At 35.8% G+C, this 72,089-nt stretch overlaps 1 protein-coding gene across 1 annotated transcript; it reads right to left on the bottom strand.

The window, feature by feature from the left end:
• Positions 1-18,780: 18,780 nt before the first annotated feature.
• On the bottom strand, positions 18,781-44,403 carry Pi15 (peptidase inhibitor 15). Its single transcript, XM_020153091.2, has 6 exons — positions 44,235-44,403; positions 43,401-43,713; positions 28,963-29,081; positions 27,667-27,799; positions 27,441-27,556; positions 18,781-24,531 (listed from the first exon to the last, which is right to left on the bottom strand). The coding sequence occupies exons 2-6, from the start codon at positions 43,671-43,673 to the stop codon at positions 24,396-24,398; spliced, it is 777 nt and encodes a 258-aa protein (XP_020008680.2). The 5' UTR covers positions 43,674-43,713; positions 44,235-44,403; the 3' UTR covers positions 18,781-24,395.
• Positions 44,404-72,089: the final 27,686 nt, after the last annotated feature.

Raw genomic sequence — 72,089 nt, 5'->3', positions numbered from 1 at the left:
AAATCTACCATTAAATTTATATGGAAACACAAGAGACCATGAATAGCCAAGGCAATACTCAGTCAAAAGATCAATGCTGGAGGTATCATGATACCCGACTTCAAACTATATTACAAAGCAATAACAATAAAAACAGCATGGTACTGGCACAAAAACAGACATGAAGACCAGTGGATCCGAATAGAGGGCCCAGATATGAAGCCACACAACTATAACCAACTTGTCTTTGACAAAGGAGCTAAAAATATATGATGGAGAAATAGCATCCTCTTCAACAAAAACTGCTGGGAAAACTGGTTAGCGGTCTGCAAAAAACTGAAACTAGATCCATGTATATCACCCTATACCAATATTAACTCAAAATGGATCGAGGATCTTAATGTCAGACCACAAACTCTAAAGTTGATACAGGACAGACTAGGAAATACTCTGGAGTTAGTAGGTATAGGTAAGAACTTCCTCAATGGAACCCCAGCAGCACAGCAACTAAGAGATAGAATAGATAAATGGGACCTCGTAAAGCTAAAAGCTTCTGTTCATCAAAAGAAATGGTCTCTAAACTGAAGAGAACACCCACAGAGTGGGAGAAAATATTTGCCAGCTATACATCAGACAAAGGACTGATAACCAGAATATATAGGGAACTTAAAAAACTAAATTCTCCCAAAACTAATGAACCAATAAAGAAATGGGCAAGTGAACTAAACAGAACTTTCTCAAAAGAAGAAATTCAAATGGCCAAAAAACACATGAAAAAATGCTCACCATCTCTAGCAATAAAGGAAATGCAAATTAAAACCACACTAAGATTCCACCTCACCCTGTTAGAATAGCCATCATTAGCAACACCACCAACAACAGGTGTTGGCGAGGATGCGGGGAAAAAGGAACCCTCTTACACTGTTGGTGGGAATGTAAACTAGTACAACCACTCTGGAAATAAACTTGGAGGGTACTTAAAAAGCAAGACATTGATCTACCATTTGATCCAGCAATACCACTCTTGGGGATATACCCAAAAGACTGTGACACAGATTACTCCAGAGGCACCTGCACACCCATGTTTATTGAGGCAGTATTCACAATAGCCAAGTTATGGAAAGAGCCAAGATGCCCCACCACTGACGAATGGATTAAGAAAATGTGGTATCTATACACAATGGAATTTTATGCAGCCACGAAGAAGAACAAAATGTTATCATTCGCTGGTAAATGGATGGAATTGGAGAACATCATTCTGAGTGAGATTAGCCTGGCCCAAAAGACCAAAAATCATATGTTCTCCCTCATATGTGGACATTAGATCAAGGGCAAACACAACAATGGGATTGGACTTTGAGCACATGATAAAAGCGAGAGCACACAAGGGAGGGGTGAGGATAGGTAAGACACCTAAAAAATTAGCTAGCATTTGTTGCCCTTAATGCAGAGAAACTAAAGCAGATACCTTAAAAGCAACTGAGGCCAATAGGAAAAGGGGACCAGGAACTAGAGAAAAGGTGAGATCAAAAAGAATTGATCTAGAATGTAACACACACGCACAGGAAATAATGTGAGTCAGCTCCCTGTATAGCTTTCCTTATCTCAACCAGCAAAAACGCTTGTTCCTTCCTATTATGACTTATACTCTCTCTACAATAAAATTAGAGATAAGGGCAAAATAGTTTCTGCTGGGTATTGGGGGGTGGGGGGTGAGGGAGGGGGCAGAGTGGGTGGTAAGGGCAGGGGTGGGGGCAGGGGGGAGAAATGACCCAAGCCTTGTATGCACATATGAATAATAAAATAAAAAAAAGAAAATAATTTAATAACAAATGCACAAGCTAATACTAAGGAAGTTTAGTATGTATTAATTACTTTGCTATGAGAACAGGATCAGTCAGTCACATGATTTGGTCAAAGTAATGATAATCTAATCAGAATTCAAGAATTGAAAATTTTCAAGAGTCTTCAAAATAATAAATTTGCTATTAATGGTTATTTAATAGTTTAACTTTTGCCTTAACAGATTTGTTGGTGATAGACTATCATAACTAGAAACCAAAATAAATGCAAAATGATTAGCAAAGTCAGAAACTAGGAAATCTTTTCAAAATATTTGATCACATTGCTCTAATAAAATGTCAAATACTAATACAATTAAAATTACCTTCATGACAATAGAAAATCAAAACAACATTTTAGTGAAAGCAAAATTTTCATCACATTTGCAGCATAAAATATTATTTAAAGTTTTATTCTAAGTAGTTTGTTATTTATATTTTATAAAGCACATAGTATATTAGTTCATGGGATCTGTGTGATATAATGTCTAGTAAATATTAGTCTTTGCTCTAGTTTGCATCATATACATAATGGATGCACAATATCCGTTATGGTACTGGAATTTGAACTCAGGGACTCATGTTACTAGGTAAGTGCTGGATCACTTGAGCCATGCCCCCAACCCTTTTTGCTTTAGTTTGTTTTTCAGAAAAGGTTTTGAACTTTATCCCAACTGCCTTTGGACTTCAGTTCACCTACCTCTGCCTTCTGAATAGCTGGGACCACAAACACATACAGACATGCCCAGTTTGTTTTTTGAGGTAGAGTCTTGCTAACTTTTTTGCCTGGGTTAGCCTCAAACCACAATCTTCCTACTTCCACATCCTAAGTAGCTGAGATTAATATCCAAAGACTTTTATAAATTCAAAACTTTTAACAGATCAGGGTCCACACCAATAAGTTTGAAGGTGACAGGATTGAATGTAGGATAGCTTCCTAACATGTCTTTATGCTTCCATTTAAGCTTTTAGAAAATCCAAGCCACAGAGCACTTGGATTGATCTTTTTAAAAGAACAAACATATCCAGTGTCATAAGGACTAAAGAATGAATGGAGTTTTAGGAATTAAATGAAGTAACATGTAAAACACTTAACATGATTCCTGGTAAGTATTGAATAAAAATAATCATCACAATTTGTTTTTTACAGCTTTGTTTTGGTGGGACTAGAGTTTGTACTCAGGGTTTCATACTTGGAGCCACACCTCCAGTTCATTTTGCTCTGATATTTGGGGTCTCACAAACTATTTGGCTGGGCTGGCCTCAACCAGATCCTCTCAATCTTAGACTTGCAAGTAGGTAGGGTCACAGGTGTAAGCCACTGGCACCCAGCTTGTTTTTTGTAATTTTTAAAAAAATAACTAGGGGGTCTATTGGAGATATATATATATATCTCCTTGGAAATTTGAGTTAACATAGTTAATTTGCCATAGAAGCAGTTAACCAGATGTATTTTCCAGAAAACCAGTACAGTATTTTTTTTACCTACTAATTTATTTTTTTTAAGTCTATAGTTAAAATCAGAATTAAAATAATATCCTTTGAGAACAGGTTATGCTCTCAATGGTCAGCTCATAACACAGATTGTCTAGAGAGTTAAAGTTTCGTGTGTTGAAGGCTTGATACACAGCTCATGCAGCTGTTGGGAAGTGATGGATCCTAAAGTAGGTGGGGACGAGAAAAGAAATTTACATCATGGGAGATGACCTTGAAAGGGGTATTGGGGCCCCACCCTTTTCCTGTCTCTTGCTGCTTGGCTACCATGAAGTAAGCAGCTTGCTCTGTCACATGCTTCCAGCACAATGTTACAAAGCAAGAAGGTCAGGTTACCATGGACTACAACCTGTGAAACTTTAGTCAAAATGAACCTTTCCTCCTTATAAGGTGATTATCTCAGGTATTTAATCACAATGATGGCAAACTGATTGACACAAAGACATTTTACATTGACCTGTGATTTCACCCTTATTTGGAAAAGAATGAATCAAAGAGTAAAAATTCTGAGAGAACAGCACTAACTTTTATCTTTTTCCTACACTATCTTAATTTAAAAATTAAAGTAGGTCATAGAGAAAGAAAAGAAGAGATAAAGGAAAAGAGGTACGTAAAGGTCTATGTTTTCTCAGTACTTCCAATACAAGCCAGAAAGGACACCCTGGAAATGACAGAATTAACTACAATCTTTGAAGCCTGGGTCTTTTCCCCATGGCACTTACAAAATTCCCTTGTATGGCATAAGAGAGTGAGAAATATCATTAAGCCAAGTAGCCAAGATGTCCCCAACTCATGAATGGAATAAGAAAATGTGGTATTCATATATAATGGAGTTTTACTCAGCCACAACAAAGAATGAAATTTTGTCATTTGCAAGTAAATGGATGAAACTGGAGAACATTATTTTAAGTGAAGTTAAACAGTTTCAGTGTAGCAGGGAGGAGGACCAGAAAAGAAACAGACAAGCTTGTGTTCTGATAAAGTAGCAGGGAGGAAGGGATGACATAGCAGAGAGATAAAACTTAAGAAATCAAAACATTAAGAATGTCATGTAGCACTAGGGTGAAGTAGCCTATAGAATTGAATGTAACTATATATGGGTTAAACCTTGCTTTTTGCTTCTGTAACCTACTTGGAAGGGTATATAAGGTGAGACCTCTTTGTTCTTGGAGCTTAGCCTTTGGACACAAGTCTGCTGAGTTTGTGCCCATGCAGTAAAACATACTTCCTGCTGCATTGCTTCAGTGTCCTGTGTCTCTGTTCGAGTTTCACATAACATTTCTGAGGGCTCACTACTGGGATTGCAAAGATGGTGATTTTCACCTCCCTTGTTGCCAGGGTATGTCCCCTGGACCACCGGAAGAAGTGATCCTGCCAGTGCCAATGGAAAGCTTGATTGAGAGGAGGGATTCATCCCCCTGGTGAGTTGGGGTAAGGGCCTGAGATGCACAAAAGAACCTAGTGAGGCACAGGAACCAGTGAGGAGAACACTGCCCATCAGACTGGTAAGAACCAAGGTTTGACTATTAGGCCTGCCCCTAAGTGGCAGAAGTGGAGCTTGATCACCTCCCAGAGTCACCTGAGTAGTTTTGAGCAAAAACAAAACTGTGACTTACAGGTGCTTGGTGCAGAGCGGAGACTTTAGATGCCTGCCTGTTGAATGTGTGTGAATGAGATGTAGCCTGGTTATGAAGTGAGTGTGGAGTCCCAATCTGTGGGTTCATGGTGAACTCATATGGTCTAGGGTGAGCCTAAACAGGGCCTCTGGTCCAGAGTTTATACAGGCTCACTATGGCTAAGAGACGTCTAAATCTCCACAAGGGGAGTGGCCTGAGAGGGACGAAGCAAGTGAAGACCCTTTGTAGGTGCAGTTCCTGGCCAGACAACTGCGTCCAGGTCACCAATAAGGGTCATGTGTTGTTCTCCCTTGTGTGTTTGGAGAAGTAGGCCCCCTTTACCTCTCCTCCAAAACCCCTACTCCTCTATGTCTGTTCTGCTATCTGGTAATGGGAGGAGATGGGTAGAAATCAGAGTAAAAACACTCCTTTGGAGTATATGGTTAAGAACTCTAAAAAGAGATTTAATGGGGACCATGGAGTAAACTCCTAACAAGCTTAAGGCCATTTGTGAAGTAGATTGGCCTGTTCTTGGTGTAGGGTGGCCCCAGAAAGGTCACTAGAAAAAATTGTGGTTAATGAAGTGTATGAGGTAATTGTAGGAAGACCTGGGCACCTAGATCAATTTCCCTATGTTGATTGCTGGCAGGATGCTGTGCTCAGCCAGCCCTCATGGTTAAGTCCCTGTCTAGAAGAAGCCTGTAGAATTATGGTAGCTAGGGTGGCTGCAACTTTCAAGTGTACAGAGGAAAACAAGGGGGCCTATACTGGCTGAGGAACCTGAGGAAGTACCACCAATCTATGTGCCATTCCATCCACCTCTGCCACCAGCACCCAGTTCCACACCCCGCCACTGGCATTGGATGGAGAAGCCCAAGGGACAATCACACCTGTAAAGTCTGGCCCAGAAGCCCTTGGGACTCCAACTCCCTTGACCTTCCTGAGTCCTATGGACCCCCATACCCACTCCAAGTCTGCCAATTCTCACTCTACATCCTCCATTTAATTGGGGCATCTAACCAGTCTCCATGAGGACCCCTCCTCTTCTCAGATTCCCGCTGCCCTGCAGATGCCCCTGAGGGAAGCCCAGAGCCCAATGTATTATAATTAGGAAGGCCAAATACAAGGAGGAGGATGGATATTTGTCTACTGTACCTTTACCACCCCAGATCTCCTCAACTGGGGTAGAGGAGATCACCTCCCAAAGTCATACCTCCTCCTTCACAGAAAAGCCTCCTCCTTCACAGAAAAGCCTCAGGCTCAATTGATTTGATGCAGTCGATCATCCAAACTCACAAACCTACCTGGACAGACTGTTGACAGCTTCTTTTGACTCTATTTAATACTGAAGAGCAACACCGTATAATGTTGGCAGCTCTAAAGTGGTTGGAAGATCATGCCCCTGAAGGCACTCTAAATGCCCAAGTATATGCTCAGGCCCATTTCCTCAAGGAAGACCCCTGTTGGGACCCCAATGATGACCAAGATTACCAGCAATTTGAATGATATCAGGAGGCATTATTGGGAGGCATGAAAGAAGGAGGGGAAAAGTCCACAAATATGAGCTAAACATCAGAAATCCTCCAGGGGCCAGATGAGGGTCCTAACCAGTTTTATGAGTGTTTGTGTGAGGCCTTCCATTTGTACATCCTCTTTGACCCAAAGCCACATAAACCAGGGGATGATTGACACCACTTTTGTTGACCACGAAAACCAGGGGATGATTGACACCACTTTTGTTGACCAGGCCCAGGGAGACATAAGGTGAAAACTGCAGAAACTGACTGTTTTCTGGAGGTGGCCACAAAGGTATTTGTCAATTGAGATCAGGAGGCTAAACAGGAAGCTGATAGGAAGATGAAAAGGAAAGTGGACTTCCTTGCAGCAGCCCTTGCTGGACAGTCAGATGGGCCCTGGCAAGCTAATCCAGGCAGAAGAGGCAATCCTTGAGGACAGTAACAAATGCCCTCAGAATGCCCCTGCCCTAGGAAGAAACTAGGGTGAAATCAATGTGCCTACTGTCATCAGGAAGGGCACTGGAAGAATGAATGTCCCCAGTGGGCTAGGGACTCCCAAAAGACCCCCCCCCACACACAGACTAGGGGCAAAGGACAGGTTGTTGAAGGAAAATATCAGCCCAGCTGCAGGGGAGCCAGTCCCTGGGAGGAAAACATTATCAATTTTGCAGGCCTGGAAGGCTATCAGGAGGACCAAGACAGACTGAGCTCCATTCTACTGGGCCTCCAGTAGCCTATGATCCAAATGAAAATAGGGAGCCATACCATTGATCTCATGGTGGACACAGGCACTGAACATTCAGTTGTGACCCAACCAGTAGGCCCTCTTTCCAAGAGGCATACAACTAATATTGGGGCTACAGGGGACTGGGTCTACTACCCCTTCTTAGTGGCTAGACAGGGCAATCTTGGGAGTCATGAAGTAATGCATGAATTCCTCTACCACCCTGATTGCCCTGTGGACCTGATAGGAAGGGACTTTTTATGCAAGCTGAGGGACAGATAAGTTTTGATTGGGATGGCACAGCATCCTTAAAGTTGAGAAGACCTGTGGCAGACTCTAATCTTCACTATGGCTCTGAAGGAAGGCTTTTTGAGATTCCTGAGCTTCCCTTCAGGATTCCAGCTGTGTGGGCTGAAGATAACCCCCCCAGGTCTTGCCTGAAATATGCCCCTAAAACCAGGAGCAGTCCCATCAGCTAGAAACAGGACTTCATTCCCTGCAAGGACCAGGTTGGAATTCAAAAACACCTTGCAGACTCTTAAAATATGGAATCCTCCAACCTTGTCAGTCATCCTGGAACACCCCCTTATTACCAGTCCAGAAACTGGGGACTGAGGATTCCAGGCCACTTCAGGATCTTTGGCCAGTAAATTCAGCAACTGTCACTTTGCACCCTGTAGTCCCAAATCCATACACACTTTTAGGCCTTGTCCCAGCTGAGGCAAAGCTTTTTACCTGCCTAGATCTTAAAAATGCATTCTGTATTTGCCTGGCCCCACACTGCCAGCCTATTTTTGCCTTCCAATGGGAAAATCCCAATACTGAGGAAAATGGGGAACTAGCCTGGACTTGGTTGCCACAAGTTTTCAAAAATTCACCCACTATTTTCAGATCTGTCTTGGCATCCAACCTCAATGCCTTCTCAGCTGACCAGCACAACTTCACACTCCTCCAGGACATAGTTGACCTCCTGCTGGCTGGACCAACTCTTGAGGACTGTATGGAAGGACTGTGCCTTCTCCTTTCTTTTTTATGGGAAGGAGGATACAAAGTCTCTAGGAAAAAGGCCCAGTTTTGCCAAAACACTGTCAAATACCTCAGCTTTCACCTGTTCCAGGGGCAAAATAGGCCCAGCCCCGAGAGGAAACAGGCTCTATGTTCTATCCCAAACCCTAAGACCCACCAGAAAATTAGACAGTTTTGGAGAGCTGTAAGTTTCTGCTAAATCTGGATCCCTAAATATTCCCTCTTGGCCAAATCCCTCTATGAAGCCACAAAGGGAGGAGAATGGGAGCCTTTAGTATGGGGAAGGGAACAAGAGAAAGCCTTTAAAGAAATATAAAAAGTATTCACAAATGCCTCTGCTCTAGGCCTACTGGATGTGATGAAGCTCTTTTTCCTGTATGTCCATGAGTGAAAGGGAACAGCTACTGGGGTCCTGACTTAGTTACTAGGCTCCTGGCACCATCTGGTGGCTTACTTGTCAAAACAACTTGATGCTGTTTCTTGAGGCTGGTCACCTTGCCACCATGCCCTAGCAGCCACTTCTGCTCTGGTGACAGAAGCAGACAAGCTCACCCTAGGGCAAGAACTCACTGTCTGGATTTTCCACTTCATCCTGACACTCATGGAGTATAAGAGAAATTATTGGCTGACTAACTCTCAGATGGTCAAATACTAGAGTATGCTATGTGAAAACCCAGACATCCAGCTGGAGGTTGTTAAGATTCAAAAATCCAGCCCCTCTATTGCCGATTGACTCAGGCCCTTAGAGATTATGGATGAGGTTTTCTCGAACTGACCAGATCTAACTTATCAGCCTATTGGCAATCTGGACATTGAATATTTCACCGATGGAAGCAGCTTTGTCCGAGACAGTACATGCTTTGCTGAGTACGTGGTGGTGAGTTTGGACTCAGTCATTGAAGTTCACCCACTACTGGTTGGGACTTCTAGACAAAAGGCTGAAGGCTGAACTTGTTGCCTTCACTGAGGCATTCCAACTTGCTGCAGGAATATGAGTAAGCATCTACAGTGACACTTTTTTTTATTTTATTATTCATATGTGCATACAAGGCTTGGGTCATTTCTCCCCCATGCCCCCACCCCCACCCTTACCACCCACTCTGCCCCCTCCCTCTCCCCCCTATTCCCTCAATACCCAGCAGAAACTATTTTGCCCTTATCTCTAATTTTATTGTAGAGAGAGTATAAGCCATAATAGGAAGGAACAAGAGTTTTTGCTGGTTGAGATAAGGAAAGCTATACAGGGAGCTGACTCACATTAATTTCCTGTGCGTGTGTGTTACCTTCTAGGTTAATTCTTTTTGATCTCACCTTTTCTCTAGTTCCTGGTCCCCTTTTCCTATTGACCTCAGTTGCTTTTACGGTATCTGCTTTAGTTTCTCTGCATTAGGGGCAACAAATGCTAGCTAATTTTTTAGGTGTCTTACCTATCCTCACCCCTCCCTTGTGTGCTCTCGCTTTTATCATGTGCTCATAGTCCAATCCCCTTGTTGTGTTTGCCCTTGATCTAATGTCCACATATGAGGGAGAACATATGATTTTTGGTCTTTTGGGCCAGGCTAACCTCACTCAGAATGATGTTCTCCAATTCCATCCATTTACCAGCGAATGATAACATTTTGTTCTTCTTCATGGCTGCATAAAATTCCATTGTGTATAGATACCACATTTTCTTAATCCATTCATCAGTGGTGGGGCATCTTGGCTGTTTCCATAACTTGGCTATTGTGAATACTGCCTCAATAAACATGGGTGTGCAGGTGCCTCTGGAGTAACCTGTGTCACAGTCTTTTGGGTATATCCCCAAGAGTGGTATTGCTGGATCAAATGATAGATCAATGTCTTGCTTTTTAAGTACCCTCCAAGTTTATTTCCAGAGTGGTTGTACTAGTTTACATTCCCACCAACAGTGTAAGAGGGTTCCTTTTTCCCCGCATCCTCGCCAACACCTGTTGTTGGTGGTGTTGCTAATGATGGCTATTCTAACAGGGGTGAGGTGGAATCTTAGTGTGGTTTTAATTTGCATTTCCTTTATTGCTAGAGATGGTGAGCATTTTTTCATGTGTTTTTTGGCCATTTGAATTTCTTCTTTTGAGAAAGTTCTGTTTAGTTCACTTGCCCATTTCTTTATTGGTTCATTAGTTTTGGGAGAATTTAGTTTTTTAAGTTCCCTATATATTCTGGTTATCAGTCCTTTGTCTGATGTGTAGCTGGCAACTATTTTCTCCCATTCTGTGGGTGTTCTCTTCAGTTTAGAGACCATTTCTTTTGATGAGCAGAAGCTTTTTAGTTTTATGAAGTCCCATTTATCTAAGCTATCTCTTAGTTGCTGTGCGGCTGGGATTCCATTGAGAAAGTTCTTACCTATACCTACTAACTTCAGAGTATTTCCTACTCTTTCCTGTATCAACTTTAGAGATTGTGGTCTGACATTAAGATCCTGATCCATTTTGAGTTAATATTGGTATAGGGTGATATACATGGATCTAGTTTCAGTTTTTTGCAGACTGCTAACCAGTTTTCCCAGCAGTTTTTGTTGAAGAGGCTGCTATTTCTCCATCATATATTTTTAGCTCCTTTGTCAAAGACAAGTTGGTTATAGTTGTGTGGCTTCATATCTGGGTCCTCTATTCAGTTCCACTGGTCTTCATGTCTGTTTTTGTGCCAGTACCATGCTGTTTTTATTGTTATTGCTTTGTAATATAGTTTGAAGTCGGGTATCATGATACCTCCAGCATTGTTCTTTTGACTGAGTATTGCCTTGGATATTCGTGGCCTCTTGTGTTTTCATATAAATTTAATGGTAGATTTTTTGATCTCTTTAATGAATGTCATTGGAATTTTGATGGGAATTGCATTAAACATGTAGATTACTTTTGGGAGTATCGACATTTTTACTATGTTGATTCTACCAATCCATGAGCATGGGAGATCTCTCCACCTTCTTTGGTCTTCCTCAATCTCTTTCTTCAGAAGTTTATAGTTTTCCTTGTAGAGGCCTTTCACATCTTTTATTAGGTTTACACCTAAGTATTTGATTTTTTTGAGGCTATTGTAAATGGAATTGTTTTCATACATTCTTTTTCAGTTTGTTCATTGTTAGTGTATAGAAATGCTAATGATTTTTCTATGTTGATTTTATATCCTGCTTCCTTGCTATAGCTATTGATCTTGTCTAAGAGCTTCTGAGTAGAGTTTTTTGGGTCTTTAAGGTATAGGATCATGTCATCTGCAAATAGGGATATTTTGAAGTTTCTTTACCTATTTGTATTCCTTTTATTCCTTCTTCTTGCCTAAATGCTCTGGCTAGGAATTCCAGTACTATGTTGAATAGGAGTGGAGATAGTGGGCATCCTTGTCTGGTTCCTGATGTTAGAGGGAATGGTTTCAGTTTTTCTCCATTAAGTATAATGCTGGCTGTAGGTTTGTCATATATAGCTTTTATATTGTTGAAGTACTTTCCTTCTATTCCTAGTTTTCTTAGAGCTCTTATCATGAAATGGTGTTGGATCTTATCAAAGGCTTTTTCTGCATCTATTGAAATGATCAAGTGGTTTTCGTCTTTGCTTCTGTTAATGTGGTTTATTACGTTTATTGATTTTCATATGTTGAACCACGCCTGCATCCCTGGGATGAAGCCTACTTGGTCATGGTGAATAATCTTTTTGATGTGTTGTTGAATTCGGTTTGCCATTATTTTGTTGAGGATTTTTGCGTCAATGTTCATGAAGGAGATTGGCCTATAGTTCTCCTTTTTGGAAGTGTCTTTGCCTGGTTTTGGGATAAGTGTAATACTGGCTTCATAAAATGTGTTTGGCAGTTTTCCTTCCCTTTCTATTTCATGGAACAGTTTAAGGAGGGTTGGTATCAGTTCTTCTTTAAAGATCTGATAGAATTCAGCAGAGAATCCATCAGGTCCTGATGGATTTTCTTTTTGGGGAGACTCTTGATTGCTGCTTCAATTTCATTTTGTGTTATAGATCTATTCAGGTTTTTAATTTCCTCTTGGTTCAGTTTTGGATGAACATATGTATCTAGAAATCTGTCCATTTCTTTAAGATTTTCAACTTTATTTGAATATAGGTTCTCAAAGTAGTCTCTGATGATTTCCTAGACTTCCATGGTGTTTGTTTTTATCCCCCCTTTTGCATTCCAGAATCTACTAATTTGGGTTTTTTCTCTCCTCATTTTAGTCAGGTTTGCCAGGGGTCTATCGATCTTGTTTATTTTTTCAAAGAACCAACTTTTTGTTTCATTAATTCTTTGTATGGTTTTTTTGGTTTCTATTTCATTGATTTCAGCTCTTATTTTTATTATTTCTCTCCTTCCATTTGTTTCAGGAGTTGCTTGTTCTTGTTTTTCTAGGAGTTTGAGATGTATCATTAGGTCATTGATTTGGGATCTTTCAGTCTTTTTAATATATGCACTCATGGCTATAAACTTTCCTCTTAGGCCTGCCTTAGTTGTGTCCCATAGGTTCTGGTAGGTTGTGATTTCATTTTCATTGACTTCCAGGAACTTTTTAATTTCCTCTTTTATTTCATCAATGATCATTCTTCACTAAGTAATGAGTTATTTAGTTTCCAGCTGTTTGCATGTTTTTTGTCTTTACTTTTGTTGTTGAGTTCTACTTTTACTGCATTGTGATCTGATAGTATGCACAATATAATTTCTATTTTCTTATATTTGCTGAGACTTGCTTTGTACCCTAGGATATAATCTATTTTGGAGAAGGTTCCATGGGCTGCTGAGAAGAATGTATATTTTGTAGAAGTTGGATGAAATGTTCTGTAGACATCAAGTAGGTCCATTTGATCTATTGCATTTTTAAATCTTGGATTTCTTTATTGATTTTTTGTTTGGATGACCTATCTATTGATGATAATGGGATGTTAAAGTCTCCCACAACCACTGTGTTGGCACTTATATATGCTTTTAGGTCTTTCAGGGTATGTTTGATGAAGTTGGGTGCGTTGACATTGGGTGCATGCAGGTTGATAATTATTATTTCCTTTTGGTCTATTTCCCCTTGTATTAGTATGGAATGTCCTTCTTTATCTCATTTGACCAATGTATGTTTGAAGTCTACTTTGTCAGAGATAAGTATTGCTATTCCTGCCTGTTTTCGGGGGCCGTTGGCTTAGTAAATCTTCCAGCCTTTCATCCTAAGCTTATGCTTATTTCTGTCAGTGAGATGGGTCTCCTGTAAGCAACAAATTGTTGGATCTTCCTTTTTAATCCATTTCATCAAGCAGTGCCTTTTGATGGGTGAATTAAGTCCGTTAACATTAAGCATTAGTACTGATAGGTATGTGGTGATTCCTGTCATTTAGTTGTCTTAGTTGTTTGAAGGTTTGATTGTGTGTACCTAAGTTGAGGTTACTCTCTACATTCTTGCTTTTTCTTTTCCTGTGGTTTGGTGCTGCCTGTCTTTTCATAGTTAAGTTGGGTTTCACTTTCTGTGTGCAGAATACCTTGCAGAATCTTTTGTAGTGGTGGCTTTGTGGTCACATGTTGTTTTAGTTTCTGCTTATCATGGAAGACTTTTATTGCTCCATCTATTTTGAATGATAGTTTTGCTGGGTAGAGTATCCTGGGATTGAAGTTATTTTCATTCAATGCCCAGAAGATCTCACCCCACGCTCTTCTTGCTTTTAATGTTTCTGTTGAGAAGTCCGCTGTGATTTTGATGGGTTTACCTTTGTATGTTATTTATTTTTTCTCTCTTACAGCCTTCAATATTCTTTCCTTAGTTTCTGAACTTGTTGTTTTAATGATGATATGTCGTGGGTAGTTCTATTTTGATCTGGTCTGTTTGGTGTCCTGGAGGCCTCTTGCATCTGTATGGGAATATCTTTCTCTAGATTTGGGAAATTTTCCGTTATTATTTTGTTGAATATATTATGCATTCCCTTCACTTGCACCTTTTCTCCTTCTTCGATACCCATGATTCTCAAGTTTGGTCTTTTGATGGAGTCAGTGAGTTCTTGCATTTTCTTTTCACAGGTCTTGAGTTGTTTAGTTAATACTTCTTTGGTTTTTCCTTTAATTACCATTTCATCTTCAAGTTCTGAGATTCTGTCTTCTGTTTGTTCTATTCTGCTGGATTGGCCTTCCGTTTTGTTTTGCAGTTCTGTTTCATTCTTTTTTCTGAGGTTTTCCATATCCTGGGTGGTTTCCTCTTTAATGTTGTCTATTTTTGTCTGAGTTCATTTATCTGTTTATTCATCGTGTTCTCTGTTTCACTTTGGTGTTTATACAGTGCTTCTATGGTTTCCTTTATTTCTTCTTTTGCTTTTTCAAATTCTCTATTTTTGTTGTCTTGGAATTTCTTGAGTGTCTCCTGTACATTTTGGTTGACCATATCCAGTATCATCTCTAAAAAATTCTCATTGAGTACCTGTAGTATGTCTTCTTTTAAATTATTATTGTGGGCTTCGTTGGGTCCTTTGGCATAGTTTATCTTCATTTTGTTGGAGTCTGGATCTGAGTATCTGTTTTCTTCATTCCCCTCTGGTTCCTGTAGTAATTTTTTGCTGTGGGGAAACTGGTTTCCCTGTTTTTTCTGTCTTCCCATCATTGTCTTTGGTGTTATTACTGTCCCTGTACTGTGTGCAATTAAGTATTTTCTAGCTTGTAATAATAACAATGGTAATATTTAGAATGGAAGGGTGAGCTGAGATGGAAAGCAAGAAGTTAAAGTAAAGGGAAGAATAAATACACAGACAAGAAGGAGAAAACAGAACAAGGTATCAGACAAGAAAGTTTCAACGTTATAAACAGGGAGCGTTAGTGTACTAATTGACAGTAAGCTGAACAGACATTAGAGAGACAGAGAGAGGATTGAAAATCAAAAATAAAAAAATAAAGATAAGAATAAAGATAAAAAATAAGTAAATGAAAGAAATATCTATATATAAAAATGAATTAAAATAAAATGAAAAATAGCAAATTACAAAAAAAAAAAATACCAAAAAACCTCCAAGTTCAAATACAATGAAGTTTCATTCTTAATAATTTAGGTGTCCGTCTCAGTCTCCAATCCTGGAGATGATGCCTCAGATGTTTTTCTGTAGTTGTCTCATCAAAGGGGACGCATAAATTAGAACAAAACTACACACACACACACACACACACACACACACACACACAAAACCACCAAGTGTCCCAAGTTCAAATGCAATACAGTTTCAGTAAGTTTTTCAGCATGCAGGTGTAATTCGGTTGCTCTCTCATCAAAGGTAGGGAGAAAAAAAAAAAGTGTCTGGAGACAGTTTTGAGAATGGTATCTGCGGCTGTGTTTGCCTGCCTGCTGCTGTCAGCAGCTATGCTGCTCTGGCCCAGGCTTGTTGTGGGAGTACTGTGGTACCACAAAGCTCACCTGGGCCGCGTCTTCCCAAGCCATCTGGGCACGGGTGACTGGCGGCCTGGGGGCCCTCCTGGTTTCTCCATTTAACATGAAGTGGAGATTCTCTGCACTGGCGGGAGGTGGGGAGGGGTCAAAGTTATGCCTCTTCTCAGTGATTATGCCTGCAAAGTGTGTCTCCAGCTTCTGTCCAAGATTTCACTATAGGAGGCTCGCTTTCTGCTTCCTCCCTGTAGCCGCCATCTTCCAGAATCTAAATTACTTTCTATCTTAATTCTGCAGAAATCTTATGAGATATTTGGTAATGACAAGTTAAATTAGATATCAAAATTAATCAATCTTCTTATCAGGTTCACTAAAATGTGGTAAGTGAAAAAGCCCTAAAAGTGAACAGCTGCATGAGGAAACAGGCAACTTCCTTGTCTAGACCATCACTGGTCCTTCCAACACCACACTCCTCGGCAATCACTATCAATATGATATCCTGCAGGAAATCTTAATTCGGCTCTTTCTTTTAAAATATTACATTAAAAAGAAGTTCTTATGCTTTTAAGTACTGCTCAGAATGGTTCTTCTTGCATGCTTTTTGAGGATCACAAATCTACCTTGTATATCATTAGTCTAAATAAGTGTCTTGTATCAGGTTGACAAAAGCTAAGGTGAGGCCAAGTTTACTTTTAGTAGTGAATGATGTTTGTGAGAGACAATAGTTTGTGCAATAAATGCACTTACTCCTATTAGATGGTGAAAGCCTGTAGGACTCTATACTTTCAGAGATTTTAAAGGATACTAATTCTTTCAATAAAAATATCTCAAGTTAATATTGGTTTTAAAATATTAATATTTCATTGTTATCTCTTTTCACTTACATTGAAAAGTTTGATTCTTATACAAAGGAAATCTAATTGCTTATTTTCGTTATTCTTGTTTTCCTCCTCCTCCTCCATTTGTAATCAATCTACCAACAGACTACTAAATAAAGTTAAATATTTCTTTGCAACTCTGCCTTTACATCATCTTCCACTAAGAATATATGTTCTCCCCAAATAGTGTTTTAAAGTCATTTGAAATATTTGTTCCTACATCCTGTTTCCTTATTACCCTTTTAGTCTTTTAAAATTCATTACTCCACCTTTCTTTTTACAAGTAAAAACAACTACAAATGCTTGTGTACATGAGATAGTACACTAGTTCTATTCTTGTGTACCATTCTTTTTAACTTAGCAATATATCCTGGGAGACCAGTTTTAAAGATATCTTTTCCATTCTGTTTTTCAACTGCATAGTTGCTATGGACTGACTGTGTCTCTACAAAATTCATTTGTTGGGATCCTAATGTCATAGTATTAGGAAGTGAAGCATTTGGGAGGTAATTAGGTCATGCAAGTGGAGCACTCATGAATGGGATTCCTGTCCTTATAAAAGAGGCCTCAGAGAGGAAGCTCACCGTCTTTCTGCCATGTGAGGTTATGAGGAGGAGGCAACAGTCTGCTGCAGCCTTGAAAGAAAGGTTGTCTTCACTAGCATCTCACTACATTGGCACCCTGATCTTCGAAAGCCAGCTTACAGCATGGTGAGAATAAGTTTCTATAGTGTATAAGCAACACAGCCTATGGCACTTTAGTATAATAACCAAAACATTTTAAGGTAACAGTTTTCTGTCGTGTGAATGTAGCCAACCCTTTTCTGATGATCCTTGAAGTTGTGTCTGGCATTTTGCTATTGCAAACAATGCTATAATACTTAACAGGTATATATATATATATATATATATATCATTTCATATTTTATCAGTGGATATATGGAAAGTCTTACAGAAGAGAAATTGCTAGGTCAAAGGGTAAATGCATATGTAATTTTTAAATTTTTGACAAATTTTAGGGTGTATTGAATTTGAATTTTCATGTAGTGAGTTTTTAGAATGAAGTAGAGTTATAATACTTTTACACACATTTTATTTTCAGCAAAAAATATTTTTGAGATACTAGTCAATTACATTATTCAATGTATTACACAAAAATTCATAAAACAAATTGCTGTCTGCATTCAAGTTTAGTAGAACTTGTTTTCCTTCTCAAGCTGACATGTTCCCTTCAACTAACAGACTATCTGTGAAGAAAACATACTAGGATAGCTCTTGTCTTTCCTCTAGGGAGATATTGGGTTAAAGAGATTCAACCAGGATGGCTGCCACCTCTCCTGCTAGCTAAGATAGGGCCAGCCTCTCCTGCTGCCAGTGTCCCAAGCTTACTGTCTCAAAAGAAATTAGACCAGAGTCAAGTGGCAGCAGGAAGAGGCTGTGCTCACAAAAGCACAGTCAGCTGTATCTGGGAAAACTGATGTTTGCCTTGTCAGGGGTGCTTGTTTTTCACGAGGGCTTTGGCCAGAGCTCTCACTGGTAGGGAAGACTAAATGGAATTATCACCACCATCTCCCATTCCTTCACCTTCACAAATATACAGAACTAGAAAGATAAGATACTGTCGGCATCAGTCAGACCTAGTCCTCAGGGCTATAATTGCAACACCTACACACAATGCACACAAACACACACAAAATCAATCAACCATAGAACCCCACCACCTCTAGAGATGGAGAGACCTTTCTGAAGCATAGGTGGGAAAATGGAAGCTTGAAATAAGAGGAAGTGATGTGAACAAAGGAGAACTAACAAGAGGAAAGGAAGCTGAGTGAGTTCTAGAGGGCTGGGAGACCAAATTTGAAAAGATTTTTAAGTTACTTTGGCTTTATTGTCTTATAATACAATAAGAAGAAATCCAATTAGCTACTGAATTCTGTTTATTCTCAATGTAAGTGGCCTGTGAGATCCAATCCTTTACTAGTGAACCAAGAAGATCCCTTCCCCAAGAATGCCCAAGGTCACTTAGGCCCCCTTTATGGGGAGGTGAAGATATTCCTGGTCAATTGCTATAATTTCCCTCAGTCCAAACATCTTGATATAATGTTCTTTTCCTTTCTGCCCATGGAAATTTCTTTATTACTACTTCAAAATATTCTCTAGAGTTTAGTGAAAAAAGAAGGAAAGGAGGAGAGTGGGAGGAAGAAAAAAGAGAAATTTTGATGTATTTCAATAATTTTTTAAAAAACTGTAATCATTATTGCTTTAGAAAGATTATTTCTTATCAAAATTGTCATGTATCTGATTCTGAGTCTATTTTTAAAGACCTTACTGAAAAATGAAAACAATTAGATATACTTCAAAAACAAAATAATGAGTTATATTTTATTGAAAGAAAAGTAATAACACAGCAGAACTCAAAAAGCCACATTTTCTTGTTCCATAGGGACGGAAGTTTACACAGATGTTGGTATGCGTGCATTCATGACATTTCACAACACTGAAGTCACCTTTCATGGCCACAGCATTAGGTAACGAATTAAACTTATCCAAATTAAACTGCTTAGAAGCTAAAGCAATACAGTGTATTTCAGGGCTATATAAATATTTGAGACACATTAACATATTTTAAACATACTTCATATATGCATCACAATCATTTCTAACCATGGTATGGTACCAAAATTCTGCTTATGAAATAACAAAATATAAGATGCTGTGATATGTAATCAAGCACCAGTTTAACCCAGCATCTGATTCTCCACAAAACAAATAGGCCATTAACACATGCAAAGTGAACTGAGTATTTAAAAGAACCATTGAAACAATTTAGGCTCTGAAATGTTTTCTGCGTTTGTTTCTTTTCTTTTTTTTTTTTTTCCTTTCATGAGCTTATTGCTTTAGAGTAAATGGAAGGAACTGGATAGTGTAGATGAATGTTGTTTTTTGTTTAATGGACTCAGAGAAGAAAGTTCCCAGGCACTAAGGAAGGTTTGGGGAAGTGTGTTGTATTCTGGAGCTTTGTGTATGATTTAGATCATAGAACAGGTTTTGTTGCTTTAAAAAGTTTGAAAATATTAATTGGGGAAACAACTTCAAAGTAAATTTTATTTGGTTATGCTAACATGACTTAAGAAATCTGTCCAAAAATCACCCAGTGATTTATCACACTCAGTCAAATACGTATCTCAACTGAAAGTTTACTTGAGAATATCAATTGCCTTAAGTAGTTTCAGTGATATAATTCTCACCTTCTATGTACAATTGTTAGTCTGGAAAGACTTTGAATGGAACAATAAAATCTTACCATTTTTTTATAGTCAACAATGAAAAGTGGAGAAATCACTTTTATATCTGTAGCTAATTATTATTTTATTTCCCTTTTTATCTTATGAACTAGGCTAAACAAAAATAAATTATCACTCCTGAAAATGAGATACAATAATAATTATTTTTGCTAAATGGAATTATAATTGTACATATGATGTAATCAAATAAAAATATATTTTAGAAAAACTTGGTTCTAGAAAGAATAAAACATTTTAATAAGCACCTTAGAGCTGGAAAATCATGTAAAAAATAATAGTATTCAGGAACATGGATTTAAAGATGTATTAATGCTCTTTTCTCCTCTTGGGAAAAGATGTCAATGAAGTTAGGCATCTGACAGACAGGCTGTCAGATTTAGAGAGTACTAAAGAACTCTAATATTGTTCAACTTAAATTTTCACTAAACACAACTGGCTTTTCCTGAAGGCCAAGTAGACTTTAAGGATATGTTTCCACCACCAGCAGAGGGCACCAGGGTCTGCAGCATGGTTATTACAGGTATAATGGAACCTTCAGGTGATACTTGAATTTGGACATTGCCAAGCTAAAAAAAAATTCATTGAAGAAGAAAATTGATGACTACTAAAGAAATATATTTACATTCTGCAGCACCTACCTAACATCAGAATGTTAAATGAAAAGAAAACAAATTTAGCTGGCATATATTGGTGAATATTTTTTATTAATACTTCTGAATCAAGAATTGAATGAATAAAAGGAGCATTACTAAAAACACCAACACTAAAAATTCATTTAGCACCATACATTTAGCACCAGAAAATATATTGATAGTTCACACTTAAAAATAACTTTAATTGCAAAATTGTAGCAAGAAGATGGTGATTGTAATGTTTTCAGCACCATTAATCAGTGAATTGTTACTTTCCAAGTTTTTGATTGGCCCTTCATAATTCAGTTAGCTCATGACATAACATCTAAAAATCATTTTGCATGTGTTTAAATGTCATCACATTTATAAAATACAAAAGAACTATAAAAACAAGGATAATGTTAAATATTAACAGAATATAACTCTATCCTCCCTTAATACTTCAGTAGTTAAAGACTTCCATGTATGTCAAGATTTGCATCGTATGAATGTTGCAGAATCTAAGGTTCTGTTGTTACAGGGAGAAGAACATAGACCATGATCTCAGCATTACTTTTCTTACATGGAAACATTCAACTTATCTGTTTAGCTTGTGCATTTATTCAACAAACAAGGTATGAACCTAAAACATTTAAATTGGCCTAAATTTGCATTAGATTTACTGATGTAGACATTTTGAGTTGATTTAACACAAGTGTGAATAAATGGAAAATATATAGATTTTTCAATTCAAATACTGAGTAAATTGCATTGCTTGAACCTGCCCTTCCATATGATCGACTCTGTCCTAAAACTTCACAGAATCTGCAAATGAATGTTTCCATGAAAGTGTCAAATGGAGTGACAGCACCACCAAATGAAGTTCATAAGGCATCCCTGATGGACACAGAAGTGATGATGTTTAGACTACGGAACAAAAGTAAAAACAACAGTAATAATTATTCCTTCTGCCACATTTTTAAAGCAAGCCTATCTGCCATAACCAGGAACATTAAGACCATGCCTGCACAACTCTTAGACAATTCTATAAAGAAGTCCATTGATTTAATACCTAAAATTATAGGGGTTTTCCCCACCTTTTTCTGATGCAAGAAAGCCCTTATACTGGGACAGAATGTTTTGACTTTTCCACTGAACAAAAGGTAACAAAAAAAATCAATGCTGTAGAACGTAATGCCAATTACTATTCATTTTGAAGCCATTCTGAATGAACACGTTAATACTGACTATTGAAAGCAGCTCTTATGAAATAGTTTTTACCCAGGCCCTTTCTGCCTATGGGAAGTACAGTGTGAAATGGCTATCGTAGCACCATTGTTACATGCTGTGAACATACGAGATGCCATGATGATAACAGCAAGATTTCATTTACTTTAGCCTAGAAAATAAAATATCTCACATGGCCATTTTATACTACTAACTTTAAAAAGTACAGACACAATAACAAGTATACCCGTTATATTTTCAGCTTAGTTGTTTATAAATAAACTTGTGGTTTGGAAAGAACTATTGCATAAGTGTAACTTATTAGTGTGTAGACCCTAGTCTTAATCTGATATGTTTAGTGATTTATCTGGGTTTTGTTAGGGTCAAAGCTTTACATTTAAGAGACTTTTGTCTTTAAAAAGCATGGAAAGGTAGAATTCCTTTTGATTGTTGCAATTTTAGACTTTCTCACTGATTCTAAAAATCCACTCAAATAAACATTTATTAAATATATATATCACATGTAGCCACTATGTAACGTGCTGGGATAAATACAATGAATTAGAGTTCATGCCAGAGAGGAACTCTGTTAATGATAATTTTAATATTCATAAACTTCTGTTCATATAATAAATTTGCTTCCACAGGAACCTCCATGACATACATAGAACAATTTCACAACTTTTCTTTAGAATTGAGAAACCAAGCTACACAACTAGCAAGATAACTAGAACTGTGAACAGCCCACTTCTGTTGAGTGGTACTTCCTGCAGTTTTTGTAGAGTGCTATGGTAATGCTGAGGATGAATACACTTGCTGGGTAAATCAAACCAATATCCCACTCAGCAGGCTTTCCTTCCAACTGCCTCGTTATCTTAGAAAAAAGTTGGATTGGGGCCTAAATCATTTAATTACTTCTCTCCTTTTCATTCTACAACATATTTATTTCTAATAGGTCCATATGTGTGCCCTCAAAGGCAGTGCAGTATGATAGCAAAACATTTGGTCACCATATTCAATTTGTGGAAGTAATTGGGCCAGTTGTTTGTCATCAAATAGAGCCGATCTCCAGATGGTGGATTCTTCCCCCATTGAATGAATATAGTTAACTATCTGTCATCTTTCAGTGCATCCACCCTAAGAAACTGCAAATGTGTACAGAATTTAAACAAGTAGCTTCCTTCTGTTATTTGCCCTCTAGAACTAACCATATTTTGTTGCTCTGTAATCTTATGGAAGCAGTACCCAACCTGAGTAAAACACATACACATTTGAAATATAACGTGTTAAGTTATTCTTGACCCAGGACTTGTATTTTTATATATTCTTGACCCAGGACTTGTATTTTTCCCTCTGATAAAAGATTTCATAAATGAAGAAAGTTTGTATTTCCAAATTGCACGAGGGGAATTTTCAGTGACTTATTTGATTTTCATAATCAAAATTAATGAGGAACTAAACATTGTCCTTCTATAGAGATATAAAAATAAACTTGGTAGTAAGTCCTTAGAAAAACATCCAAAGAGGGCTATGCTAACAAAATCCTGACTGTAAAGGATCTTTGATAGGATACTCAAAGGACCAAGATGATAGGTAGATTAATTCTCACCAAAAAAATGACTGGCAAAACAGGTGACAATTGCCCTCAGCACCCCAGTCTCTTTCTGAAATCCCTCACAATGTACTAGACCCTCAGCATGTGCCCTAAAGTTCTTCCTCTGGTGCTTTTGTGAAGTAAAACTTTATTTCTAGACTTTTCATACCTGTTCCTTAAGCTTTACTTCTCTTGGATTTCATCAGTTTTTTCGGGGTCTTAGTTTCAGCTTTATCTTTTCTTCTCTAAAAACATCTGAGCAGTTATTAATTCTTTCCCCTTTCTTGTTCCAAGTACTGCAGGTAAATTTTCCTGGAGTCAGAAGCTTTCCATATTAGCTGGCATAGCTTATCATTTATTCCATCTATAAGTGAACACTGTTGCTGTTTGTTTCCTCAAAACCATCTATAAGTGAACACTGTTGCTGTTTGTTTCCTCAAAACTACATGATAATTGTTTCATTAAAATAATTTTGTAGCAAAATTCATTTCCTGAATGTTTTTTTGAGAGCTTGTTAAGGACAAGAACCACATTTTATCATCTTTGTATTATCAGAATATAACATAACGGAGTGCCTTGAATTTAGTAAACGCTCAACACAACTATTCATTCAATAAAATGAAACTAAACAAAAAGCAGGGTTTGGAAACATATAAATTGAGCATACACTTTGGCAGACCCAAATAAAATAAAAATATCTCCAGAATGAAATCTGCAATTACTTAATCAAATTATGTCCAAATATCACTGTGTCATTTTGCAAATTCTAAGAATTTCCCTCAGGTTAACTATTGAATCATATTATTATCTATGTGTTACATCCTACATATTGTATGTGTGTGCACATATACATACATATATAGGTAGGTATATATTGATATATATATGCATGCACACACATCACAGGTTGACCATGTATTCAGGTTGAGCATGTATTTATTCCTTAGGAACATAATGACATAATTCTCCTGGAGTGCAAATTTTGGAATCAGATGCATCAACTATGCCATCACTACATATACAATATTTTAATTTAGACTTAGAGGTTAGAAAATAGTCATGGATGTTCAGATTATGTTCAAGGATTAAACATACTAGACAAAACACTATACAAATGAATACTAAAAGGACAACAAAATTATCATAAAATATGTATAATATGTGCAAAATTCAATATATATATATGCCTATGGTTCCCAGAAACAATTATATTTTCTGGAGAAAGAAGTAAGCTTATTTAAACCAGTATAGGTAGTTTGATGTTACTCCTGGAAAACACAGATTGTCAGTACAGGCTCCCCCATAACTTGGAGGACAAGATGAACATGGCACCCCTACTTTGTATGGTGCTTCTCCAATCCAATTACCCCTAGAAGGGAAAAATAAAAGATGGTATTAGTGCTATTCACCCATTAAAAATATCAGGCTGTCTTTAAACTCATGCTCACATGTATTGGCATGTAAAGATCTTTTTGAGAAGTTTATTTTAGAAGGGCATTGAAAGTTATAGCCACTTCTTATTTCCACATTTATTCAATATTTCTTGCTTTTTAAATACTATCTCTTTGAGAAGGCTAAGATGTCCCACAACGCATGAGGATATATGTAGGCATGGGACACCAGGTTCATTCCATTAATCTTATTTGTCTCCTTCTCCAGCAGCCTTCAAAACACAAGGTTAGTACATGATCACCTAAACTTCCTCTTCCCAAAATCATACTAATGCTCTCTAAAGATGGTTAAAAAATACCTACTATTTTCTAGAAGACTTAGAAGTGATGAAAAAAGCAAGAAGTTACCATAGACATGGTAAACAAGTTATAAATGCTCATGAGATTTGTTTCCAAAGTCATATTTTAGATTCCAATCTTTATAAAATAAGGATCTAGAAAAAACACTATTCTCATATTAAAAGAAAAACGACTTGAATAATGGCACAAAAGTGATTCCCAATCACTTTTTTCCATATACAAATTCATGGCTACTATTTTTTTTACTTATACTGTTCGTATTTTTGATAATGCTAATCACATTTAATTGAATTTCTTTTTGTCAATATTATTCTTTCACTGTGTTGATGGCCATGACTATAATAGAGAATGAAATTCACCATTTAAAATAGTTAAAAAATAGCTGTGATGCCTTACTGTTATTTGGTTTCTTTTAACTATGAGGGAAACTATAATAGATGTATTTCAGGAGCATGGTGATTAATGACTAAAGAACTAAAAACAACGCAAGAAAAATCGGTCAGGTAAAAATTTGGCTATCTGTGGTAAAAAATTAGGGTGAAGCACAAGATGACATGGTAAGATGCTAAAATGTATAAAACATGCCCATTTTCTTTAAGCCTAAATAAGACCCAGAAGAACCTACAATGCACATCAATAGGATATGAAAATATCTAGCAAAGTCAGTCAGTAAAAACTTCACATATTTTCTACATAGGAAATTTATCTTTAAATGAAAGTCTTTCTTATTAACTATTAATGTTACAAAATGAAATGGGATTTTTAGGATTGTCCAGCTATAATTTATTCTACAATCTGCCTTGGGAATAGGATTCCTTCAGCATAGTTTTGGTGATATCACATGCTTCTCCAAAAATGTTCAAGGCCCATTGTCTTATGACTCCTCACTCTCTCCCATTCTATATTGAAGATCTTATTTCCTTCTGTATATTTATTCAAAGCTATAAAAGTATATGAAACTAGCCTATGTTAAATTTCATATAGTTACTACGTATTCTTCACAACCTTTTAAAACTATACAACAAATATTTTTGGTAACAGAAGCTTAGAAATAGAATTTTAGTATAATGTAAAATTATATGTTATGAACTATTACATAAATCATAATTATTATTGCCTGGAGTATAATGATATTCAATAGTTTGTCAATCAACTGATAACTCATTCTTTTATTTTTGTTCCATTCCATCTAATTACATTCTCTCTCTGTCTGTCTCTCTCTCTCTGTCTTTGTTCTTTTAATCCTCTCCTTTTTCTCTCACTGAAAAGCAGACTAGAGATAACTTCATATTGACATTGGATGAATTCTATTTGCCTATCAGTAAAGATTTTTAAAACTCCTCACTAAAAGTGAAATTGTTATGTTAACGCAACATCTTAATTTCTTGAACCTCTAAGGCAATAATATATTACTTCAATGATATTACAAAATTATGATCATTGGCCCAAAATAGAAGTGTTAAATGAATGAAATGAAAAATAAGATCTCTTTGACCATTTGGTTACTTCCTGCCGGATTTATGTCAGGGAGAAAAGGTAAAGGCTGAGGAGGAAGATACAAAGTGTGAAACCAAAAACATTAAACAAGTGCAAAGGTCTTTGCAAATGCCTTTTAAAAATAATGCAAAACATTCTATTTTCCAAAGCTCCCCATCCTAACAATCGAAGAAGGGACTATGGGAAGAAATACTATTTTTCTAACTTTGCAAAAGCTCTGGCCTGGCACATTACTATATCAATGAGTAATGCAGTTGTTTGTGACACATTGTCTCCCTCCCTCCCAATGCTGCAATAGCTGGAGAAAATCTTTGTTTGGGACTTACTTTGGAAAACACTAAGAGTATCATAAATCCTTTGCACATTTTAGTATTTATTCCAAATGGGATCAGGGCAGTGAATAAACACTGGAATGTTTCTCATCTGAAGAGTTATTGTTATCAAGAAGGTATTTTATCAAATGTTGGCAAATGTTTATTGATCCTTCTATTATGAAAATGTCCATAAATATGATTATATTTGATAATCTTTGATAAATTCCTGCAACTCATCTTATGTGGCCAATAGGATGATGTTATTGAATATTTTTAAATCTAAAAAATAAGAGAAGGAAGAAAGGATTCATTTCCAGTACTTTGCTTTCATAGTGAAGAAGTTGAGCCAACATTCTAGTACTGATAAGTCAGAATATTGCGGTGTTAATAAATTTCCTAGAAGATTCTTTTCTGGTACATTTTACATAGCTATTGAAGTACATTTCACATAGCCTGTGAAGTACAATGTTTGCAGCTACCATGACAGAAGAAAGACAGTAAGGAGAATTTAAAGAGCCCAGGTGTCTCAAATTGTTTTGCTTACAATTTTAGCTCAGAGTCCCTGCCCTCATGGAAAGAAACCTTACAGTTTTCAGGAATGTGGGAATGATGATGAGGTTCAAGACTACAGGCCACTGTAGACAGCTCTTACTTATTTAATATCAAAACTGCCATCATTAAAGGATCCGGGAAATAGAATCCAACTTGGTACTTACTTTGGGGCGTAGTTGCATACTAAGTACACTGCACGACGCCATACAGATCCCCAAACATTCATATTTTGGCAAGTATGAATTGCACATCCTATCCGGTTAGAAGTAGCCCAAACCATCTGTGAAAATAAACCAATATTTTTTAATACTGCTAACAAAAATCAATGCTTATCAAAAAAGAACATTTTTTAAAGGTGAATCAAAAAATTAACAAGCCAATTGAAATTACCTGGGTATAATGTGTACACATGGGACCAAAACATCTCATAGGACACCTGGGGTTGCAATCCTGGGGATACGGAAAAGCATAATCTTTTACTTCATCGTACCATGGCTTGACCAACTGGAGAATAGAGCGATATCTAGATGTCAAGGGAGAAAAAAAAAACCAGTAGTATATAGGGGGGTCATGTTACATTGTAAACTATTTTTAAAGGTTATTCATGATTATCCAAGAGCACATCAACCCCTCCACCATCTAGTAGATTTTTCTATTTCTCCAAATTGGGCAAAGCATGAAAATGTCTAGTGATCCTGAATCCATCTACATAAGTATCAGGTTATTTTGAAAAAAGAAAATGCAAATATTTCAGGAATTATCAAAATTTTATTTAATCTATATAAAATTTTCATCCATCAGATTTTTTTAACAGTTGGAGACTTTTATAGATATATTTTATTATTATTTTCCATGTTAATTCCACAGTGGTTTGAGAAGATACTCTATTGTTTTTACATTTTATTCTTAATTTATTTTTATTATCATTGTACTGGGAGCACATTGTGACATTTATAAAAGTTCTTACAGTATATCACAGTTGAATTTACCCCTCCATCATTCTCCCTTATTCCTCCTTTCCCCTTTTCTGGAATAGTTCCTAGACATATTAAAGTAGCACAATACTTATAGTTGATGCCTCTTTTCCCCTTACGTTTGAACTTTGGTTTAATAATAATGGAACTTTGTAGTTTAATAATAGTATCCCTAATTTTTCCCTCCTAATTGGGAGAGAATGGATCATGGAATGTTTGATGACATTCCACATGATAGAAAAATTACTCTATCAATAGGCATAACTTTTCATAGTTACATATGCCTGAATACATACATACATGTGTGTACATAATGGGTAAGTGCAAATATTTACATTTTACTTATTTGACTATTTACTAATTCATTTATTTATATACAAATGTAACAACTGTGGGAACGATGCATACACCACACACACAAACACACAAATGGCTTCGGTCAAAGTTGTGGGATTTTTCTTGAGGGAGGAGATACTTTGTAAGATTCTGTGAAGTCAATGAAAAATACAGACTAAGAAAGTATGTTCCAAGGGTGAGAAGGGCAACTGCTCTTATTACATAATTCTTGAAGATATCAAGATTTTCATAGGCTGAACATTAGTGCCTGATAACACTGAGTACTCAGTAAATACTTTCTGATATTAGTCAAAACTGGTTTCATTCTTCTTTTGGAGTCCATAACTAGAACTGCATCAGTGAAATTGCTTCTTACCTTCCAGTTCGTACAGACAGATTTTGGCCCAAAAATCTCAGTAAGTAAGAAGGTCCATGGTCCCAAATGCAAGTAGCTGCCCAAGCCTCTGCAGATTTTGCAAGATTTTCATCCCAAACCTATAGGGATAAAATACCGTAATCTCTGCTGTATTTGGTATAACAAACAAAAACTAAGAGGAAGGAAATGTTAACACTTATTCCTAGAGTTCTTTCAATTCTGGATCCTGAGACTATTTTTATATAAAATAAAGCAAATTCAGACCAATATTACTCAAAGCTCTATGATTCAGTATGGTTGTACTACAAAAATTAATTTCTTTACATTGTCATCTAGGTCCAATATTCAGACATCAGCTTTTGTAAGGGATAGGTTAGCAAAAATGTCATATGTAGTTACAACTAGGGTATATCTCAAATTGACCACTTAAGATTGAATACAGCAGGGTTGGTGGAGGGGCTCAGGTGGTAAAGTGCCTGCCTAACAAGCATGAGGTTTTGAGCTCAAACCCCAATACCACCAAAAATAATTGAATCTGGCAAAATTAATTGATTTCCTAGAGGTCGTCTGCATAGCAAAACAAGCCAGGCTATTAATGTATTTTTAAACCAAATATGATAAATTAACAATGAATTAAAGAATTTCAGTAAAAGGAAATTAAGTTAGGGACTTTGAAATAAAATGAGAAAAATAAGCAAAATAATAAATGAACTCTTTAAGAAACAATCTCTTGAAAGAAGGTGAGTTGCCCTTAATATGAGAGATATGATTAACTGTCCTTCTGATGCCTGCTGAAGGAGAAATCAGAGGTGGTGTGTTCTTTGTTTCCTTTTTGTGCCCAAACAGGTCTCACATCCACCTTCTTAAAAAAGTGAGGATATGCTTGGAGTAAGGTGCTCTGAAATTTGCTAATCAGAGAATATCTTCTGGCAAAGTTGAGATTTTTCTCCATAGGTTACAGCTCTCAGGAAAAGATAGCTACAAAATTTATGCCTTTAATCTTGAGCACATTTAAATTAACAAATTTGATGAGGTCTTTGAGTTTTGAAAATAACAATCATAACTTTATTTAATAACAATAGAAAATTTTAATATACAATCTATCCTTTCCTATCCAGAAACTCTTAAGTCAGAATAAATGTTACCAGGGTATTAATGTGATAGAATTTAGCAACTTACAGAGATTCAGATAATGAAGTTGTAAATTACCTAAGCATTTGACTTAGTTTACAAATTTCTAGATTCTTAATGATCAATATATCTGATGAATTCTTTGAGACTCTTTTTCTGAGCATTTACTTTAATGATTTAAATATTATACCCCACAGATACATCAATGAAGGAAACAAGAACACAAATGTGCACTTGTTTCTATGGAATGCCTAGTAAATATGCAAAATACTATTATCCTTTATTGAAAAAACTAACACTTGATGTTTACTTAGTTTTTATTAAAAAACATCAACATTCTGTCTTTCTAGTTCTTGACACTAAATAAATAAGACACTTTCACAGATAATTTGCTTGTAAACACTTCAAATCATGCTTCCCAGGGTTGAGGTGAAAATTAAAATTACTATGCATGAATGTGCAAAAACATTCATAGAACCCACTTAAAGTTAGATATTATAATTAAATTGGCTAACTTATAAAATAATATGGCTTAGACTAAAGTCCACACAGGATCATAGGTCTACTATATTACTGCAAATGGTTTTCTTCTATTCTTCATTGCTCAGAGTCATTTGGTTAGTCCATAAATGGACTGAATTAGCTTTGAAATAAAATGTTCACATGAGCTATTATGCTTATTTATAAAGTTAAAGATAGCTTGAGTTGGGAACAGTACCTTGACTGAAAATCACCACTTAGACTAAGACTGAGACATACCCAAAATTAAAACTGATGTCATTTAAAATACCAAGAAGAATTAATTGTGAGCCTAAGAGATAAGAGGATTATGAAAAGAATGAAAGACTCCTCATGAAGTTCAGAGATATTTCAAGCTTGAACTGAAGAAATACAAAATTAAGTCAAGGAATGTTCCTACATGAGAGAAGGTTACTGGCTTTTATAAGAAGACAAAATAATTGGATAATGATATGAATACAACCTAGATATGAGGTTGTCTTAACCATCCTTAAGTTTTGGGATTCACAAAATAGTGGCAGCCAGGATCATGAAGCAATGACATTTGAAGCTGTCTTCTTCCATCCCAGGCAGAATCTTAGGCCAGTAAAATACATAACCAAACTGGAAGGTAACCCCAAACATTACTTAGATCTATAACCCTAAACTTATTTGAGGTAACATGTGTTTTCCTTAAGTGGATTACATTTTCCAATTTCAAAGAAAAAAATTAGGTATAGAAGCATTCAAAAGGACTGAGTTTAAAGTTAAAAAGGATGGATAATTTTGGGTACAGAATTGTGCTTTATTGTTTTTACTGATGTTTGTAGTGGGCAAGAGAACATGGCCTATTGTAGTAATGGGCAGTCTTATATTTTCAGTATGAAGTATACAGATAAATAATTAATTTGTGATTTTAAGATGAGAATGCTAAAAGAACATATTAAGTTCTTAAAATAGTATTGTGAAATTTAGGAGAACTTAAGAATTGCTATATTTCTTAGCTTATATGAGTTATTTAAGTATATAGAAAGGATGATTATCAGTAAATCAAGTACAAAAAAAAGAAAATCAAATATATAAAATCTATACATTCAGTTTAATTTTTAATTTGTAAATAGTAAACATTAAATAAATATGCTTTCAAAAATCTGCTGTATTTTTAAAATTTATTACCATATAATATTTGTACAGGGAGATACATTATATTTACATGTGAGCTTACAACATATCTTAGTTAGATTTACCTCCTCCATCATTCTCCCTCTTCCCCTTCCCCCCTTCTAAGAACAATTTCAACAGGTTTCATTCTCTTTTATTTTCATATATGAATACAAAAATGCGTCCACCATATTCACCCTCATTCACCCTTCCCTTATGCTTGCCCCTTCCCACTGGTATCTCTACTGCTGCCCTGGGGGTACCCACCTTCTTGCCCTTCATTTTTTTAAGTATATATTGATAGTCCAAGGGAGTATTGCCTTGGTACTTCAGATCTAGATATATGGTGCTTTAATCAAATTAACCCCCTCCTATTTTTTGCTCATTCACTATCACAGGTATGAGTGAAACTAATTTAGCAAAGAATAAAAGCTCTTTTTATAAATGCTTCTTACAAAAGCACCTTGAATAATGTAAGAGGACAATTCTGCCTCCATAAGAGAGTGGTATAGTAATACTTACCTTTAAAAGGCTAAAATGATTCATAAATTAAAGCTAAAAATTATAAGGAACAAGAATTTCAATTTTGAAAATTAAAGTGAACTCTGAAAAATCTGTGATGTGTATGGATATGATGTTCACAGAGGCAAAATGCTAAAAATCCAAATATCACACTTTTTTGGAGACAGATTTATGAATTGGTTATTTTCATGGATGCTACGATAGCGGTGGCATTAGAGATGATATGGTATGTTTTACAAACTTTCATTTTCTTGGACATTTAGGTGGTAATTTCTGTTTAAAAACTGGTGTATCCTCATTAGATAGAAATGCTTATTAAATACAATAGCTAATGGGGGAAAGTGAGAACCAGCATTAAACCAGCCAGGAGGGCAGCAATGAGCATTAGTTAGACTGGGGGTGAGGCAACCAGAGGAAGAGAAAGGCCCCAACAGGGGAAATTTTTGGTACTGACTATATTAATTAAATACTATTAAAATTATTCTCCTGTTTAAGAGTGGAAAGAGAGGGTTAAAGGAACTTGACTACAACAATAATGTGGGACTACATCATAATAAAAAAAAATCAAGATGGGATCCTCAGTATTTACATATTTTAAAAGACAATGAGGATTTCCCTTTGGTAAGATGAATACTGTCTTCTTGTATACTTCTTTACCTCTAAGAGATGCACGGTTTTTAGGGACTGAGAACTGAGTCATTGCCAGAACTTATGACCTATGATGTAAGGTATTGCTATCATCACCATTATGTTTACATAGATGGACTTTTTTTCCTCTTAAAACCCATGGATGGTGGTAAGAAAGAGGAATTCCAGAATTATCTTTTCACCAGATCCCAAACAAGTTAATGATTGCAAATTATAATGAATTATATATATTATATAATTTATATATATATATATATATATGTTCCTCCCCAAAATAATATTACTTAAAACTTTGCTTGTTTTGAAATTTTCTTAATCAATAAAACAAATTCCAAATAAGGGTCATTCCATGTTGCAGATACCTGTATCTCACATGTTTTCTAAAATCAGGTGTTGGATGTATACTGAAATGAAATTATGTGATAACACTGAAATTTTCCCTGGAGTAAGTCTTCTTTCCCCTTAGTCTATTAATTCTTTTAAGTATATGGTCTCTTGATATATATAAGTGCATATGTGAGTCACAAACCATGACCCCCAGTGTAGTCCTAGGTCCTAAACCATGATTTGTGATAGTTCTTAAGGAACATCTTAGAGTTCTCATCAGGGAAATATCCCAGGGAACTTTTAAGAAGGAAGCTAGCCCAATCTTGGACCTATCAAATCAAAATTTCAGGGTTAGAAACTTTGAGAATGTGGACTCATCTAGTGGTTCTGTGCTTATGGGAAATCTAAATGGTCCTTTTAACTGAGATAGAAGGTGTAACATATCAGAGAAATATATCCACAACTCTGTGAAAATTCAAAATCTTAAAGATAAAAAAATTCCATCTCTTCAATCTATTCTGCCTTTAAACACTACTAACCTACATGCCGCTTAGTTCATGAGCACAGGAATCAACAGGAGAGTGTACCCACTGAATCCTCCAAGCTAACTTTAAGAAAATGGAGAATAATTTGTCATCTCTACTCTGCATTGGTCAGGCCAGGTCAGCTCCAAGCACCTCACTCTTGGAAGAACACACTCATGTTGGAGCCCAAACAGGGAGGACAACCAAGGAAGGGTACTTCTTGCTCAGAATCATATGGCTCCCAGTTCCCAAGATGATCTAAATGGCACCATTCTGCACAGGTGTGAGCTAATACAGGTGGTTTCTTGATTTTCCATTCCTTAATGACACCACTTCTTCCTTTATCCAGGATTCCCAGAAATCAAAAATCTTTGTGCAACCTTCCCTGATAGCTTGTATTGGCAGCACACCAGATAGAAGGGTGGTGTATGTAGCTATTTAACATTGAAAAGGACTTCTGTTTGAGAAAGTCTTAGTGGCTGGCGATCTTGGGTCAATGATGTATTTTTTCTTCCCTCTTCATAGACATTCAAAGACTTGAAGCACTATCATAAGGCAATTTTCCTATGTAGTTTCCAAGGGAAGAAAGAATGCAGGAAGATTTTATTTCACATGAAAATTTTTTTTCTAATATTCAGTGATGAAATGCTTACACAGAAATTCTCCATCCAATGAGATTAAGAACAGAAGAGATGAACCCATGAAGGAAACATGTAATGTACTGTACATCATTTAAAGTATGGACTTGTTATTGGATAGAACCACATTTTTATCATTTTAATTATCCTGCTCTATGACCCTGAAGAAGTTATAATCTCCAAGCTTCATCCTCCCTATCTGTAAATAACAAAACATGTTCCCATCTCTCAAGGCTGTGGTGAGGATTAGACAAGATAGTGACTAGAGAGTACTTAGCACAGCTTTGACACAGTAAGCATGTGCTAATTATTATTAATTATCAGTAAACTGTAGAGTCACCTGGAATGAATGGGAAGCAGCATGAAGTATGCTTTTGATCATGTTATCAATCATTAATCTCTACTAAGCAATCAAAGTAAAAACAGATAAACCCTGTAGCAACTAAATGTCAGGAATAGAATTGTGTAGAAATAAGAAGCTTGCTTATAGGGAAGATTACATTAGACAGTAAAAGATAACATTAGAATATTTTAAAGTTTATTTAAAACATTAATATTCCTCTTTAAATCATTCTTTAACATATTTTAATCTTTAAGTTTTTTTTTTCTCTTTGGCAGTACTTGAGTTTGAACTTAGGTCTTCACACTTGCTGGGCTGGCACTCTACCACTTGAGCCACTCTGCCAGCCCCTTATCTTTTAAGTTTTAAAGTTACTATTGATGGATAGATCTAGGGATGATTCTCCATTCCAGTGAAATAAAATACCTACCAATTATCACTTAACACTGGAATTACAAACCAGGAAGGTCTGCTCATGTGTGGCTAATTTTTTTCCCACCAAGTTAATGTTGAAATATTCTTTAAAAATGAATTTCTTCATTGTTAATCTACCCTGTGATACACATGCCAATCCCATATCTTGCACTGCCCACTTGTCAGAAGAATTCAAATGCCTTTCCGCCTACCTGCCGCCTGCTAAAAACATGATCTCCCAGGAATGCAGAAGCAGATTTGGTAGAATGCTCATATTTAACTAAATTATGAACTATGAATTTGAGGCACTTGTTTATAGAATAGATATTGTGTCCTTAGGTAACATTTTGGACTGTTTTAGTTTTAAGTACCTCTTGTGAAATTTTAAGAGATTTCATGAAAGATTTATTCTAAAAGCACAACTTTTTGGGCATTCTTTCATATATGCGTCAAAAAATGTTTGGTACCTGATTTTATATGCTATGGATAACACAGCCTGGAAGCATTCAAATCCCATCCCTCCAAACCTCAGTCTAGGATATATTTTATGCCAAATATTTTTTGTGACTGATTTAAACTATTAGTTTTTTAAATCTTCCCCACCCATGCCATTCTTCAGAAATTCTCAGAGACAACCAAACACCTCAAGTTCACAACTATTGAATGGCCATTAATTATTTATTAGATAGTTTATAGAAACGTTAAATTTATGACACTAGACTAACCAAACTGATGAATTTCTGTTGTACAGAAGTCTTTTGATTACTTTCCCAAAACAACTTACCCTGAATATGTCAGGAGTAGATTGGGCTGGTGCTACCTAGGCCCTTGAAACAGATTTGGATTAAGAGTGATTTATATCTCAACATTTATTAAGACAAAAAAGTAGCACATTCTTGCAAAACTTCTTGAGTAGATTGCCAGACACAAAATCATCCATCCATTCTGTCTCCGTGATACTACTCTACCTCTATTATGTAAAGTGGTCCATTTTGACAAAGTATATTCCCAGCCAAAACTCTCTGTAGTGGAAGATTGTTCTTTCCCACATACTGGCTACTTTTTTCAGTCTCCATAGATGGGTTCCCTGGAGGAAAAACCTGCAGCCACTTAATGGTTTCCTGAAACCTGCTCTTTATTTTGTGTTCTCTGACTCAGAGAAACCCAATTTTCATCCTCAAAGACAAAGACATCACCCTTGATTGCCCCATCCTACAAATCCTCATTCTGCTCCATCATGTGAATCACTGACTCCTATTGACTTGAGCTCCAAATATTTCACAGCTCTAACTCACTTTGTTGCATCCCTATTGCCTCAAATTTAGTTCAGGTTTCAATTATCCCTCACCCAGACCATCATGACAGTCTCTTGACTGTGCATCCTGTCTTCACTTCTGCCTCTCTCCAATCCCTCCTCACCCTCTGGCCAGTATGACCTTTCTGAAATGGAAATGTGATTATGTAACTTCTCAGTTAAAACCTTCAATAACTTCCCTTCATGTTACAATAAAACTCAAACAAGTTTCTTGGTGCCTCCCCCAACTTTATCAAACATCACTCTTTCTTCTATACATTAAATCCAAACAACACAGAATTGTTATTCATGCCTGCACCACACCACGTTCCATCTTGTAACACCCTTCTATATCAATTATACAGTCGTCCCTCTTCTTACTCCCTCCTGTATAATGTTTACCTATTGTTGTATTTAATATTTAAAGTAATTCCTTCTTGAAGCTTCCTGTTCTCTCCCAATCAAGTCCAAGCTGGGTCTCCCTCCTCCCGTGATCTCAAAGCACCCTGTATTTATTGTGCTTCAGCACACTGCCTTGCCCATCTACTTGTCTGTTCACAGTACTTCCTGTAAAAGTGCCTCAGCATAATACCAAGCACATGAATCAGTACTGTGGAAGGAGGAACTAAATACTGAATGCTCTTATGCGCCGCCCCCCCTCACCATAGTCACACCAAGTCATACCAAGAAAGGTATTTCTCCCACAAATATTTACTGAGTGTTCTCTGTGAGACAGTTATGATGCTAGGTTCTATAAAGGCAATAAACAATAAAACTGTTTTTCTATTTCATTGTAGGTAAATATTTGCTACCCAAAATAGTATCCAATGCTAGTAAACATTGTCACCATCTGTGTGGCCCATGTGTGGTTTTCTGTCTGCCACATGATGGTGAGGTTTTGAACCATAATGTATTAATGTTTTTATGTTTGCACTTCTATGATAAGAATGGTGAAGAAAGTGTTCTTGCCTTCAACTGGCTCCATACCTATAGGCATGACGCAAAGAAATAACCTGCAAGGTGACTTGTCTTCACTGGTATACAAGTAATGCTAATCAACTTGTATCTTGGAAGAAAACTCCTAAAAATGTGCCCAGTCTCCTTTGGAAGCCAAGACACTTAGAATGTTCTACATCCAGGAGAACAGGAATGCAGGGCTCTGAATGTGCTGGAGAAAAGCATTCCTGTCAGCAGTCTTTCTCAGTTCACTGCTTTCTGGCATCTGTTCTCAAGAGGCCTTCGAGTGGTCATGAAAGTATTCATTGAAGAGATGCAGGTTAGACACATCAAATTTCCTATGTTCTAACAAGAAAATTGAGTTATCGTTCCCAAATGAGAGGAAACATGCCATTTGGGACAAAATATGACTTTATTAAAGAAATAGACAAGGATAGATACCATAAATGTTTAGTCCACTACGGAAGAAAGGAAAGAAAAGTGGATTACATTATCCACATTCTCTTCCACATGAAGCCAAAATTAATGAAATCAGCATTTTTCTTTATTTCCAAGTCATAAATTATCATTCCAGGCAAATAATTCATTAGTTCTTTCTGAGGGTGCATTAATCTGTGCTCCATTCATTCACTTGAGTTGTGTTTTACTACCTGCTATGACTTGGTAAATAGTTATTTTGTCTTTTTCCAGAAAGGCATAGGAAACTTTACTACTTGAGCTCTGCAAATAACATTTGCAGGTACCAAATAAATGGAATAAGTCACATTATCTAGTGGTTTAGACTTCTTCAAGTTACACTATGCATTTTCTTAAATTCAGTTTTAGGTATTCAGTTCACTTCTATCATTACCTGTCTATCTGCTATTTTCACCATTCTGTAAAGATTTCTACCTTATGCAATTCAGTTAGTTCTACCTACCCATCACTGTATTAAGGTATATCTATACTGTTCCTCTTAACCTTTGCCTACAAACCTAGCACTGCTTACTCAGCAGTCACCACCCTGGTGACTTTCTCTGACAATATCTATTTTGAGGCCATCTTTTTAAGATGTTCTTTTGACCCTGCTCTCACACTTCAGTCTCCCTAATTGCTTTTATAATAGGGAGACACTCTCTTCTTAAATGCTTCAAAAATATGGTTGAAGAAACTGTAATCTTTTTTCCACTGCTGTTGATATTGTTCAGTCATTGCTTTGCCTGCTATAACAGCCAGCCTGCCCCTTCCTAAGCATCTAGCTCAAATGCACCTCCTCCAGTCTTTCATGATTGCCAGCTGAAGATTATAATTCCCTTTGTTGACTCTTCCATAGTATTTGTCTATATCACATTTATTTCATCAATTTTATGCAGCAGTATATTTTACTAAATTATGTGTTAAGTGGGCTCCCCATCGCATTGTTTTGTCTTTTTACCGCATTGTTTATACTTTAAAAACAAAGACCTCTGTCTTTGGATATCCTCCTCTTATAGAGAGACCTCAACAATTCTGAAATTAATTCATTCAGAGGACATCCTACAAATTTTACTCTGTGTGAGTCTTGCAAATTCATTCTTTAGGGGATAATTCTTATTCTAAGAAACTAGTGTGGTTTGTGGTTTAGAGTCATGGTTTAAGCTGCCCTTAGGAAGAATGAAAAACAGCTGGTGCCCAAGGAACCCTGGAAATTATTCAATAAACTAATTGTAGAACAGAAGCCAAGAGTAAAGAACATTTAAAGTTAAAGTTAAATCTATACTATTATTTGTTTTATAAACTTAAATATTTCATACAATGTGTTTTTTATTAAAATCATAGGCAATATATCCAAAGAAACTATTATAGAGTCATAATATGAGTATCAATACCCCGGTGTTCAAATTGATTTTGCTTTATTTAGTCAACTGCACACTATCTAACACAACCAAATACTTGAGGAAGAATTTTGAGATTTTTTTTGGAATTCATGAAAATTGCTTTATTTTAAGCATATGGGATGAAATATTGTGATGAGAAAACTACTGAACTATTTTAATAGTATCAAAATTGATGCTACTTAACATATAACAATTCACAGGAATTTTAACTAACTTCAACAAATAGTGGTTGCTTCACTATTTATGCACAAGGAATTGCACAAGAAAATAGAGATACAAAGATGAATAATCATGGACTTACCCCCCTAAAAGTTTAGAATTGGGAAGTTAGTAAGAAATGCACAAATGATTACAAATCAGGTTTGATTGTGATGATAGCAATATAATACACACAGGGGTACATCAATTCAAAAGAAGGATAAGTCACATGTGGTTGGTTATAAGTAGCAGAAAAGTCATTAAAGGATCCAATATTCTAGTAACATAAAGGAACAAGTTAAGGAGACCTAGCATGGTAAAGGGCTCACAGAGATATAGATGAAAGGGATTACAAATCGGGCTAGAGCATTTACAAAAACCCAGCACCAAGGCAATCTTCTCTTAAGTTATACCTTACTGTGGAGAATAATTTGAATACAAGACTGGTGACTCGGGGCACAGCCTTTGTGAGGTATCATAGTTAAGGGTGTCCTATGTTTTGATATACATGATATGTCTTTCCAATTGCTCACAATCCAAATCAATGCTAAGGAAGTTAACATGAAGCTAAGCATGGTGACTCACACCTATAACTCAACTACTGAAAAGGCAGAAACAGAGAGGATAGCTGTGCAAGACCAGCCCAGATCAAGACCCCATCTCAACAAATAAGTTGGGCATGGTGGTTCTATCCAAGCTACAGAGGAGACATAGTAGGGGAATCACCATCCAGAATGGCCAGGTCAAAATGCAAGAAAATGCAAGACCTATCTGAAAAATAAGGAAAGCAAAAAGGGCTGGGGGCATGGCTCAAGTGGTAGAGCTCCTGCCTAGCAAGGGGGTAGGCCCTAAGTTCAAACCCTAGTACCACCACAAAAAGAAAGTTAAAATACATGTATTTTTTACTTATCCTAGAAAATTAAAGTCACTTACACTCCTGGATCTGACCTCCAAGCTACCTATCATACTATACTTCTCACCAAGTTTCTTCATGAGGGATCCCAAAGAAGTATTTCCATCAATCAATTGAATCAGAGTCACTAAAATGAGCATATTTTTCTAACTGAACTAATCAATTTTCTCCCACCTCTGGGCCTTTGCTCTTTGCTTTTCACTCTGCTTGCCTTTCCTCACCTATTAGTGTGGTTCACTCCTTCAGCTACTTCCAGGCCATTCTCACTGAGCAAATCCCTGAAAACCCTTATTAAGTAATGAAACCTCAAGACAACCCATTTTATTTTACTACATAACCTTATCACCTTCTAACATACCACATAATTTATTTATCTGGCTTGTTGCCTAATCCCTATCCAGGAGGCAAAGATATTTGTCTCTGTTATTCGTCAATGTGTCCACAAAGCTCAGAAGAGTGCAAACAAGTAGTAAATACTGAGTAGATGTTAAGTAAGTAAATAAATAAATAAATACTGAGTGAACTATGTGCTTAGTACTTACATGAATATTTGAGACAGTCTATATTTTGCTTTATAAAACTTATGTTTTGGCTACTTTTTCTAATTACTTAAAAGAATTAAAGAAAATTTACAAATAATGTAAGTATCTTAACATTGTTTCTGGTTCTTACACAATAAATCATATGTAGTGGTTCCGATATTTGAGAATAAAATAATGAGAGCTTGACAAATAGAATATAAATACTATATTTTTTCCTGACATTTTAAGGGAGGAACAAGTCCTTGGGGTCCCAGAGGTTCCCCTCTATAGGGCATTTGCTAGATATAGTAAATGAGAAGATGCCCCACCACAAGCATGAGCTTTGGAATAAAACACCTAAATTCTAATTCCAGCAATACCATTCATTATCCACACCATCTTGGCTTAGCCACTAACTTCTCTCGGTCCAAGTGGTTTCATTTGTAAAATGAAGATCACAATCTTAACCTCACATGAAGAATGTGAGTTATTGAATGAGATCATCCATGGAAACAATTAGTCAAAACCTTGGCACATAGAGGTAATTAAGTAAATGCAGGTGGGGTGAATTAATTCTTGATAAGTGGAAGGAAATAAAACTAGATAAATGTGGCTATTTTCTACCCATTTTTACTGTGTTGCACCCACCTATGACTTTACTCATGGTGACCCTCTCTCCCTAGTATCATTAAAATAGTGAATTGCATTGCTTATTGATTGATAATTGTGTCTACCATTATTACACTTTTAAGGAAAAGAATAGGGAAAGTCTTAGACACACTGAGTAACTTGTGCAAGCCATAAAGTAAACAGCAGAGTCATGATTTGAACCTAGATGAGCTTACCTCCAAAGCTGGCCCAGAATCTTGGTCCTCACCCTATTCTGCATAGCAGTGTGACTGATGCCAGGAAGCATTCCCTAAACCCATAGTCCAGATATTATGTCTTTCTGAACTTGTATACAATCTAATACACATTTCTTTCATAACCTATAGCAATTTTTAAAACTTATTTGCTCCTTTTTGTATATCTACATTACCTTCTAGAAGCATCATTTCTATGTGGATAACTTTCTAGACCTTTAATGTATTTTTATTTGGTATCTTTCATAGAAAGTTCAAAGAGACCCATTAAAACTGATGTTTGTTGAACATCTGTCTGTAGAGTCTAATTACTCCTCACCTTAAACATTACTCACAACAACCTGTGTTGCAGACAGTCCTGTAATCTTCATCTTAGAAATGATAAAAGATGAAACACATGAGTTAAGAGTTCACAGGTTCGCTTCTAGGTCTAGGATTTGAATCTAAGCATTTAGATTCCAGATCCCATAATCTGAATCATGAGACGACATTGCCCTTCACCCACCAGGACTGATCATGCCTTTTTCTTTAATAAATCTTAATAAAATGTGTTTGCAGAATCTAAATTGAGCTTGTATGAACTATTTACTCTCTTACATTATTTGGCAAGCCCATTTTTACATTGGAATCTGTAATTGGTCAAACTCAAAAAGCTTATTTGTATAAAATAGATGTATCTAGAATCTGATAGGAAACAGTGGTACTACCTCCCTTTACCCCAATTTGGAAATTCCATATTGGTGGTCTTTCTTTGCTTTAAACAGGCTACACACTGTGCTTTTGTAAAATGTAGGACTTTAAATCACAATCCCGCATAAATTCAAAACCAAAAATAAACTTTAACAAGACTCTTTCCATTTAATACCAACTTAATATTTTTACTAAGTGAAATGCTTTAAACGTAGAGTCTATTTTTAAAGGCAGGCAAAGAATGTGTTCATGGCAAGTTGGAACAGTGCAAGTGCACTGGCCTCGCCGTTATCTGAACGACAAAGCATTAAATCACAAGGAAGAAAAAATCAGCATGTTGTCTTAGAATCCAAACAGATTAGCGTCAGTGAGAGCTTTGTCCAAGAAAGGGAAGAGACACCTACCCAGGAATAAATCATGCACATGAAACCTATAATTTCAAGAAGTATTTTTAAGAAACGTTTTAGCTGATAAATATGACCATTGGATTCAGAAAACACAGGAAACACAGGAAAAGTTCTGTGTGAATTTCTTTTTTAAAAAGTAGACCTTCCACATGGATCAGTCAATATACCGACTCTTTATGCATGCATCTTTTAAAAGATGTGGTTCATTAGTGGTTATGGAACTCACAGAAGAAAAATCCATACAGATTCTCATTCCCTCTCTCTCTCTCTCTCTCTCTCTCTCTCTCTCTCTCTCTCTCTCTCTCTCACATACACACACACACACACACACACACACATACTTAAATTCTATAATGGAGCAGTTTTCAACATTATTAGCATTATTAGGTATATAAAAACATTTCCTGAGTTAAAATGTGTAAAAAGCCCATACCTCTTGACATATACCCAAATACTCACGGTCCCTTTAGGACTTCCTAACATATAAATTAAAGCTTTCTCACTCAGACCTTAAAAGAAAAAAGGATTCCTCTTACCATGTATTCCATGTTTGCTGCCGGTGGGAACACTTTGCCCCGAATTTGATTATGATAATCAAGAATGGCGATCATGTCATTCTGCGAAATGTAGCGCTTCCGCCTGGCTTTGGGGAGATCCGCTGAGTCTAGTGGTGCAGTTAGAGCGGCTTCAATATCAGTGAAATTATTGGTTGGCGGAGATGAGTCAGTAGAATTGAGTAAGACCACGGCACTTGCTTCACAGAGAAGGGACAACAGGAGAGCCCGGCTGACAGCAGAAATTGATATCATTTTGAGGAGTGGAGAAGAAGAGGCCACCCAGTTTACTTTGCTTTAAAGCAAAAAGGGTAGAGTTAGAAATAAAAATAGAGCCAGAGGGTATAAATTCACAATAATCATTTGGGAGTACTGCTTCATTTGACTTTCTCCAAAACTCCAAACAAATGTTAAACCCAAGCCTAAGAGACAAACTATAGTAGAATCTCTATTCATTTTTCTGTATTAAGGGTTAGACCCTAAGAGGAACTTTCTAGAACTATAGAAGAATAAAAAACATGACTACTAACCCTAAAATGAATGTGATTCATTTTCTCCAAATGCCTAATAGACAAAATGCATTGCTATACATTTATTTTCAGTGGGAAATCTTTAAGAACTGAAATCCACCTTGAAAGTGAAGAGGAAAAATGAACACAGGTAACAACAGAAAATGTGCTGTCAATGTCTCCTAGACATTTATGTACAACCAGTGAGAGAACAAATACAAAAAATAGTCTCCTTTCTAGAAAAAAATATGTGAGCTATTTTAAAATCAATGCATGCAATATAAACTTGTTGAGCCAAATAGCTTACCTCTGCACAATGCCAAAATGAATCTAATTTTCTTCCAAAAGTTTAAAGTTCTTTGCTATGTTGTAGCATGAACTCTTGTAAGAGGAGTGTGTCTTATTACAAGCTCTCAGAGAGCAAAAGCCTGCAAGGTTTGAATGCTGCTGGCTACAGGAGCAGCTAACAGCTTTTATATGTCACAGTTTGCAACGTTCAAAAAGGGCAGTCTTTCTTAGGGTCTCTCAGCCAAAATCAAAGGGGAGGGCTTTGGGACAGAAAAAAAAAACAGTGATTGGGTGGCAACATTTTTATGTGGGTGGTGAGGAAATTGAGTCACACCCACAGCTTACAAAGTAACAAACCATAAAAGACAAACCCCTTTTTCTCTGGGCTTCCACCTTTTCTGTGAGTGGTTTAAAGTTTTGTAGTTCATGGTTCCCATACAAAAAGAAGGAAAGAAAGAAAAAGAAAGACCTTGGCTCTTGAAAATACAGATGATTAACAATCAGTACCCTTTTTTAAGACAGTAAATGACATAGGAGCTACAGAAAACAAGCTGATATTAAACCAAGAGATCAGCTCACACAGCTAATCTGGGTGGCCACAAATCTGATTCCAGAGGAATGCTGGGCAAATTAGTGATAGCCAAAGTATAGTATTTGATATTAGGATAATAGATGCCCAAGTGGCTGTACTCTCTTCCTCCATGTGGCTTTATTGCTCTAATTTATAGTTATTCTTTTCTCTCATTTCACCCTTACTCCTTTTTTTTCCTCTCTCTAACTGAGAAAGAAAATTGCCTCCTTTTTACCTGCTATATATAAAATGTGAATAGAGAAGCTCACACAAAATGACAGCAGCCAAGATAACATGTGTTTCAGGTTTAGAAGCATATAGTTAAAATTTTAAGCAGAAAATAGTTGAGCTTCCCAGGAAGAGTATTACAGGGCATAGCACAAAGGCCATGAAGAATTTAAGAAACTTACTATAGACTGACTTGTTCAATTTGCTAACAGGATTGTCTTTCTGCATGTTTCAGCAGGAGAAACACTGTGTGAATTAGCAATCATCAGAAATGGTTATGTGGCACACAGACTGGGAGCCAAGTTTCCTAAGATATACTCCCAGTTGGATCAATCAGCAGTATGTGTGGCCTAATGAATGCTATTTAACTCTACTCTGTGCATTTAAAAAACTGGAGGCAAAAAGTGCATACTCTACAGTGAGACAGACTATCAGATTCCTTAAGAGGGCAGCAAGGTGTTTGAAACCAGAATGCCTATGACATTCAAAATACAGTGATGATACACAGACTGAGAAGCAATGGTACATATCAGAGTTCAGGTTTTGCCATATTTTGAGGAGTATTGAGCTCTTAACCAAAGTGAAGTCATTTTAGAGTGCTCATGTTGCAGTATTGAAAGCTTTCAACAATAAATTAATTAACTGTAAATCTGAAAAGGCAAGAGCACATATGTGCATAGAAGGTGAGCAGAAAAACAAGAAACATCAGAGCAACTGGAGGGAGTGTACATGGTTGCTCACAGCTGCAGATTTTTAACTGGAGCTGTCCAACGACAGTCTCAACCCTTCAAAACGTACTCACTGTGCCTTCAGTGAATCTTAGGGATGTGATATTAAAGGTTCCTGAATCAAATAGGAGATTAAATGAAATACTCTCTGCACTACAATCTCTAGAATTTTTGAGAAATTAGGTTAATCTACACTTTCTATATTTTCTCAAGTATCTGCCCCGCATGTAGAAAACTAAAAGGCAGGCATGAGCCTCTCTTTCTCCAGGGCAGCTGAGTTCTTTCCTAGAAGCTCACAAAAATCAACCTGTGCATTCAAGATTACCCTCTTTGTCATGTACACAAAGAGGTATTGTCCACCTCTTGGAGTTTGGTTTGGGGAACTTCTCACAGACATGAAAATATGATCCCTGTGAAACATGTCCAAACCATAAATGGATTTCCTCTAAGAAAGAATGGAAGGATGGAGGAGGAGAAAGAGCAAGAAGGAATTTTTTAGATGGATCTAAATAGGAGATCACTTCTCTGCATCTCATTACATAAAGGCAGAGCTGATAGTTGCTTAATCCTGAAACCCTGAGGCATGTCAATGATTTCAGATGTCTTTCAACACACATGGATTATATTGTGGAATTTCGGACTATTAAGGAAACCCACAAGGATATGGAATCATAAGAGAAAAGACCTGTGGGAGGAGAGTTAAGAATTCTGCTTCCAAGCAGAGGTTATTGCCAAAAGTATTTGAAATGCTTTGGAAGTAATTTTAATTTTAAAATACTTGCAAAATTAAGAGGCATACATCCAAGCTGTCAGTAAGAGAACTATTAATGAACAACCAACAATGAGGTGGTTCTTTATGAGAGTTCTTCTTGAAAAAGACCACTGACATGTCTTGAAACCTTTAAGGGACTGCTTGCCAACAGAGGCAGAAATGGAATGCAGTTATACTGCTGAGAAAAAATACATATACAGTTGGCAACACCTTCAAACCTTTGAGAAAAGAGTTGGGATTTTAAAATTGAAATATACTACATTATTAGCGTCTCAGAATGGCACACCTGCTTAAGCAAAGATACTTTGTGGGGGGCATGTGACTTGTTCTACATTCTATCTAGTCAAAATGTTCTCTTTGGACTAGAAACATTGACATTGCTTGGGAGGTTATAAGAAATGCAGAATTTCAGATACCATTTAAGACCCACTGAATTAGAATCTTCATTTCTTCATTATTTTCAGATGATTTATAGAGCTATTCAAGTTTGAGAAGTGCTAAGTAACTTTGTTTTCATAAACATATGGCATCACCAACTATACACATACCCATTAAAAAAAGCTGGCAAAAGTCCAACTATCTGGTAACATCAGGAGAATTAAAAACAATACAGGTATTCAAAAATATCTTTGAAGAGGAAAACATGAGTCAACTTTTAAGGAAAAAATGACTTTAAAAAGTGCTTTCATGTAACATCTTACAAAGAAATTGTTTAGTAATGCTCTACTCCTTTGTAAATTACTATTTAAACCCTATTTGTTATTAATACATATTAATTTATCACAAGATTGTTGAAACAATGGAATGAAGTATATGGAAAGAATTCGTAAACTGTAGAATGCCATATTATAGAAACTATTATTCTGCTGTCGTGCTCAGCACCAAGGCTCAAAGCATCCTTTATTCTTCATTCTTTCTCACCTTGTCTCATGGAAAGCATGTGACTTTTTATGTGTGGAATGTCTTACTAATCTAAGTCCTTGGCTCTTATCATTATTATGACTGCTTAACGTTGGTCATCGTGTCCTTCATTAGCATTAGTACAATCATCTCATAGCTGATTGTTCTAAGTCTAGTGTCTCTCATGTCATCATTACTGTGCTGCCTTCAGTTACCTTCTGTGCTGACTGTCTCTGGGTGTCCAATTGACTAAATTAAGAAATACTCATAGCTGGCAAAGCATTTATTCATTTATTTATTTATTTGCAATCACTGCATTAATTATTCTCACTCTTCACTAGACACTAAGCCCATTTCTTTTCTACTAAAAGGGAGTCCCAGGTGGCCTGGCATTGATTAGAAGTTATGAGCCATCATGGTGTGTCTGTCTGGATATTTTCAGAAGACATTGGTCTGGCATTTGATTAGAAGTTATGAGCAATCATGGTGTGTCTGTCTGGGTGTTTTCAGAGGACATTGGTTTATAAGTTCATGGCTGAGTGGGGAAGTTCCACCCTCAGTGTGTGTGGACACCATCCAATCAGCCGACTCCCAGATAGAACCAAAAGACAAAGGATGATAAATTCTTGCTTTTTCCAGAGCTGAAGTGCTCTTCTCCTATTCTTGGATATCAGCTTTTGGACACTGACTCTGGGGCTCACACAGCAGTGCACTCCCCATCCCCATACTCTTGCACTTTTACCTATAGTCTGAGAATTTCACATCTGCTTCCTTGGTTCTCTGGTCTTCAGACTTACATAGAGGCATGTTATCAGCTACCATGGTTTTCAAGCTTGCAGACAGCCTATCATGGGACTTCTCATCCTCCTTAATCAATTAAGCCCGTTCTTCTAATAAATCACTTCTCATATATATCTCCATCAATATCTTACGCGTTCTTATCTCAACTAAATGCCTCCCTTAAAGATAAACTTAATCATTTCACTTATCTACATGTAACTCACTATTGGCTCTCCATTGCCCATAGGGTAAAGTTCAAGTGCCTTAATCTACCTTACAAGGGCCTTAATGATATAAACCAATTCACTAGTTAAGCCTAATTTACTTTAACTTTCTCTATTTCTGTACCTCACCACATCTTATGCTCTAACTACATATAACCACACTCTTTTCCCTCTTAACTTCTCTTAGTTAATAAGCCCATGTATACTTGTGCATTGGGTAGGTAGCAGCAATCTTGCCTCTGATAATGTAATTATTCCTGATAATCACATATGTTTTCTATGAAGAATTCAGTAAACAGTAAATTGACATTGCATTTATTTTGTACTAACTTCCCTTTTATCATTTTCTTATCTAATTACAAGTCTCAGCATATACAGTCATCAACATGTACTTGTAACTGAGTTTTGCTGATATTCTTTCACTAGTCTAGGCATTAATAATCACTAATCAATCAAGGATAAATGAAAGAGATAATTTGATGATAAGTGGAGATATTCAAGAATGCTAAAAATTTTGATATCTAATGCATTAGATATTTCCATTTGTAATGTTCGTGAATTTATTGGATTCAGAAAATGTGGAGAATAAGCTGAAAAATATTTTCAATCTTTAATACCTCTGTCTAATTAATATTATATATTACTCATACATATAAGATATAATTACACCATATAATATGGTATTTTATACAAATGTATATAATTAATGTAAAGTATATTTTATGTATTTATGTAACAAATATGTAATTATAAATTGAAATACCAAAAGGATACACTTTCAAAATATTTGAGACATTTAATAAAATACAGTTTATGAGATATCATATATTAACATTTATTTTATTATATTGCTTAGTATTATGAAACCATACTTAAGTATTTGTACTTTAATTCATTATTATCTTTTCTTTTAATTTTTCTTATAAATGGTGATTAGAAACTAAATATCACACAATAATGTTTATGTAATTATTCCAAATGCATGTATTTATTTTCCCTCTAGTACAAAAACATTTAGGTTTTCTACACTGAAGAAGCATAAAAAATTAACACTTCTAAGAGTGACCAAACTTGAACTTTCCTAATGTCTGAAAACATAGTTCCAGAGCACCCTTTTAAGTTCCAGATACAGCCTGATTCTAAAATAAATAGCTCATAATATGGAAAATTGTTCAATGAAAGATTTAATGTAAGAGTAAAATAAAATTGTTTGGTGAAATGTAAAATTGAGATATTTCATGATACTTTTAACATAATTATGTTATATTTAGAAAATATCAAGAGCATGAAAATATAGTCACAGAATACCATGTGGCTATAGTATAAGTTTTTATATATGCATAGTGGTAGAAACAACAAATGGTGGGATAACTCAAAGATATGATATTATTCTACTGGAAAAAAATGAAGAAGTAAGGGGAAGCAGAAATGATCTTAAAGGATCTTGGTCTAAGGCTAGCCACAGGCAAAAAATGTGAGACCCTATTTGAAAAATAGCCTAAAACAAAAAAAGGACCAGAGTATGACTCAAGTGTGCTTGCCCAGAAAGCACAATGCCCTGAGTTCAAATCCCAGTACCATAAAAAAGAAGACAGGAAAAGTATAAATTTGTATGTTTATTGTGGAATGATATTTGAAAGAGAGCTAAATACTTATAGGACTGAATGAGTTATTGACTGTTGCATAACAAATTATGCCAAACTTAGAGGTTAAAACAATAAACACTTATTACCTTTCACAATTCTTTATATCACATCTTTGGGAGAAGCTTGTCTTGTTCTTCCAGGTCAGGAACATTTATAAAGTTTCAGTCAAGACATCAGCTGTGGCTTAAGTGGAGATAGAGGATTAGTTTCCAAGATAGCTCATCCACATGGATAGGCAGAAGAAACTCTTCAAACAGTTACTGCATTTGTGTTGCTGTCAGTAAAATAGCAAGTTGCTGTCTTGTTCTTCAATACAAAGATTTGATATCCATGTATCTCTCCATAAAGCTGTTTGATCATCCTCACAACATTAAACTGGACTTTCCCCAGAATGAGAGATATAGGAGTGAGCAAGTAGGAAATAAAATGTGTCTGTGGACTGGCTGTGGACATTACACACAGGCATTTCCATAATATCCTATTGGTTACACAAGTCCTATTCAATGTGGGAGAAGACTATATATACAAAGCCATGAATCAATAACTAAGAATTATTGAAGTTCATCTTAAAGGTTGGCTACCACAGGAAATTTTTGGAAGGTTGTTTTTTAACAGTTAAGAAATATGCATATTACTTGGAAGTAAGTTTACTATCAAATAAAACTATTACAAGTAGTGAACATGGTTGCTTCTTGGGGTCAGAAAGGTAAATGGGATTCAACAACATGGGATTATTGTATTTTTAATTTTACCTTTATAGTAGTACTTGACTTTTAAAATTATATGTATTTCCAACTTAAAAACTTAATAACAAAAGTTTAATTTTAAATAGCACAGATTAAAATATGTTTATTGAGCAAATAAGCAGATGACAGAGCTTGAAATGCAGATAAAACTGAAACCACATTGAAATTTGCTTACCATCTCTATCATTGTGTTTGGGTATACTATAAAACTTCTAACTGAAGCCTTTAAACTTAAACTCAATAACCTTACTCCTAGAATAACTCTTCTATATTTCATAGATCCTGTCTACCTTCTTTGTCTTACTGAGTTTGAAGTTACATTTTCATCTTCCAACACAACAGAGGAAACAAGACCCTAAATTAATATATATATATGTAGCAGTTGCTGCCCCAGATACTTCATGGCCCTAGATAAAGAAAGGACAGCTTTAACTCTTTGGTTTTTTATTCAATCCTTAGAATTAACACACACTTTTCCTGTACTAGACATGTCCTTCAAAAATTTTGGATAATAAGCCAAAGTGTCTGGTGAATCAAGTGACATCCTGAGGCATAACTGGACTTCACTGACCCATGTACTACATTGGCCCTGAAGAAGGACAAGTATGGAAAGATGTTTCATATGGCTATTGCTTTTGTGTTAATGTCAATAAGATGGCTGGAGAGCTGTGTTGCTTTTCACTAAAAGGATTTTAGTAGAACCATTAGGCTTTAATTGATCTGGAAAATTTTACAATTTAATTTATAATCATCTGTCTCCAAAAGGTAAGGAAAAAATCACATTCATAGTGGGTAAATAGAGGAATAATTCTGGTATGGAATATTTTGGTTATATCTAGTAAAACACATGATGGAGAATAAACATTTTAAAGACTAATAGTTGGAGTTAGGATATGGTTTTTGGTTATAAACTGGAGGGGGAAATGGGTGTTAGGACTACCCAAAATCACATGGTTGCCCCATAGATACAGCAAGCCCAAAAGTTACATTCTAGTTCATATTTAGAGTAAAGTTAATGCTAGAAAAGAAGAACAACACAACAGTGACACATGCCAGGAAATTTATTTTCTTTGTGCCTAGAACGTATCAAAATAAATACCAATAGGATGTCTATACAGCGGCCTTGTAGATTTTTAGATTTTTAATACATTTATTCATGGAATCATTTCAGACTTTGCCTATAGTAGGTTTCCAAAAGATGTTTGTTAAATTTGACAAATAAACAAAAGCTGTATCAGCATAGCCTTTTTTCTAATCTAAAACCTGGGGATACAGCCAGAATAAACTTGGGCTCTCCAAAGCCATCTGCACTCATGCCAGAGTCATCAGTTCTCCCCAGTCCTTTTACTATGGGGAAAATCTGAACAAATTTTATGGGAAAGTCCCATTAGCTGTCCAGTAACATTCAGAAACGAATATATGAGATGATGGTATCAGGCTGCTTCATGCCATCAGGCAGATTATATGTCATAAAATTCATCATTTGTCATTTCCAAGAACGTGACTAGAGGTGTTCCATCAAATTACTCTTGTGAACAAGGGTGTGGGAAGAACGTTAAAATCTCATGAAAATATGCCATTCTAAGCATTTGATGGCAGTGTTCTGGTAATCAATATTTATGCAAAATTCTGTGAACTAAATTTATACATAAAGGGTTAATATTTTGAAAATAATAACTGGAATGATTACTATTCTTCCTGTAAATCCTGGTCCCAGACAACCTATCATCCATTATGGTCACAAGGAAGGGATATGGTTACTCTACCTATGGATGTCATCTTGGGGGGAGGTTGGAGGAGAAATCCTGAATGACTGAACATCTAACCAAAAGAGATTGAGTTAACCTGTGAGAATCTGAGATTCCCTCTTTGGGCCAAGTTAATGTTATATTTACCCCCAAATCTTCCTGGCCACCTAACAGGCAATAGGAGAAGATTAGAAATAAAGTATTTCTAATGTTGAATTATGATGTATAAACTTTCAAATATATTACAGTTGCTTATGAGGGATTGTTTGGAGGACATACCTACACTGTCTAGATGTTACTGCTAGATGAAGCCAAGCCAACAGAGAACACCACATTTGAAACACATCTTAGTCTATTATAATATTACTTGTACTAACCTGTGCATTGGTACTATGCCTAAGGCATAAAGTGTTAGCTGAAAGAGGAAGCTGCTTCACCAATTCTAGGGATATTATTAAGGGTGTTGTCAAACACATCAGTCAGTGTTTCCAACAGATTTCTTTGCATGGGGTTTTATTTCCACAGGTAATAGAAAGACCTTCTGTCTTTTGCAGTTTTTATATTTCCCTCTTGACCATTGCAAACCTTATAACAGGTAATGTTTCTTTTTTTTTTTTTTTTTTTTTACCTTTTAGGTTAGTTCTTTTTTTTTTTTTTTTTCATTTTTCTTTTATTATTCATATGTGCATACAAGGCTTGGTTCATTTCTCCCCCCTGCCCCCACCCCCTCCCTTACCACCCACTCCACCCCCTCCCGCTCCCCCCCTCAATACCCAGCAGAAACTATTTTGCCCTTATCTCTAATTTTGTTGTAGAGAGAGTATAAGCAATAATAGGAAGGAACAAGGGGTTTTGCTGGTTGAGATAAGGATAGCTATACAGGGCATTGACTCGCCTTGATTTCCTGTGCTTGGGTGTTACCTTCTAGGTTAATTCTTTTTGATCTAACCTTTTCTCTAGTTCCTGGTCCCCTTTTCCTATTGGCCTCAGTTGCTTTAAGGTATCTGCTTTAGTTTCTCTGCATTAAGGGCAACAAATGCTAGCTAGTTTTTTAGGTGTCTTACCTATCCTCACCCCTCCCTTGTGTGCTCTCGCTTTTATCATGTGCTCATAGTCCAATCCCCTTGTTGTGTTTGCCCTTGATCTAATGTCCACATATGAGGGAGAACATACGATTTTTGGTCTTTTGAGCCAGGCTAACCTCACTCAGAATGATGTTCTCCAATTCCATCCATTTACCAGCGAATGATAACATTTCGTTCTTCTTCATGGCTGCATAAAATTCCATTGTGTATAGATACCACATTTTCTTAATCCATTCGTCAGTGGTGGGGCATCTTGGCTGTTTCCATAACTTGGCTATTGTGAATAGTGCCGCAATAAACATGGATGTGCAGGTGCCTCTGGAGTAACAGTCTTTTGGGTATATGTTTCTTTTTCCACTTCAGTCAACAGACCCTAATAACCAATTCTAGTGTCTACCATTGATTCAAAGATTGCACATCTATATATCCTGGTTTTATATCCTTGATCTATTTGTGTTTTTACTGGTCATAATTTTAAATGATTTCTTTTCCTTTAATCTTAATCTTATCTATTTTTATTTTACCCATTATTCTTTATTGATTACAAATGGTGGTAAAAATATTAAAGCTGCCATGGCATATTGAGACTTCTTATGATCAGAACTAAATCTCACCATAATCTGTACTCCATAAGAAAGTTTATATATAGCGCTCTTTTACTGTTAAAACAAACTGAGGTTTAGTGAGATTATGAAATTTACTCAAGGTTATAAATCTTGAGCATTTTTGAGCTGAGATACAATCCTACATCTATGTGAGGACAAGGCCTTATCTCCTTATTGTCATAATATACCATCAATTTGGAAGAAAGTGAGATTTGTACAAATAAATCTACAATTGTTAAACCACTATTAAATACACATTTGACTTTCAATCTTTTGTAAATATTAAAGATACCAATAGCAAGTAAAAAATCCATCAGTCTGTGTTCTTAAGGGACTTGTACATTGGTTGTGGAAAAAAGATCCCTATAATGAGCTATTAAAATTTTAAGAGATTTGTAACTACATATATTGATGTACAGGAAAGTCATCTGGCAAGAAATCTGCAAATATTAAGTTAATTGGGAATTTCTCAAGAAATAAAAATTACACTGAATCTAAAAATGGTAAAAATAAAACTGATGGAGGTGAAAACATCCAGGTACAAAAAGAAAATAGGAATTAAACACTGAGACAAAATACAAGATAGCAATTTGTGGAACAGTGAGTAGGTATAGCCAAGGAATAGAAATTAATATGTGGGTTGATAATTAGATTTAAATATCTTAAGAGTTCTAAACCTAGGTGCTTGGAAAAATATTTTTGGCCAAGGATTTGAAGAATATCCCATTTGGGGAGTAAAATATGCAGCTTAATTTGCATGTGTTGAGTTTGAAATGATATTCTATTAGAAATATCAAGTTGTAAAGTTGGAGACATTGTACTAGGAACTTGATAATGGTCAGAATTTGTTACTCTGGGACAGATGAGAGGAAAACATAGAACATACTGCATGTCAGGTTCCATCCAAAGACCAACCAGCACAAAAGAATTAATTAATATGAATAAATGAGTATATTGCTTAATCCAGGTAAGGAACCACATATAAAATTTAACCTAATTGCCATACAGATGGGAAGATGAAGGTGAAATAAGTTAAGGGGAACAAAGCACAAACCAGAATCTGTTGTGGTAGATTATACACCTATAATCTAAGCACTTGCAAGGATGAGGGCAGAAGGATCTTAAGTTCGAGGCTAGCATAGGCTATATAACAAAGACCCTGTCTCATAAAAACAACAACAACAACAGGAGTAACAAAAACATCAAACCAGAGTATGCAAACTCTCATGTGAGAACCTAGATATTAGCTATAGATGAGAGGCTAGATAAAAATTTGGAAGTAAACAAGGACTGAACCCTATGACACAGTAGGCGGTGATTATAACAAAGAGCACTGGACTTCCAAACCTATTCTTAAACGCTGTAAATAAAAACAGATAAATGCTAGCAAAGTCCTTGAACGTGCACTAGACATTTAAGGAAGTGATGTATAGAGAGAAACACCATATGCATCAGAAAAATAGCCCTCGGAAAACTAAAGGAGTTAGGAAGTAAATGAAAGATCAAGGGAAGCTTATGAGGGAATGACTAAGAAAAGCAGAAAGATTATGCTGACATTTTCATAGCTATAATCAAACATTATGTTTTACCCTGCCTTATCTGCATATAAAGATTATGTAAAAATAATAGATATACAGAGATATGTAATATAATATGCTAAAAAATAAAGGCTTTGACTATTTTAAAGATGTCATTGTGTTGGGCTGGTGTTTCAAGGATAAAGCGACTGATTAAAGTGTGTTTTGAAGGAATACCAAGACCCTACTAAGCACTTAATCTCCCCACTGTCTTCTATGATATATTTCCTTGTCCCCAAACTGATAGGAATACCCAAGCTTGAAAGTCCCAATGAAATAGGCAACAAATACAAGGCAAATGTGTACAAGAGGCCAACATTAAAATTAACTAATAATATCTAAAAGCAACTTTTTAACTTTTTCCCACACTATGCTGATATTATAAATTGATTCTGCTTACAGATACTTTGAAAGCCTTAGATAATCTGCCCCCAAGGACTTCCCAATCCCCACCCCACCCTACTTGTAGCAGGACTTCCTTCTCAGTTTTCTTAGAGCAGAGATTGTCAAACTTTAGCCTTTACTAAAATCACCTGGAAGAATCCTTAAAGAACAGATTGATGGTCCAGAATTTCGAATTGGTAGAATTTCTGTGAACTTGAAAACTCTGCCCTTATAATTTATTCTTAGGTAATGGTGATACTCTTGCTCTGAGGACTATGAAAATGACTGGTTTAAGAGAATATTGTAGAAACTTGTATAATTAAATCCACTAGTTAATTTCATACTTATCTCCTTCATTGGTCAATAAGATAAAAAAAAATGTGTCTGGTTCATCTCTAAATTCCCACTGGGATGACACAGTACATAAGGCACTAATAAACATGGACCAAATGAATGAATATATTTACCTTTATTTCTATATTATGTGTGAGTTGTCTATCCTCTAATTTAGTATTCTCTTTACCAATTCTTAGAGGAGGTGCTATCTCTTCTTTTAAAAGTAGATCTTCAAATTTGTAACCTTGATTTCTTGCATTTCTGGAAGAGAAAACTATGGAAACAAGACAACACATCATTTCCATAACTATACATTACCCTTCCAGAATTTTCAGTATTTTTCTCTACATTTTTATTTTTCCCTAAATCAAAACTTGTATATGTTCTTCTCTTTTCTGAATAGTTTTTTGGATATAAAATTGTTAACTTTCCTAACACTTTAACCTACCTCACCTTTTATCTTGTAACTTTTGGTGTGGCTTAAGTGTCAAACCTTGGATCCCTAAGTTTCAACAGTTCCTCTCTTTAAAAAAGCCACATAAAGATGTGTGTTTTCAGACAATTTCCCACTCAAATCCTAGCCTTATATTCCACATAACTTTTGAACAAATAATTTTGAACACAGAAATATCAGAATAGATTAGCTGTTAATACTGCATGAAATATTTTTCTTTCAACCTCTATGCCTCTGTTAGTGTACCATTGGTCTCCTATTCATTCCTAGCATATAACAGAGCCCAAACCAACCAATGTCCACTTAAAGTAGCTTCATATGCCTGCCTTTATCTCTTCTCTCTCCATTTGACCCTTGATCACTTTATTTTAGGCACTCATGATGATATGGTATGATCAAATAATTGCATAACAAACTGCTTGATGTTAGTTCAGTTTTTCCTAATGTCTATATAATCAGCCCATTGTTGACAGAATTTCTTAAACTCCCTTACATCTTGTCTTACATCCTCTCTTTGAAGTTTCAAAAGGCTCCAACTCCATGAATATGAATCTTTCTTTCTCTGAAATGTTATCATCAACTCCTATTTTCCACCAAGAGCAGCCCAATCATGACACTTGTCTCAAAATGAGATGATGCCTAATGCTCACTATAGCCTAAATGGCTTTGTTCAGGATGTCTCTTCAATAGCATCAATTGACTTCTCCATCAGATCTTCTCTAGAGTCTTCCTGAACTACTTCCACATATGATCTCAAGTCCTTTGTTTCAAAACTTTTAATGAACAAATAGAAGCGCAAACCAATATTTACCTCACTTCCCTGACTTATCCTATAGATGATATCATTTTAGTCTGTGTTTAAATACTTCATTACTCCTCCTCTGTTTTATATGGATTAATCTTCTAACTACCACTCAACCCTACATTACTTGTGTACAAAGACTCTAATCCCCTGTAGTCCCATATTACCTAGAAAAGCAATTTGTATATAATACGAATTCAGTAAATAATTTTTTGTTGTTGAGCTACTTAGACACCTAAAAGTTAAAGAGAATATAGTTTAATAAGAGGTAACAATCATGAGTGGAAGAAAACTGAATAAAAAGGCTTAAATTGTGATTAACAGAAACTTTTAAAGAATTTTTCCTTATTTGCAGTGCTAGGAATCAAATTCCAGCCCTCACACATGCCAGACAAGCACTCAACTACAGAACTACATCCCTGTTCTTTAAAAATTTAAACAAAATGTACCTTATAAAAATGTGACTGCCCTTTAACATTTGAAGTCAAATTGTCCTGTACAAATGATGATGTGCAATATCCATCTCTGATTAACTAAAGCAAAGAGAACAATTTCCCAATGCTGTGGTGAGAAAGTCATCTCTATTACCAGCTTTTCTTGTAATTTTCAGTTGTTTATTAAGCAGAGTTTTTTTGCATGTATTTGATGTGTACATGCTCCTACTACAGTGTGACGTCTGCAGTGCAATCCCTGAAATTCTCCAAATTTGTAGACTTGGCTAGTGTCCACATCTTCAGGCCAACTTTTCAAGGATCTGGAAAATAACAAGAGGTATCACAAAGCTGAAGGACCCTATTTCACAAAAGTATTTTTTTCTTTTCCAGAAGATGGTGGTGATTAAGTCATAAGCCATGGATTAAGTCTGCTGCTTCCTTTATTCCTTGTTCTAAAATGTCTCATTTGTTCATGTACCAGCCTCACTTTTATCATAAGAGTCCCTGTACTTGGGGGAGAAATGTGAGGGGTACAGAAGGCAGCTGAAAGCACATCTTCCAGAAACACACAGCTGCACTTCAGTGTGTAGCCAGCTCCATATACCCCCAGCTCAGGAAATGTCAGAAAAGTACCTAATTTTCTTAAGATTAATTTTTTTTCTCTTTAAAAGAGGTATAAAAATCTGTCATACAGGGATGTTGTGAGAATTAAAAGAAGAAACTTACTGAAAGCATTTGACACACAAGTACAGAGAGAGAAAGAGAAGAGAGAGAGATTTAGAGCATTTCTGCTTGCACCTAAGAATCCTAAGAAGAGGGAGAAATTATGGGAGGTGGGAGGGCAAGGGAAGAAAGAAAGGAGAATGTCTAGATTTTGGAGGAAATGAAAAAGGAGAAGTTCTTACAATTTTCTAATTAAAATATATACATGGTTGGGTAATCATCAAGAGAGTAGTAGAATTAACTTTTTGAAAAGTGTGAATTTGGTGTAATGAAAGATACAAGAAAGAAGGTTCGAAAGGAAATGACTATCTATAATTATGAATCACAGTTTCCCACAACTTCCATAAATCCATTGTGAGCCTCAGTGCGAGGTGGTCAGCCCAACCACCATGGGCACATATGACAAATCCTGAAAAATTCCAATTTGGAAAGGTGGAGAAAAGAACCCTCAACAAGAAAGTAAGCAGGAATGTGTAGGCCAAATGGGCAGTGATGGCCAATAAAGGGATTCAGTTAGAACATCTGTGAAATCCCAGATGGCTAGACACGTCAGTGAGGTCTTGATGTCACATTGTCCCAGCACACTGAGTAACATTTAAAACTGGACAAACCCGAATGTCCTTTGGTCTTTTCCTTGCTTCATTTTCCCACCAAATTGTACTTGTCTCTGTGCTTACAGAATATCTGTGCATCATCTGAGCTACATTAGTCCATCGAATGATGCACTTGTTCAGAAAGAGATACATATGACTGCCCAAATGTTCAGGCCAACTTTTGAGGAAGCCAAGCAAGATCCACTTCAACAGATCATAATTTACACTGGCAGCTGGACAAACAAAAGCAGAGTGACGCATGAACCAGCTTAAGAAAATTGTCAATCCTCCACCAACTGCTTGTTAGATTACTCTTAAATGTTTCTAAATAGGTCAGTTAAAATAACATCATGTGGTCCATAGTAAGTCAGAAGAAAATAAATGTTACTTTAGCAAGTTGAATTCTTCCTCTAAATACCTCCAGTTTGGTTCTTTTATTTAACCATCTTCTGGCTGAAGGTAAAAAGCAAAATTGTCATGGTTTTCTAGTGGTCAGCAGTTTCAATGATTCACATTTCAACATGGCCCTGGACAACTGTGGGTCTTTTCCAGGTGGTTTTTGGCACTACCTATAAGCTGGTCACACGATGTATTTTGCCTTGGAGACTGGAAAAAAAATAACAATGACCCCATCTCTTAGAGAACCACAACTTCACTCTGGTGGAGATTCTAAGCCAAAAGCTCTAAAATCCTGAACTTCTGGATAAAAAGGAGTTCCCAAGTCTTGGGTCACCCAGCCTCTCTTTCTTCAATGTTCAAATGACAAGATAATCCCTGGAAGGAGCCCAAATCAGCCCTCTGGATGAGATTGAGCCTGATGTCAGAAGTGAATGCTAATAAGATCTTAGCCAAATGTTGTTCTATAAATGGTGTTACACATTTGAAACTACAACCAGAGAAAACTGGTCAACAACGATTGACTTCTTTTTGCTCATATATGCTATTCTATCTTTGAGGTTCCTTGGGAGAGAAAATTATCAGGGTTCATTTTTGAAGAAAAGAAATAACAACAAAACAACAAAGGGATCTTTTCTTTTGACATATTAATATGGTATATGATAAATATCTTCTTTCCAATGTGGAAAACCAATGGCCTCTAACCATCCCTAAATACCACTAACTAATTCAAGAATTTGGCAAATTGATAAGTATCAATTTTAGGGTAAAAATTTTTTCTATAGTCTATAATTTTTTGCTAAAAATCACTTATACAAAAACTAAAGATGAACCCACAGAACTAGTTGAAAAACACACCATTAATCTGTCATTGTCTTATTTATAGTAAAGTGAGCCTTATATATTCTTCTGTTCTTCAAAGACCCTTCTAGGTAAAGTTAAGATCATTAGAGTCTAGGAAGGGGGAAGACACAAGGAAAGGGTACAGAAGGGTGAATATGGTGGAATTATTATGTACACGTGAACGTAAATGGAAAATGAGACTTGTTGAAACTATTCCAGGAATGGGAGTGGGAGGAGAGATAAAGGAAAATGATGGAGGGGTAAATTCAACTATGATATATTGTAAGAACTTTTGTAAATGGCACAATACAGTACCAGTACAACAATAATTTTAAAAATATCATTATGATAGCTTGTTTTCAATGGGCAAGTTATTTTTTAATATGTTCCTGGCCAGGTGCTAGTGACTCACACTTGTAATCTGAGCTACTCAAAAGGCAGAGATAAAGAGGATAGCAGTTTAAGGCCAGCCCAAGTAAAAAAACAAGGCCTTATCTCAAGAAATATCTAACACAAAGAAGAGCTGACAGAATGGCTCAAGTGGTAGAGCACCAACCTGGCAAGCAGAAGACCCTCAGTTCAAACCCCAGTACTGCCAAATATATATCCAAAGCATTTAATGTATATTAAGCATATTATACCATGAAATGTATAATTTATGTAACAATAGGAAACCTTCTGCAAACATTTATGGAGACCATCCTATGAATTAGAAATAAATGCCAGCTACTGAAGATGCATGATTAAACCCAGTCCCTTCCTTCAAGAAACCCATACTCCAGTAAAGCAAAAGATACACAAATACAACAGTCATTATTTAGGCAAAGGTTAATGAATGAAATAGTAAAAATACTAATATAGAGTTATTGAGTTTGTGTACTATTTAACAGCTTCACAGGTATAAAGCATTTTTCTGAATTATAAGAGAAAAGTAGGATTTCTTTTCTTATACTTTTATTAGTATATAATAGTTGCATGGTGGGATATGTTGTAATATTTACATATGTACTTACAATATATCTTAATTAGATTTACCCCCTCCATTAATTCTCCCTCTTCTCCCCCTCCCTTCTTAGAACAATTTCAACAGGTTTCATTCTTCTATTTTCAGATATATGAAATGCATCCACCATATATACCTTCATTCCCCCTTTCTTTGTGCCCACTTCTCTCCCACTGGTACCCACCCATGGAAAAGATTTATTTTTCCTTCCTGACCTTCATTTTTTTAAAAAATTGAGTGTATAATGATAGTCCAAGGGGGTTTCACATTGGTACTTCAGGACTGTATATATTGTGCTTGTATCAAATTATTCCCCTTCCCTCCATTATTTATTCTCTATCACCATGCTCTCTCAATAGTCAACAGCTTACTGTACAGTGGAATTATATTATATTCATAAAAGATGGATTCTTTCAATTTTCATTCTCTAATAGAAAAGTAGGATTTCAGAAGGGAAAGGATGTGAACCAATAGCTGAAAGGGGGGCAAAAGGCTTCTTAGGATCTGAAGGTTCATGGTGCAGAAAGTGAAATAATGAGCTTAAGTGTGTAGAAGAAGAGAAGGTTACACTGGCCCAAGTTACAGGGGGCCTTTGATATTATGCTAAGAAACCCAAGCTTTTCTTTCTAATAAATGAGGAGCTATAGAAAGGTTTAATTGAGTAAATGGCGTGATGACAATTGTGTTCAAGAAACACAACTTTTGTGGCAATGGATTGATGAAAGAAAAACAAGAAAGGAGGCATTTTTGAATTATTATTTTGTGGGTTTGTTACTGGAGTTTGAACTCAAAGCCTCACACTTGATAGACAAGCGTTCTACCACTTGAGCCACCCCACTTCCACACACACGTTATTATATTGATTCACATGACCAAAAGCTGAATAATTCCATAATGCCCAAATGTGCATTGGAGAACTAGAGAACCTAGTAAACTGCTAACCTCAGAACAGAAGGAAACCAATGACACAGACCAATCTGAGACTGGGGGATGGGAAACTTCCTAGAGAGTTGCTGACGTGAGCTGGTGTTAAAAAGGTGAAGATGTCCACAGATGATGGCAACAGCAATAGTCACACTAGCTCAAGAAAAAATGAAGGTGGCACGCACTAACTGGCCTCTTTTTTTTTTCCCACTTTTATTCCATTTAGGTCACCAACCTATTAGATGGTGCTGTCCACATGCAGGGTAGATTTCTTCCTCTCAGTTACTGATCCATAAACCAATTGTCTCTGGAAATGCCCTCACAGCAGTGTGCTCTAGTATTCTCGTAGGACCTCTCACTCCAATCAAATTTGCAATCAGGATTAGGCATAACACTCATCTTCACAGAAAATTCATTATAATGATCTTGCATCTTTACCCCTTGACTCTGGCAACTTTCACTTCCATTCTACAGAGTGAAATTTTGGTTTTTTTTGTCTTTTTTCATCAGCAGGAACAATTTCATGTCAAAATCTTAATTTCCAATATCCCTTTTTGTAATAATAGTTCATGCAGTAAAAATACCAAGGTATATGAAACAAAATAAGAAATTCTGTAGTCCTGCCTATCCAACAGTAATACTAGCTAATCAAAGCTAGTATTATCATTTTTGTTGCTATTATTCATTATTATTGCTATTGTTTTGAGACTAGACCCTTGTGGCTAATTCTAGAAACCATATTTTACTAACAACATCTTACTAATTATCCAGAGAAGAGACTAAAGGGTGAGAATGTGAACTCAACTGTCAAGGAACCTCAAGAGGGGCAAATATAAAGACTCATGCATAGTTGTGCCATAAATGAATGAAAACACAAAGATAAATAGATAAGTCTTAAAAGTAACAGTGGGGAAGACCAAATCACTTAAGTAAGAAAATAAAAATAATAGTAGCTGATTTATGATCAGAAAATAAAGGAAACCAGAAGACAATGGGATTACATCTTTAAAGAGCTAAAAAAAAATTATCAACCAGAAGTCTATATTGAATAAACTCATCCTTCAAAATGAGGTAGAAATAAATAAAATTTCAGAAAGAAACTCAAAAAAAAAAAAAAAACCCTAACCCTACAAGAGCTCTCTATAAGGCAGTTCTTAAGGTGGATCCTGAAAATGACACAAGAAGAAAGCTCAGAACCACAAGATGTGACACACTGGAAATGTTCAACGTCATTCTGAGGTCTAAGATATTGGGACAAACAATGATAGACAAATCATAACATTTGAAGCTAATTTGCCTAGTGGGAACCTTTCGCTTATGAATAGACATATAACTAATAAATTTGATGTGCAGATGTTCCACACAACTACAAAACTTTAAAATAAAGATTGAATGGTGAATGAAGATTTCTTTCCATGCAGATTGGGACAAAGTTGATCAAATTTATTAAGAAGTCCAAAAATTACTGTGCTAAAAAGGAACTCATTGTTGCTTTCTTAAATTTTAGAGTAGATAATACTCAAAGCTTTCAGAGTGAAGACAACTATAAGAAAGAATATGTATGCTGTGCACATGTCAAAGACCCAAAGACATTTTCTTTTGTGGTTTTGGGTAATGGTATTAACTCCATCGATAGTCAGGAGAATATCCCATGACTATTGTAGGGGTAACAGAAACTATCTCAACTTTGAAGTAAGTGTGAAAGACACCAGGAACATTAAAATGGCTTTAGATGAAGCTATCTGAAGAGTTATGATAATGAAAATCAGTATCACACTGATTTCCAGAACACTGCTGTTTCTACTGAAACCTTAACACCTCCTTTTGTTGACTCTCAGGGAAGTGCTAACATATCATAAAAAACTGACACATGACGTAACACAATTACAAATGCAGATTACAGAATATGAATGTTTAGAAATGCACCATCTACTAATAAATTAAACTAATCTATATATAAGCCTCACTCATGGGTGGGAAAATGACAATCTGGTCACAGAATAATTAATTTCCTGAATCACAGTAGCTCATATCTATCAATTTTAAGGGGTATCCCATCACAATATTTCTTTAGCTCAATTAATCAGAATTAATAGAGAAACCCCAAATTTTAATAATTAAAGCATGCTTAAAAATAAAAGAAAGAAAACAGAGCATATATGCTTTTAATGGGAAAAAGAAAGTTATATTTAGATTTTATTTAGATGGTTTCATATAAAGGGCACCACTGGAGTACAAAGGATTACCTTGGTTTTTAGCTATCCAATCACTAAAGGTGGTTTTCACAATGTAATAAATTACTTGAACAACTTATACCTCACTTGCTAATTATCTCCTCCTATTTAAATGGGAAACCCTCTTCTTACCCCAATAAGTCTAACCAGTAGTAGGGTTTCATGGTAATCTTTTTCTACATTGCTCATATTTTTTATTCATCTCATAAGCTATTTAGAGGTTTTTTTAGAGTATAAGCCACAGAGTGAATATTTCAGATAGGTTATATTGGCTAGGATATGCTTACTTTTTATATACCATTCCATTTCATCCAGAAAACCTGGTTTGAAAGCAGAATATATAAAGGTATACAGTTGTTTTCTTCCTTTTACTTCTCTTTTGTTTGCTAATTAAATCCCAGATGTGGGTATTTAGTCATGCTTTCCCCTCCACTGGGAAATTACCTCATGCCTTCCCTGACTCATGAGCTATATACATAGCTACTGTAGGTCATTTACCGCTCAAGAATTATATTTTGGGAGCCAAATACTAAGTAGTTTAAAATAACGCAAGTAGCACAGTTCAAATGTCTGAAATTATCTTTGGAAAAGTCTGTGATTCCTACATTGAAAAAGTAGAAAAAGAATCAACACTTTTCTTAAGTTCTTATGTGTACAATTAAGTATAATATATAGACATTGTAAGAGGAACAAACCTAAGAAACATGAAATAATAATGCAGTAACACATAGAAATATATAATCAGGTGTTAAGTGGGACAGATCATAAATGCTATGAAAATTTAGAGATGAATGAGACTCTAAACAGTCAAAGAAAGTTTTCATTAAGGCAGAAGGAGTTTGTTAAAGCTTGGCCTTAAATCGTAAATGCAATTTGGATTGGAGTTGAAGAGGGCATAGACAAGAAATGGTATTACTTCCATGGTAACTCTATGGAAGGCAAGTCACATAGAAAGAGGAAGTAAGAGAAAATTTTTGAAGGCCACATCAAAAGGTTTAAGTAAAAAGACTTGATGCATAGTAAAGGTGTGATTTTAGAGAAGCTAAAAAACTTGCTGAGATCAAACATGATATTTTGGGCTGTAGAGAGCCCTGTATATTTCCTGCAGGTAATGGTTCACAAGACTTGGAGGTCTGGTGTGATATTTAAATGAATAATAAATAAAAAGAATGGATAACACAAGGCTGAATCTGGATACTATTACAATAATCCATATATGTATTACAAAACTGTAACTTTGTGTGTTGGGAGTGTGAATAAATGAGGAAATTCAAGAGACATTTAGAAGTAACTCAATAAAATTTGGTAGTTTAATCTGAGATATATCAAAAGAGTTTTTAGTGAACAAAGTATATCCACATGGAGTTTTATTGGAAATGAGTAATATAATATTGGGATTGTGATGAGAATTAGGAGCTGCTGATGTTGATTTGAGTTAAGTATCATTTACCCAGAGCTAATAAATAGATTATATTCCTTTGCTCATTTATGGCATATGCTTCATTCTACCTTTATCATGGCATTATGGTTAACTTTATGTGTCAACTTGACTGGGTCACCCCTTATTCTAGGTGTGTCTGTAAGGTGTTCCTAGATGATATTAATATTTGACTTAATAAACTTAGTATATTTTTCTCCCTACTGGAGGTGGTTCTCCATCCATTGAGTTGAAGGCCTAAATAGGACAAAAAATAAGAGGGTACTACTGCCTGACTACTTAACCTGGGATGTTGGTCTTTTTCTTGCCTTCAGACTCAAACTGAAACATCAACTCTTCCTTGGTGTTCTAACTTTTAGGGTAGAACAATACCTTCACCTGTCCTGGACCTCAGGACTTCAGACTCAGACTATAACATCAACTCTTCCTTAGTCAGTGGTGTTCTAGTTTTCAGGATGGAGCTATACCTTCACCTGTACAATAATTGTACACCTAGAGTACAACTATTCCCAAACCTCTCTGGGTCTCCAGCTTGCCTACTGCAGATCTTGAGACATGTGAACTTCAATTACTGGAAGAGTCAATTACTTGTAATTAATCTATAAACCTATCCATGCAATAACATTCTCTTGATTTTGTTTCTCTGGAGAACTCTGGCTTATAGACATAGGCATTTGGGTAATGTCTTATTCTTCTGGTGAGACTGCAAACATATTGAAAATAAAATCACATATTCTCAATTTGTTTTTTCTGACATTGGCTATCATAGTAGTGACAACAGTTCTGGAAAATGAATCAACAAGTGAAGAGTCAAAGTTGAATAAATCCTAAGGAATGGATAAAAATGGAAGCAAAGAAGGTGATAAAATGACTAGATGCTGCAAAAATCAGTGCAATTTAGAAAATTCTTCATATTTATTACTGAAAAGTTGACACGAATAGGAAATTAGCAAAAGGGAATAGGACAGAGAAGAGTAAAGTCAAGCTAGATTTGAGGGCTGATTGTTGGCTTACTTGCACTTTCTTTATTCCATTTTTTATTATAGTGGAGAGATATTTACATTTTTGAGACAGATAATAAGTAGGTGAGAAGTTTGTTAAAACAGTAACATTTTCCGACTCACTTTTATGTAGGCTTGGATCTAAAATCTACTTTTAAAATCAGTGCTTCTACTTTTTAGTCTCAGTAAATAGAATTGCCTTAATGTTATCTGGTGTTAGCAGTATGGCAAATCATGATTCTTACTTTATGATTTCACACAATTATTTTATTAATAACACTGATCCATTATTTCAACTGACACATAGATACAAGAAACAAAAATTACTCAAAAGCTTCTAGAATTCTGGAAAAGGTAGTGGAAAGGTTGAAAACAATAGCAATGATTAGTCATCTATCCCAAATCCATGGATTTAGACAAAGATAAAACAAATGTCTACTATTCTTAAGTCTCCAAACAAAATATGAATAAACTTAATTTTGGGATCAAAAAATTTGGAGTATCATTATGTTAATGAAATTTAATATTTTTGATGACTCAAAGTAATAATTTTACCCCATATTAAGAATGCTTATGTTCATTCCTATTGGATATTTTCACTATGTCAAGTTAGCATTGGACTAAGACTGATCTATCATATACTGAACATCAAATATGTCCTTGGACCACACTTAAAATTATTCTTTATGATAAGTATTGTCAGTCTAAATTTATGCTTCAGTATAAATTCAGTATACATTTGCCAAGGTAAATTAACTTGTTGAGCATTAAATAGAAGTTAATGAACTTGAAGGTAAGATTCTAGCCAGGAATTTTTTTCTCCAAGTCTAGTCTTTTCACTGACTTTTCTGGATTGAGAATAGCTGGAAAACTATTTAGATGCCTAGAAGTTCTTTGAAATCAAAACGGATCTTATTTTGATATGTTTTATATAGGTCTAAGACCCTTCCTTGCTAATTCATTCAAAACCACCCTTGGAACTCTGCCCTTTGCTAATCCTAAATCTCAGCTACAGGGAAGAAGCATTTCCCAACAGGGTTTTTTGCTGGCAATCACAGACAGAGGCAACAGTATAGCCATAAGTATACTGGCCACCTCCAGAAAACTGTTGGTCTAGGGACAATTGCTCATATGATAAATGATTTTTATAACTTTCAAATGTATAAATAATGAAGTGCCAGGATCACTTGCAATTAATATGAACCCAAAATTTCTTCATAATATTCATGCTTCTGGGATTTAGAAATAAAATATTAAGGAAAATAAAGTTTACAGGGGAAAAGTGCACTAACTTTATAGTATATTTTAAATGAAAATAAGATTATTCTTCTCAGTGCTTTTAAATAATTAAAGGTCATTTCATGCAACAGAGTATATAAGAATGCATATCTAAAAAGAAAATTGAATGGCCAAACCAACAAATTTATCTCAAAAATTCACCAATAATTCAACATAATCTTTTAGTTTAGTTTGACAGATATGTCAAATTAACCAATTTGTTATTTCTTTACCTGTAAATTCTGTTAAGAAAATCAAATTGAGATTCTTTTCTTTTATGGCTTAGGTTTGAACTCAGGGCTTTGCACCTGCAAAGCAAATGCTCTACCATTTACCATTTACCATTGAGCAGATGCTCAATGCCTTAAATTGAGATTGGTTTAAAAATACAATTTCCAACTATTATAGGAATAACCAATTATAGGAAAATAAATGGTTAATCAAGAAATGATTCCACACTTTCAAAAGTTTTATACCCGAATAACAAGATGATGGAAGAAACCAATACTATTGGCACATAAATTTATGCTCTACTAACATAGAACCACACATGACATCACCATTGTATTGTTTGAGTATTATATATTTCCTTATAACTGGCTTTGTTGATCTTTTCCACCAGTTTCTTTTTCCTTTCTCTTGTTTATTCAATTGACTTAATTTCTCCTTCAAACACTCTTCTGACACTGCATTCTGAAAGTGCTTGGGCAAACAGCATAATTCTTCCTATTCCAAAACCAATTAAACATTAGGAATTTGTCTACATCTTAGAAATATTTTCCTGAATACATGTTGCTTAGCAAAGAACTTAAGATATCACTTTTTCTAATAGAGTCTTGCATTTCATTAATTTGAAGATAAAGCAAAGATATAGCAAGATATATTTAATTCTGAAATCTTCATATAACAGAAATAAGATGCAACATAAGATGAACAGTGACTAGAACAAAAGTAATTTACAATGAGCTTGATGTTTGGGGGTTGTTTGTTTATTTTTAAAGTAAACATTTTACTTTCTCATTTGTGTTTCGCTTATGCTATTAATATCAATGTTTACTTACTAAATGTGCTAAGTCTGGATAGGGAATTCAGAATTTCCCACCAAAATAATCCATACAGTAGATAACTTCATTTATCTGAGTTGGATATGAAAATTTAATGGAATGGTTATTGCAGAAACTTTCAAAGAGCAAGACTTGACATCAGAAAAAGCAATTTTAAGAGAAAACCAAAGAGATGGTATGAAAAGCATGGAAAACAAAACCCAGAATTTCAGAAGACTACACCAAACCTCAAGAAATCAGAATAAGGGAACTTATTAAAACTGTGAGTTTTTAATATTTTCAAAATGTAGCTTGCTCAACTTCTGAGCATTACTGCAAATGCACAAATGATTTATTAAGATATATGATTCATTCTTCTAACTGTTACTTATCATTCATGGATTAACAATAAACATGGGAAAATTTGATTGTAGATTTCAAAAGTCAGAACCAGAATGTGTCAGCACATAGACATCAGATAACAAGATGGGAAAGCTCTATTGGATCTTGGATCCCTTTCCCTGTGAGCTTTACAGGGTTGCTCAGAACCAGGAAATTACACTAGGTTTCTTTTTGTTACTAAAATTTGGCTTGTAGTCAGAGTTAAGGGTGACTTTAGGTGTAAATCACCAGAGCATATGATCCAACTAAAATATTATTTTTGAACTGGGTCTCAGACTAGACCCTCCTATATATAAGCTGTTCCCAGGCAGAATAGCAAAAAAAATTCTGTTCAAAACACACTGTTTATTTTATTCTATCTCCTAATTTTGTGCTTAAAAATTATTATGACAATACTGGGGGAAAAGACTGGCCTTTGTTTCTTTGCATTCATAGGAAGGAATTTTTATTTAAATAACAAAACAAGGGAATATGTGACCAATTCTTCAATTAAATAGTTTGTACAATTTGTAAACTATCAATTTTATCTGAGGGGAAGTCTCGGTTGTATACTTCCCTTTATTTAGAGCTTCATGATTCTGTGATCCCTCTTCCTTCCCTCTCTTCATGGTTGGCCCCTACCTCATTTGTTTACTTTTACCCAGCTACTCCCTTCAATAGGATCTATGTCTGTTCTGTTGGTAGATCCCAATGCTTTCCAGACCAAAGCATTAAGTACATCAGACGCCTCACTTGTGTATCCAATGGGTCTTGAAATTATGTCTCATGGCCCATTATGGTGCGTTGTTAGGTCTCAGGACTCTGAATGAGTTCTCTTCACTCAACTTGGGACCCAGGGCACAGCTTCTGCCTTGTGTTCCTGTCTGTTGAGCTCATTCCTCTTAACTAATGAAGCCTTCCTTTGAACCCAGGTTGTTTCTATTTCCATTAGTTCACTTCTCCAGCAGACTAGATTCTGCAACCTTCCAATCTTTCTTTGCATAAGTATGATTTCATCATTATCACGAGTATTACTTTGAGTATAATGCACTGTCTATAAAGTTTCCTTTGTAAACCTAAGCTCTCCCACGACCACTGATCATTTTCTGTATATGGAGGCTTGAACTACACCTGAAATCCTGTACTTAATGTGTTCTATGCAGCTGATCATCCTACTTCTCTTAACACCAGCCTCTTATGTAAGTCAGTTTACTGGCCTTCCCTTGCCTCTGGCTTCTTCTTTCCTTCCCTTCCACTCTTTCCTCTAACTTGATTGCTGAGGCCTTGGTATAACTTATCTGTGTGTGGTCCCATTAACACAGCTATACTCTTAGACCATAGCAATACTGAACCATTTTCATACCTATATTCAGGAAACATGTGTAACATGCTTTTTCATTGCATCCTCAAATTCAATCAGTTTATCTTGTCTCCAAAGCCAATCAAAGGTTATGAAGAAAACATAATTCCCTCCAGCTTGTTTCTTTATGCTCAGTTTCTCCGTTACCCACTACTACAGCACACAGTACCATCACTCTCCCAGAAAACATCAACACTCTATGAAGAGTCCAACAAGTAAGAGTCTTAGAGATAGTCAGGGAGTCTGCAGCCAAGAGAAAAATAGCTATAACTGAGCTTAAGGAAATATTTTGAGGCCAAATAACCTAAGTCTTGTATACCATGAAACTAGAGAGAGGTATAACTTGTCATCCAAACACACATCTTTTTGGGGTAAAAAGGGATACTATCAATAATTTTGCCAGAAAATGATGCAAAATGACTCAATATACAACTAATTAGGACACACAGTCAACTTGTAAATTAGAAAATTTTATCTCTAGTCTAAGAGCAATGAGGAATCCATTGACAAATTTTAGAATCACTGTTCATGATTTGATCTGTACATCAAGACTAAACCACAGCTACAGCATCTCTCTCCAAAATTTACCTTTACCACAGTAGGTCTCTTTGCAGTTACCACTGCCACCAATATGCCT

Source organism: Castor canadensis, chromosome 3, assembly GCF_047511655.1.
Source record: "Castor canadensis chromosome 3, mCasCan1.hap1v2, whole genome shotgun sequence".
In the NCBI taxonomy this organism is placed as follows: Eukaryota; Metazoa; Chordata; class Mammalia; order Rodentia; family Castoridae; genus Castor; species Castor canadensis.
This window is presented reverse-complemented; position numbering and strand designations above follow the sequence as displayed.

Coding starts and splice junctions, on each gene's coding strand:
- Pi15 (XM_020153091.2), bottom strand. CDS start 43,673: ATGATATCAATTTCTGCTGTCAGCCGGGCTCTCCTGTTGTCCCTTCTC. Junction 27,800..28,962: donor CTGTCTGTACGAACTGGAAG/GTAAGAAGCAAT, acceptor CTTGACATCTAG/ATATCGCTCTATTCTCCAGT. Junction 27,557..27,666: donor TGTGTACACATTATACCCAG/GTAATTTCAATT, acceptor TTATTTTCACAG/ATGGTTTGGGCTACTTCTAA.